Genomic DNA, 72,089 nt, shown 5'->3' with positions numbered 1-72,089 from the left:
AGCATAATTGCGGATGACGGCTTAACATGCACATGTTAAAATTAGTCTGTAACACTCAACTGCATAATACAATATCAGTACATATTTCCATTGACAATTCATTTACATCAAATTATCTGCGGGAACTTGAATCCCTGATTCTATAGATGTGTTTAACCATATGTATTAACAATAATGAGAGTCGAACTCATTGTATATAATTATAGAATGTCACCTTTAAATACTCGTAATATAGTTTGGCAGGTAGCATTATTAACTCTTGGCCTAATGTTAGGTACTTAACTGGATTATACTGCCCAACCGGAACCACTGATTCTAGATCTGGTTTTATACAGGATTAAATATAATTTACTTTACAAAGTTAGGTAACACTTGGCGATATTTCATAGCAAGAGCAAATCTAATGGTCGCGCCGTCCTCTTTGGTGTCTCGAATCTCAGTGTCCCTCCTTCATCCCCTGTTCTTAGCGAAAAACCTTTACAATACTAGCTTATCTCTACTTAACCTAGGGTCGACTTTATTAACAGTGAATAAAATACATTCTCGCTACAAGTGTCTGCACACCCCGTTTGTCGCGACGTCCCGTCCGAAGTTGATCGCTCAGGATTTGTTGTCTTCCTCCCGCACATGGAGCCAGCGTTGCTCTATCTCGCGCCCGCATAAGAATGTCAAAGTGCCTCGTAGGCGCCGCAAGCGCAGGCCAGGGGATGTTTCGCACATGTCGTCTGAAACATTCGAATAAACCAAGGTAGATACTGCTGCGTATCGTATTGTAGACCTTAGGGTCATGTGTTGAGGTTCTAGATTAGTTTACCGTTGTGTACAGTGACGGCCCTTTATCTCTCCCAGTGAAAGCTAGTATAAACGTTGAATTGCGTAGCTTTCTGTAGTTTCTTCGAAGCTATAAATTACCCTTGCACTTGTTTCTATGGTTTCGCTTGAACTTATTGTTATTTATTTAAGCCCGCTGTTTTTGTCCGTCTAACTATTTTAAATTTATTGCTTCCTCATGATGCTGGGGTGACGCTCTTAAATTATTAACACCTACTGGGTATCTAATACCAATATACCACCTCACACCCCTCTCTGGGTAGATGACCAAAACAACATCGTTCCCTTTTGGTCTTCTACACAAACTATGTAGAACAACAGAGGATATTGGTAACTTATCTCTCCCCTCAAATAACTGTCTCGGTTTAAAAAAAACTAACCCCAGTCCACTCGTACATAAGTGAGCATTGTCTTTCTTTAACAACGGTCTATTATGGGAATTGTATTAGTGGGCAGTAAACAAATAAATAAAGCTCTAGCACCGGCGCCTATCTTTGTGTGGCTACCTGACTATGGAGAGGTCAATTGCTGCTACTGCTACTAGCATTTAATACTTATTTTAAATAACTAATAATTTTCGTAGGTACTCTTGAAGTCGCTACCTGTCTATGTAAGTCATTACGTATCTTTGAACGTTGTTCCTATGTGATAATGAAATTTAATTACAGCTGTATGTTCGACACTAATGCGTTTATATAATTATAAATTAATTAAGAAAAATTGCCGAGCCCGTAAGTTACAGTTTATAATAACGAGATCCCTTGACTCATTCGTCATCAAACAATCGTAATATTCACTCACTACCTCTCAAGATTCTAAGTTGCATTCGTCCACTCCTTTCAAAATCACGCAATACTCTGGCCAGAGATTTTTCATACTAAGTTCACACATATTACAATTAGTTTGCTGGTTATAATATAATTCCCATTCATTTCTGTTATTAACTATTTACCCATCATGTTTACATTTACTGATACTAACGCCTGTATTTTTGTCAAGAGATCTCGCCCCATAAAACTTAAAACTGCATCTAAAACAAACTTTCCCGTGTCCATATTATCCAAATTATGGTAAGATTGCAATTGATAAGATATACTATATCTTGTGGTATAGTAAAATTTACTTTCCTTCATTTATTCGATTACTGTCATGATATCAAAACCCCTTTGTTAAATGTATTCTTAGGAGTCTTTAAATATTGTTATAATAGAGTTTTCTATAAATGTAATAGGGCTTTAAAATTTTAGTAAGTTACCTGATTTTTTTTTCTCCAAAAAAATAATAGTTCGAACAGACAATGGCCTGGCCACACGTTACAGAGTCATTTCCTCATGGAGCGGAACATGCACTGCTATAAATATCGTTCGTCTAGTACGAGAGTGTTTAATTCCCTGGGTCTGTTGCGTCCAACAGAGGAGGGGCGCAAGAACAGTCGCTCCTAAGTGTAAATGACGATAGGTTTGATTGACTAGACCGGGTCCGTCATCCATAACGCCAAAACTTCTAGAATTGATCCCGTTTGCACCACCCACGTTAGGGCCTGGCTCCAGTAATATGTGTGATTGCTACGTAGCCTTTTCATATGGAGGGTCAGCAAGTGCACAAGTGCACTATGTTGGTTTGTGATAGTATTTGATGTTAAATGGTACCAGTTTGTTTTTTTTTTTATGGCCAGTGCTGACCCTCAGCGCTTCAATTTGTGTGGGCACAGGGTATCCTACGCAAGCCGTATAACCTTGGTCTATACTGGCAATTAATCGAGTCCCTATTCTTCTTGACGTAGTAACGTCGAAGCATCCCTTCTAATGTGTACAAATTACAAGCCTCAATAAAAGATAAAATATCCAAATATAATTGTGTTCCAGGAACAAAAGAAAGCCCAGCAAATTGCGTCCTCAGAGGTTATCCCCATCCGGTTAGACTCCCTCCAATTCCGCGTCATAACTGCCAGTATACATGAAAGCTTTTCTACCTGAGATCAAATCTAGTTGTTTATTAAAGCCAGGCACATAATGTCAAATGTAAATTTTCTAATATTGTCTGTTCAACCTCGCTAATGACAGCTTTACTTGATTCCCAAACCCTCCCGACGTAAAACAATTTAAATTAGTGTCATCTGTAGAATTACTACCATGGACTATTTAAACGGGCAATCATAATTGATAAGTTCATTTTCAACAATTAATATTCATGTTCAATAGCAAATATATAAACACATTTTACGTGGAACAACATCAATTGAAATAAATATTTACTTTGTGTACTTCTGATTATAAAAAGATATATAAAACAATAGGTGCGTATAAACCTATAATTTTAAACGGTAAATCTTTCTGTGACATACATACATACAATACTACATGATCTTTCAAATGGATTATACATCGCGTTCGTCATAAATTCACAAGCGAAAACTACTCAGTTTTGCACTATTATCCGGTTTCCGCTAAGTTTCTCAACTCTAACAAATGCATCAACAGTAACTCTACTAGATCTTTACATAATTTACGTAACCTCGTAAATCTTATTACAACCGAATTTACTTTCTTATTATAACGGTAAAGTCCTTCGCTACAGAAGCTCGCACATTATTAACTTGATAATTATTATATGAGTTATTATTTATTCGACGGCATTAAAACTCGATCTAAATATTATCTCACTCTCCGCTTTAAATAAAATACCACACCTGTCACATCTCGCCATCAATAACTCTATTATATTACGTCCTATGGTCGATATTCCTACAACGGCATTCGTACTACGCTATCTAATCTTGAACTGCCCAAGGAAACCTTCTGGTCCTATTGTTCTCCGTTGTTTGGTACCTGCTTCGCGCCTATTTGCAACCTTCAAGGCGAATTTTAAACCATAGTCTAACCTAATCAAATAAAACTTGTATTACAAAAGACTATTTAGCTCTCAATTTAGCACAAAATATCTACGTCACTGTACACAAAACACACACAAAATAAAATTCAATGACATATAAGTAGGTATACTGTCTTGGATATTTTTAATTGTCAAACCTTAAAAAACTCACACTAATAATGGTTTTCAACTGGAGTCTATTAGCACTCTAGGTAACCTGATACCCCTCTCAGACCGTTCTCAAGTATGTAAATATATTTTAGTGATCGTCATATTAATTTAATAAATTTAATGTTTCCTACGTTGTGTTTGATTTTTTTTTTAAGGTTCTTTTTCTAGTTGTGTCTTTTTTGTGTAGTTTAATTTAGACACAAAATCTAGATCCTGCGCCACGGCACCACGTGAGATGGTATTTGGGGTTGATTAAATGTACCATTCTAAATCGTTGGATCATAAAGAGAGAAACTAGATGCATTTACTGTCATATAAACGGTCTGAACTACTTTGGGGTGTTTGTAAGGAAAATGCGCATGGCGATTTATATACTTGAATTTATTATCGCAAATTTGTATGGTATAGTGCGTTCCTATGAAAAGTTATATAAGGCATTAGGTGCCTAGAAGTTAATTATTTGTGTTTGGATCTAAACTCAATAAGTAATATTTACACTGTGGTAATCCAAATGTGAAGTGCAACCTATGCCTTTTATTGCTCGAACTATTACCAGAATTTGATGAAGTCTTTAAACAATGACAATAACTAACGCACATACCATCCTGGGAACAATATGTATGTAAACTCGTCGAACCAGGAAAAACCCAGGAAAACCTTGGCTCGACCATTAATAATCAAAATTGTAATGTCTAGATACATTGGTGCTTACAAGTTTCAGTTGTCTAACAATAACAATTAACAATCTACTAGTAATTTCCAAAACAGTATACACAGCATAATTGCGGATGACGGCTTAACATGCACATGTTAAAATTAGTCTGTAACACTCAACTGCATAATACAATATCAGTACATATTTCCATTGACAATTCATTTACATCAAATTATCTGCGGGAACTTGAATCCCTGATTCTATAGATGTGTTTAACCATATGTATTAACAATAATGAGAGTCGAACTCATTGTATATAATTATAGAATGTCACCTTTAAATACTCGTAATATAGTTTGGCAGGTAGCATTATTAACTCTTGGCCTAATGTTAGGTACTTAACTGGATTATACTGCCCAACCGGAACCACTGATTCTAGATCTGGTTTTATACAGGATTAAATATAATTTACTTTACAAAGTTAGGTAACACTTGGCGATATTTCATAGCAAGAGCAAATCTAATGGTCGCGCCGTCCTCTTTGGTGTCTCGAATCTCAGTGTCCCTCCTTCATCCCCTGTTCTTAGCGAAAAACCTTTACAATACTAGCTTATCTCTACTTAACCTAGGGTCGACTTTATTAACAGTGAATAAAATACATTCTCGCTACAAGTGTCTGCACACCCCGTTTGTCGCGACGTCCCGTCCGAAGTTGATCGCTCAGGATTTGTTGTCTTCCTCCCGCACATGGAGCCAGCGTTGCTCTATCTCGCGCCCGCATAAGAATGTCAAAGTGCCTCGTAGGCGCCGCAAGCGCAGGCCAGGGGATGTTTCGCACATGTCGTCTGAAACATTCGAATAAACCAAGGTAGATACTGCTGCGTATCGTATTGTAGACCTTAGGGTCATGTGTTGAGGTTCTAGATTAGTTTACCGTTGTGTACAGTGACGGCCCTTTATCTCTCCCAGTGAAAGCTAGTATAAACGTTGAATTGCGTAGCTTTCTGTAGTTTCTTCGAAGCTATAAATTACCCTTGCACTTGTTTCTATGGTTTCGCTTGAACTTATTGTTATTTATTTAAGCCCGCTGTTTTTGTCCGTCTAACTATTTTAAATTTATTGCTTCCTCATGATGCTGGGGTGACGCTCTTAAATTATTAACACCTACTGGGTATCTAATACCAATATACCACCTCAATAACGTAAAGTACTAAGAATTGAAGCGCAGAAATCGGCACCGCGAGCGCGTTGATGTCGTTTGTTTCAGATATGTATGTACCTATAAAGTTTTGATTCTTAGGCCCACTTGCACCGTTCACTAACCCGGGGTTAACAGGGTAAACCTGGAGTTACCATGGTTACCAGTACAATTTGACATTGGGTTAATTGTTTAACCGGATAACGTCGGGTTAGTGGGATGGTGCATGTGGCGCTTATATAGAAATATATAATTAACAATTAAAGGCGACAACATTAAAAATGATAATTAATTCGCGGCGATAACCAGAGACGCGGATAGAGCCGTTACCCCCGCTGCGCATTAATTACATATTTCCCATTAAATACATAATTATATACCAAAAACATAGAAACATACATGCTATTATCACCTTTACTACACTGGAATAAAATTCATAATCGCGAGACAAGATTGACAATGACGAAATATGTTCGGATTAGTTATACTTGTTATTAATGAGATGTCGATTTACCGCCCGCGGCTTTGTTTTATTGCTTTAGTTTTCTTATTATTTACGTTTTGAGCTCGCCTGCGATTTCGTCCGCGTAAAGGATGACTGACGTTAGACCGGGCCGTGTCCGGGCCGGAGCTTCCGGCGCTTACTTTTCTATGACATGACAGACGATCACGTGACGCATTCCATAAACACGGCGCGCCGGACGCTCCGGCCCGGACACGGCCCGGTCTAACGTGAGTCATCCTTAATAGTGTCATGCGATGAAATTCTTCGATTGACTAGGTAAGGGCTCATTTGGACGATGCGAGAACTCGCATGCGAGTTTCATTACATTGTGGGTTTTGGTCGGTCGGTTGCATTGGACGTAACCAACAGTCCGCAATGTAACTAAAATCGCATGCGAGTTCACGCGCCGTCTAAATCGGTCCTAAGGCCCACAGTTTGCACCATTCCACTGACCCGGGATTAACCGGTTATACCTCTAGTTACCATGGCTACCAGAACAATTTAACACTGGGTTAACGGTTTAACCGCTTAACCCCGGGTTAGTAAGATGGTGCAATTGAGCCTAAATTATGTACATAATAGCGTTTTTTTTTTTTTTGGCCAATCCAATTAATTTTAGTACTGGACTAATCGCAATCGTGGCAAATCGCATGTGATTTGCACCATTTTGATCCATTGATTGAATTCGTTGCCGTACTTAATCGCATACGGCTTGTTGCAACGTTTTTAGAGCTCTTTAATAATTTTATAACTTTTATTAGATAGGGCAGACCTGACAGAAACCAAACCCCGGAAACCTGACAAGTTTACGAAAAAATAAATTTCTTACACCACCGGCTGATCTTGAAACTGGATACATAATCTTTGTGGTTTTGTATGTCTTGTATACATTATACTTTAACAAGGAGGTTTTTGACAGGTATACAGATATACATATATCAAAAAATACACGAAAGAAAAACAACTGACAGTGAAAAACACTACACGTTTGTTTTGGAAGAACAGCATCTTATACGTATCAGTCACTTTGATCCAGTCGATTCAACTGCATTAGTGCATTAGCACATTAGACATTAATATGTGACGTCTCACGGGTATAGGCAGTGGGGAGACACTCCTGACTTCGGTCGAACTCGGCTCCGTTCGGCTCAGCATTGCTCCGAGCAATTATTAGGGTTGGCACCACTTGACTTCCTTGTGCGTGCACGACCACAGATAAGATAATCACTTGAATTTTGACAACCCTATATAGCCGAAAGGGATAGTGCTATATATTAGAAAGGGATAGCATGATTCGACCCTGAATCGCTGTCAAACGTCGGGTTTGGAGGAAGTGTCCTTTCTGTACGGTAGTACTATTATTTCTTCTGTGGTAAAGGTATCTTATGGCGATGGCGCTTACACTATTGTTAACGCCGCCGCTCTAAATATTATTGCGGCGCTATGCGACGTAAGCGCCAGCCGCCATAAGGTACTTTTTTCCGTGGAACGTCACATATAATACCTATTAAAATTGATACAAAATAAGGTTTCTACCCAAGTACTACGTTTAGATTAAAAATCACACGTTTAACCACTAGCACTAGCAAATCAGTGCTAGTAAAACGAAGATGCCGATCTCAGAAAATAGCAATCGTTAAACTCAATGAAGCAATCACACAGTTAACTGACTTCCTCCGCCGTCCTTGTCATTCTAGCCGCCAAAGACAGGGACAGCGATATTCGCCGGGTGGTCTGCGGTAATCTACAATCACCTGCCAAACTTTACTGCCAATTGCATTTTAATTGATCTACATGACCACTTGGAGAGACTGTGAAATTGAAGCGAAAGATTTTAAACTCAGGGGGCCGATTTTTGAATTTCGACCACTCGATTTCGTGTATTTCGTTAGTTAATATCTCCACAACTAGGCATTTAAATTGTACTAAGTAATAGGATTGAAATCGGGTGGCCAATACCAATAGATTCCAAATTTCGATCGCTCGTATTTCATAAATTAGCATTTCGCCGTTTTCCATCGACTTTCGAGTGACGAAAGCGAGCGATCGAAATTCAAAAATCGGCCCCCACGGACGAGAAAAATCTTTTCCTCTTTGGAAAGAATTAAATAAATCAAAATTACGAAACGTCAGATTAAATAAATAAAATCAGAGTAATGCTATTTGCAATAAAATTCCAATAAAAAACTCGCCAGAGAAAACAAAAGACGAGTGGACAAGCTTTTAGAGTTCCGTACCCAAAGGGTAAAAACGGGACCCTATTACAAAAACTCCACTGTCCGTCTGCCTGTCTGTCAGTCTGTCTGTTTGTCTGTCAGTCTGCCTGTCATCAAGCTGTATCTCATGAACCGTGAATTTTCACAGATGATGTATTTCTGTTGCCGCTATAACAAAAAATATTAAAAAGTACGGAACCCTCGGTGGGTGAGTCCGACTCGAAGTTGTCCGTTTTTTTTACCACCGGCCAGTGCGCGGTGGTTGCACTCAATGCAGGTTTGCCATGTTACAACGGCATTTAGGGTTATATTGTTTAATAGAAGAATCAAGCATTTTATTCATCATAGCATTTGATTCCACAATTTTAAAACGGCAATGTTTACCAACATAACCTCATAAACCATGCCTCATTACTTCGCTGCCGGCTTTGCCGCTTTAAAATATCATCTCCATCAAATTAAAATGGCCGACAATCCCGCTCAGTATCAGATTTCATACGATAGCTGCTTGGTGGGCCGCTGCGTCAAGAGATTAGCTCAGATTACGCTTCCATCCTTTTCCGACGTACCAGAAAAGACAGGGAGGACAGGTGCCGTGGTCGATTTTGTCCGCTTCGCGGGCCACTGTGCGGTGAGTTACTTCTGACAGAGGGTGTTAGTTTCACCCACCAAAAACATTCTGTAAAAAACTAGCCAAGTCTCGATGGAGCTGCTTGTTTATCTCTAAAAAGTAATGAAATCTAGACAAAGTCGTGCCAAGTCTAAGGTTCCTTACTGCGATTTCTTTATTATTATAGTTAATGTTGTGTGACTTGGCCGTTGAAGGGTACACAAGGGTACAAAACCAGGTGCTCCATGACACCATTGCACCAATCTGCCATTGCACCAAAAAGAAGTGTTTGTTTCAGGCTCGCCCATACATAAGTATTATTGAAATACGCAGCTTTATCAAGCCTACAATTGACTGGTTATTGAATCAACGTTTTCCAAGTGGCAATTTTCCATCGTCAATGGGTAGCGTTTCTGGCGACAGATAGGTGCAATGGTGTCATGGAGCACCTGGTTTTGTACCCTTGTTGTACCCTTCAACGGCCAAGTCACACAACATTAACTATAATAATAAAGAAATCGCAGTAAGGAACCTTAGACTTGGCACGACTTTGTCTAGATTTCATTACTTTTTAGAGATAAACAAGCAGCTCCATCGAGACTTGGCTAGTTTTTTACAGAATGTTTTTGGTGGGATTTCACTTCTTTTTGTAGAAACGTGGGCATATTGATTTTTTTTATTAGATTTTCTTATTTAACACATTTTTTTTCTTTTTAGGAGTAGTTTTTTTATTATTACAAATCTTTCTTTTCTTTTTTTCCGGTTCTGATTCTTGTACAGTAGCAACAGTTTTTCGTATTGCCCATTCATTAAATCTAATAATTAAATAATAATCAGTAATCCGTCACTAATCATCATATAATGACTTGGCAATCGCACATAATGCTTTACTCGTACCGTACTCGTAAATATGTGTAATGCTCAAACTGCAATTAGCGCTAGCGTTATGTTCAATTAGAATTATTTTTAATAGGTGACGATGATCCTTTTGTCATTATGCACCCGTGCGATGGCCAAGTCATTATACGTATTACAAATTAAAGATATCTTATTGATACGGTTTTAACACCCCCTGGCACTGATTAAAATAACCGACTTGGTTTCACATTACATCTCAAAACTTTTTTGTAGTAAAAGCGTTGCGAGACTTGCACCTTTTTACATGTAATGTTTTTGATGGGATCTCATCTCTTTTTGTAGGCAGTCCTTCTTTTCGGGTACTCATACCCATACTATGTATACACATATCATAACTAAACATATCTTCATTCATACTCACATCGTACATCGTAGTGTACCTTTACTTTACTTTACCTACTATTTGTAGGAACTGCAACAGTAACTTTGTAATATCATATATTTATATGGGATTACAAACTTACTTATGCAGTTCTTAGATCTTTAAAACGTGACTGATATTGCAATATTTTTAGGTTTTCCCTTTATGTGGCCATTAAACCCTAACTCTGTACCAAATTTCAGCTCTCTGAGTTTATGGGAAGTACTAGTTCTATTCTGATGATCATGAGTGAGTTTCATAAATGCGAAACTTTGCTTTCGCTTAACTTCGGAACTAAATGACCTACAGACTTGAAATTTTGGATTTTAAGTATGTGATTATAGCTTACTGGATGACCAAAATTTCTGCGTTCTGGTCTTATCCAGAGGTTCTCAAATAGGGGCCTGAAAATGCGGCGAAATGGTTCCAGTAAAGGATGGTACGGCAGTGTTTGCTTCGCGCTCGACTTGGCGGGGGCACTGCCGTGCCCCCCGATTTACCGAGGAACCGGAAAGACGCGAGAACCAGTATAGTATAACATTCTTCGATTATTATTAGGCTTTATACTAAAATAGATTATTCTGTTCTCACGGTTCTGACTCTTCAATAAAGGCATATACTTACCAAGATAAGTCTGCAAAGATTTTGATAGGACACGCAGTGCGAGTGTTATTTTAAAAGTCAAACTTCTTTGAAATTATGACGTATAAATAACACTTGCACTGTGTGTGCTATCAAAATCGTTACAGACTTGTCTTGGTCTAAAGGGGCTAACGGTATCGGCCTGTCATTTGTTCGGAACTGTCAAAATTTTGTTCTAACTGACAGGCCGATACCGTCCGGTGGACTGTTAATCAGTGGGCATCTTAACTCTAGAGTGATATTATTTAAATCAACAGTCCTATACCAAAATTCGTCGTTTAAATTCGTATTAATATCGCGAGTAAGATGCGCAACAGATTTTTTAAGTTCAAGCGAGTTCTGTACAAAATTAAATAATTTTCTCTCGTCCCAAATTAAATAAAATCAATGGGAGATCAAGTAAGCTCAAATTCGGCTCCTATACTCGCTGTCGCACACCGAAACGGAATACTTACAAGGCAGAGAGCTCGACGTGTTGGCTCCCTGTCACACTTACGTACGAATTTACAAGTGCGACAGAGAACCACGTCGAACGTGGTTCACGGTAGGCCCTCAGAAGCTCAGCCTGTCAACTCGATGCATCATGGGCGCGCAGTCAACCGATGAATTTGTTTTGTTATGTGTAGACAGGTTTCCGTTAAGTGCTTTTTTAATTTGATCTCGGGATCTTTTTTTGGGCTAAAACTGACAGGTTATTTAAGCTTGTTAAGCACTGACACAAACTGGAAGCGATCTTATTTTTTTTTTCGAATCTGGACTGTAATTTAAATATGAGTTTCTTAAAGCGCTTGGGATTCTTTTTTAGCCTATTAGTGTGGAAAGGGCGTTGTCTTTCCCACCATTTAGTTTTGTCCAATGCAAATTCCCGCTATTCCATACAGAATGTATCGAGGTCATCCTGTCATCTCCGTTTGGGTCTTCCTCTGCCCCGAGATCCATCCTGTGGGGTCCAGTCCGTGGCTAATTTGGCTCAGCGTTCTGGGTGCATTCGGCAATGTGCCCCCCTGCCCTGCCCAGTCATATTTCAGCTTGGGATTTATTAAAGATATTTATCAAGATTACAGCAATAGAAATAAAAAGTTATAATAAAGCAGCATTACTATAATAAATCAGTATAATATTATTAATATTATATCGTCGTGTTTCTTTTATATTTGTATTTTATGCCAAAATTCAACAGATCATCATAAATTTATACGAACTACTTTTTATAATTTTACTACTACGGTAGCTTTATAAAGTAATAAAATTATATTTATGGTTGTATTAATATATTATGCCCCTTTCACCCAAAACAGATTGCTTTTTAGGAGGAAATAAAATATCGAAAGGGTTAATACATTTTATCTGTTCCCGACATACTAGACATTTGTCTCGACGACGCTAATTGAAACTATATGACCAAGGAATAAAGTTCTGTTTCCTCTGACAGAATACGACGAGTTTGCTAAAGTAATTTATCGATGTACTGAAATATAGTGTAACAAACTTACTAATGCAGCTAGCTGCAAAGATGTTGACCATTATGTTACACATCTAGTATGTTACACAGCTATTTCTTATTTTAATGAACCGCATAATTACTTTTGTCGATAGTCGGTTAGCCGGTGGTCTCAAAGTAATGGCTACCGATTCCTCACATTAACACTTCAATTGTTTCGGACAAAAGGGCGTAAGTGGCTAGTACTACAGTTAAACATAAGCCCTTTGTTATGTTCCGGTCGAGACGCTTTCTAATTCCAATAGATTTATTTAATTAAAATTGATTTTGTCCGTAAAACTATTAGATTAGAACCACAGTGCGCTTTAAAACGTTTGAAATAGGTAATTCGGTGTGCTCTTTTATTTTGTTTGCCTTCGGGTTGGTGGAAACATTTAATTTAGATTTAATTGGGTACTTTTATAGTCACAGATATGTTTAATCTTTATGCATGGTTAAATTACTTAATTATTTAGAAGAAAATCTCTGCAGGCGATGTATGACATGAAACTGCCAAGTTTAAAAATGAGAACTTTCTTTGATGTTCTTTACTTGTGTAACTATGATATAGTTTATCACGAATAAATGAGATGATTTGATTTGATTTGATTTGAATTGCGGCTAGAACCACTACCACCAGTTTTGACATTGACTATTGCATCTCGCTCGTACTCGCATATTAGTGTAAGCGAGATGTATAGAAAGTAATTTACGTAGACGCGAGCGTATCTCTCAATGTCAAAACTGATGGTAGCCGTATAGGTCGTGTGACTCGTAAGATGTCCGAATGGTATTGCAAGAGCTCTTAACGGGCTTACAGATTACCAGTTCATCGGACGATATAGTTAGACCAAGACAATTCTGCAATGATTGTGTTAGCACACGCCGTGCAAGTGCTATTTTAGTTTGACGTTTAAAATAGCACTTGCACTGCGTGTGCTATCAAAATCATTGCAGACTTGTCTTGGTCTGGCTCTATCAGCCTGTCAGTTAATCTCGAAAGGTAACTGCCGAATAACTGCCAGGCTGATATCGTCCGGCGAACTGGTAGAGGCATAGACTAGGAACCCTCTAGACCGAGTTTAGAGCCATTATTTCATGCAACCGATGATGCCAAAAATACGGGGGTGCGCGGGACGAGGTGAGCGAAGTCCCGTGCCGTGATTGGCCCGTTCAAAGACACGGACGTCACACAGACACTTTCGACTCGAACATGGAGTAAAATTACTGTATGCGTGGCAGAGGGGGTAGCGCGACTATGCTCAGTCTGGAGGATGTTTTGTCTGTGGGTAAAGGTGTCCAAATGTTACGTCTAACACCTTAAAAAATCCAACAACCCATACGTAATACGTCTTGCCGCCATGACAGATGGGGCGTGGTGGTAATTTAACATCCTTTGTTGCACTAATTACAATCATAATGGCAGGACCGAAACTGATTAGGTTTTTAAACTCTGGCAGCCGACGGATGGGAGTGTCCAGTAAATGGGACTTGGGATTGGGTTATCAGTCTTTGAATTCTAGTTTTTGTGACCTTTTATTTTACTGACAGTTTTAAGGATGACTCACGATATACCGTGCTGGCCCCGGGCCGGGGCGACAGACATGTAATTTTCTATGACGGCTGATCGGCGTGCACCCGAGCTGCATACATCGCCGTCATCGCCAATGTAGTAGGTCGATACACGTCAAAGGCGTCGGTTCACTAACTGTTATCCTAGCATTTACCTAAGGCCCAGCCATGCAAATGAAAATTCCAGAATTTGTCATTGAAATTTGAACCTATGCAGGGAATATTGATTATGGTTTTGTTTGAAAATTGAACGAAAAAAAAACAAATGCGACTCTATTCCAATTGAATATGATTTAAATTTCATCGAACTGAATAAGTACTATAGGTATATGAACTTAAATATAAGCTTTCCCACGTCAAATACACCTAAAAGTGAGTAACCGAATACATATGTGTTACAAGTAGATTCCTACAAGTTAGGTTATCTTTCGCTCATAATCGCATAATTGTCAACATGAATACCTAATCCGGGCAATAAACTACAAGAACTCTCATAAAACTCAATTTACTTCTACACTCTGTATAGAAACGCAGTCTTAAAGGATGGCTCACGCTAGACCGGGCCGTGCCCGGGCCGGGGCGTCCGACATGTCATTTTCTATGACGGCTTATCGGTGATCACGTGGTGCTTTCCATAGAAAACGAAAGCCTGAAGGTCCGGCCCGGTCTAGCGTGAGTCAACCTTAAAGAAACGTTTTTGTTATCTTTTCCTAATTCACACGGGGCTTTGAATTATTGTTATGGCTGCTAATAACAGCTTAACGAGAAAACGCACTCATCAAAGGCCTATAATGTCTTTATCAGATGTACGTATATGAAAATTGTATTTTCAAAAACTTTATTGCAGTTTTAAAAATGGATACAAATAAAATGTAGGCACATTAATCATTAAATAATAGGTTTATTCTAATTATAAAATAAAATAATACCACTATAACTAACCTAACTCAAAACAATCAAATTGTATTTAGTAGTTACACAGTTCCTTAGTTTTAGCTAACAAATAGGTACCAACCTAAGTTGCTTTGTAACTTCTTAAATCCCCACTTACTTGCTGTACAAGTTCAATTCAAGTTTTGGTTTTAAAATCGTTATAGAAATAAAAGAAAATTCCAATATCATAAACACAAGTATTCTCCTGGGCTATGTGGTTAAGGTCGTTTCTCAAAAAGTTGGCACCGCCACCTGTAAATAGGTTTATGTTAGAACTTTTTTTTCATTATGTATAATTTTTATATATAAAATTTTAACACATATTTAGAGATACTTTTTACACAGAGGCCTAATACTTTGAAAAAGATTTAATAAATATTGATTACAAAAAAAAAAATTGTAACTACGTTTATCCGTTAACCTGCCGTGTCCCAACGCGAGGTACTGATGTTCCGAGCTATGAAAACCACACAAATGATTAACTTAATTTAACGTTATTACCGTATTTTATTAACATATATCCTTAACTTTTAAAGTATTACTATCGCATAACAATATTATACATATATTTTAAGTTATTCGGCTTCAAAGTTTGTCCAAGGCAATTCTTAACAGTCACCTGGCGCGTCACGTTCACGACGATTGTATAACCCCCACCGCACCTTTCCCGTCTCACTCCGCACGAGCCGAAGCCGTCACTCATCAGCTATCACCTGGTAGGACGAAGACGTGGTTATTGTGCTTCGCAAATAAAACACAAACGACAAAGTATCGGAAATTGGAGTTTGTAATGGGTAAGTACTCTTTATCCTGGCGTCGATATCTTGCTAATTATGTAACCTATAGCATTACTATCAAGATATGTAACGTAAACAATAGTTTAGTTTTATATGCCTAAGTATGGAGTTCATGAAGCTAATACATTTTGTGTATTCGCGATATAACTGCCATTTTCCCCATCACCTGCATATCGTCCACCTGGCTAAAACTGCCAGGTGGATGAGATTTTGCGGCAGGTTAATGTCACTGATACCACAACTAACACTCGTAACTATATAATTATATAGCGGTTATATCGCTTTTGTGTGTTAATTTAGGAATAAAAACTATCCTGTCCGTTAAAGCTGCATATTATTGAAATTTGTGCACTTTTGTCTTAAGTCTCGTTAACCTGTCCAAAAAAGTCAGGTGAACGATGCAATGGCAGGTGAATGAAGCGTCATTCACCTGCCATATGACAGGTGATCGATAACTATTTAAAATCCACGTTACATATACTCAAACTAGATTTGTGACGTCCCACGGGAAAAGGTACCTTATGAGGGTTTTTAGTTTTAGACATATATTAAAATGTTTTGTAAAAAGGTGAAAACATGCTCATTTTGTTTATTGTGTGATGAGATGACGGGCGAGAGAGAGAGGTATGGATGAAAAGAAAAAGACATGCTGCGACGACCCCAAATGAATGGGGCAAGGGCAAGCGAATGATGATGATAATCTGAAAACTTAATGCTTAACGTTTGTTTACCTGACCGATTTAGAAATTTGTTTTTCATTGTATGTATATGCATACAGATTGGTCCCGTTTTTGTCAAAACCCAGTTCTGATGATGGGATCCATGAAGAATCGAGGGAACTCCTCAAATCTTAAAGACATATATATAGTGATTTTTGTGTTTTTATTTACAAATCAAGCATATACATTCACAAAAGTGACATTTGATGAAGTGGAACTGCTGATGAAGATCAGAACGGAACTCTTCAACGACGCATAGTTCACGTTTGGCGATTTGTCCTCTTCGTTATGTTTGTTAAGCAAGTTAAGTTTTTAAGCCACATCTCGAGTTCTGATGATGGGATCCATGAGGAATCGAGGGAACTCCTCAAATCTTAAAGGCATGCGTATAGTGACTTTTGGATTTTCATCAGAAAAAAACTGTCGCATTTGATGAAGTGGAACTGCTGATGATGATCAGAACAGAACTCTTCAACAACGCATAGTACACGTTTGGCGATTTAGATTTCGACTTGGATTGGGACTGGGGCTGGGACCCGGAACCAGACTCGGGCCCGGACTCGGACCGGGACTGTGACTCGGACCCAGACCATGACTCAAACCCGGAGTTGGACCTGGACCTGGATCCCGGTTCTTATCTGAACCTGAATCCGGACCTGACCTGACCTGACCTTGCACCAAACCTGAGTTCCACTAGGTACTGCGAGGGTTCAGCATCAGCTTTACCTTGGGTACTGCTCTCCTAAGTGCTCATCAAGACGTGTCGAATGACCAAAACAGCATGTCTCTATGTTGCACCAAACCTGAGTTCCACTAGGTACTGCGAGGGATCAGCATCAGCTCTATCTTGGGTACTATTTTTCCAAGTGCTCATCAAGTCGTGTTGGATGACCAAAACAGCGTGTGTCTATGTTGCACCAAACCTGAGTTCCACTAGGTGCTGCGAGGGTTCAGCATCAGCCCTATCTTGGGTACTGCTCTCCCAAGTGCTCATCAAGACGTATCGAATGACCAAAACAGCGTGTGTCTATGTTGCACCAAACCTGAGTTCCATTAGGTACTGCGAGGGTTCAGCATCAGCTCTATCTTGGGTACCACTTTTCCAAGTGCTCATCAAGACGTGTTGGATGACCAAAACAGCGTTTATCTATGTTGCACCAAACCTGAGTTCCACTAGGTGCTGCGAGGGTTCAGCATCAGCTCTATCTTGGGTACTGCTCTCCCAAGTGCTCATTAAGACGTGTCGAATGACCAAAACAGCATGTGTCTATGTCGCATCAAACCTGAGTTCCAGTAGGTACTGCGAGGGTTCATCATCAGCTCTATCTTGGGAACTGGTCTCCCAAGTCCTCATCAAGACCTGTCGAATGACCAAAACAGCGTGTGTCTATGTTGCACCAAACCTGAGTTCCACTAGGTACTGCGAGGGTTCAGCATCAGCTCTATCTTGGGTACCACTTTTCCAAGTGCTCATCAAGACGTGTGGGATGACTAAAACAGTGTGTGTCTATGTTGCACCAAACCTGAGTTCCACTAGGTGCTGCGAGGGTTAAGCATCAGCTCTATCTTGGGTACTGCCCTCCCAAGTCCTCATCAAGACGTGTCGATTGACCAAAACGGCGTGTGTCTATGTTGCATCATGAGTTCCAGTAGGTACTGCGAGGGTTCAGCATCAGCTCTATCTTTGGTACTGCACTTCCAAGTGCTCATCAAGACGTGTTGGATGACCAAAACAGCGTGTGTCTATGTTGCACCAAACCTGAGTTCTACTACTGTACTGCCAGGGTGAATATACAGCAAGATTGAATGTTTACTTATTCACAGAAACTTGTTGTTAAATTAGGAATCGAATCGAAGGTGAAGTGGGTCAGAATTCAAAATTTTAATCATCGTGGTGGACAATAAGGTCCCTTTTTATCGAAGATGACACATTTTTCGATTATTTTTAGAAGGCATTGAAAATGATGTGGTGGACAGGTGGATGACACTCATTACAGGTGAATGATGACAAGAAACCAGGTTAACGGCAACGGACACAGGTTAATGACGCCTCTCGATAACCTGTCAATATTTTCATTGGAATTTGTACTTATTTCTCGATAACCTGCTTCTACTATCGATAACCTGGAGACAAAATATCTTTCACCTGTCCTTGATATCATTCACCTGAATTTCAAACGCCTATATCTTCTAAACTAATTGAAGGAATTGCCTCCTTCCACATTTTCTAATAGTTTAAGTTGCCTTTTAACGACCCTAATAAAAAAAAATGCGAAAATGCAAAATTTTTGAAAAACATAAATTTTAACCTGGCGGTGCCTTTTTGAGAAACGACCTTAAAGTTTTGACAGTTAAAGGCTCAGAAAAATTAAGCTTAATTGATAGTTTTAATAAGTCTTACAACAATATGTGACGTTCCACGGGAAAAGGTACCTTATGAGGGTTTCTAGTTTCGGAGATATGAAATGTTTTGTAAAGAGGTGAAAAAATGCTCAATTTTTTTTTATTGTGTGATCTGAAACCTTAATGCGTAACGTTTGTTTACCTGTTTTTATTTTTGTTATAAGTTAGTTATAAGCCTAGTAATATCGTCTTAGAGTTTAGTAGAAAAGGTACCTTATGGAAAAAGATTGAAAATTCCCAAAAAAAACTAGTCAATACGGGATAAGAAGTTTGGTAGAGAACTGTATTAGCATTCTGCAAAACTAATTTGATAATTTCAGTTCTGGTTGGGGCGCCTAGCAAATATTATAACCGTACATCGACCGACATCACAAATCCAAGTAGCCTGCTATTATACCAAAGTTACTCTCGTCAAGTCTTTCTTAACTAGAATAATCTTCATTTGGTTTGGTCGCATGCAGTAAATCAGCCATTGGTTTGCTGAAAAATGCCAATACCCGACGCATTACCTTATGTAATATATGAGGTCATTGAACCTCAATGCCGCTTATCTTCAATGGCAACCAAAATATATTATTGATAAGAAATAGACGATTTATACCATCCTTACCCCAAATTATTATTAGTTTATCCTAACTGTTCCATCATCATCATGCCTCATCATGTAACTTAACCACAAGGTACCTTTTCATTACATACAAATTATTGGTCTTTTTTAAGATTATTATGACGAAGAACTAAGTAAATTTGAGGCAGTTTAATGTAAATTAATATTTTCTATTCATAAAAGATAAACTGTAATGTGATTGATGTTTTGTAGTGATGTATTATTAGATTTATTTCCATAAGGTACCTTTTCGTAAATGTATGGAGCAAATACTGTTATTGTTATGTAAGTTTAAAGTGGCATAAGGGGTTAAATATAGTATTTATTTGGGGTTTTAGGATTTATTTCATTTGAATGACAGAATTTCTTTCATATGTGCTCAGAAAAATTGATTGCGTGGCACATTAAAAGTAAAAAATATTCAATTTTGTGATTTTATATGTAAAAGTCAGAAAATACATTTTCACCTCTAAATCGGTATTGGTTTTTGCTTAAACTGTCTGTCAGTGTCGTTTTCTAATAGATAAAATTTAAATCTTGAGAGCTCATTGCAATCAATCGTGAAAATGAAATAAAACTTTATTTTCAAGAGATTGGTTAGTATACACATAAATCAGTCGATATCAAAAGTTTCTATTTGCATTACAGAACAAGTCACAATATTTTTTTAATCTCAGATATACAGGGCGTCCCACGCCTATGCCACATGGAGGAAAAGTACCCTAAATATTGTAGATGGAACATTTTACTGAAAGAAGACATTATTTTAATTTAAAAAACAATTTAAACTGCATTCATAGATTTTTAAATAATTACATGGTTGAACCGGGAATCGAACCCGCCGCACGAGAAAAAAAATCACCCTGTAGCGTTATCATACCGATCGAAAGGCTTGATCATAAGGATTATTTTTTGCTAAAGAACATAGTGTCAGAAACAAAAGGAAGACCATGAATTTTAACATTTGATGTGAAATTTAGCGAAATAATCAAAAGAGTGCGGCTTTGTATTCAACAGAATGAGACTACATTTTGAGCATTTGATAAATTAAATTGATTAATTTTGAATTAAAAATGTTAAAATTCATGGGCTTCCTTTTATTTCCGACACTATGTTATTTAGCAAAAAATAATCCTTATGATCAAGCCTTTCGATCGGTATGATAAAGCTACAGGATGATTTTTTTTCTCGTGCGGCGGGTTCGATTCCCGGTTCAACCATGTAATTGTTTAAAAATCTATGAATGCAGTTTAAATTGTTTTTTAAATTAAAATAATGTCTTCTTTCAGTAAAATGTTCCATCTACAATATTTAGGGTACTTTCCCTCCATGTGGCATAGCCGTGGGACGCCCTGTATAAGGTATTATTATTTGTAGTCAACTATGTAACTTACTTCAGGAACATAGTTTTTTAGGCGGCTAAACTTAAAACTTTTCTATCGTAAAGTTGCTCATTTCACAACATTATTTTCAAAAAATCATATCTCTGTAACTACGCAACCTAGGAGGTTGATCTTTTGTGCTATCGATAGCTTATTTGTTGTAGATTACTGGGGTATGCATAACTCCATACCCGCCATAAGGTACCTTTTACCGTGGGACGTCACATATGATTTTAACTAATTACAAAACCTGTCCAAAGCGATCGTTTAGCGGTAACTTCAAACAATTAATTGGCACGCAACGTTCCCAACGTGAAGAGACAGGTTTTTTATAATCTAACATTCGTACCATTCACAAACTTGCTAATAACACTTTAATTCACCGCAAAAAGTGAATAAAGCTATAACATAATAACCGCAAGAACAATGAATATATACAATTTTCAACCGTACGCAGTAAACATAAAGTTTAAAATATAAATTATTGTAAACCAACCGGTATAATACATTGTTGACAACTTCGACATATATGTAGGTAGGTATATTGTATACTAGCCTGAACTTGCGGTTTCGCCCGCATGAGGTTACCATGTGAAAATATTTAATAGGTATCCTAACAAAAGTTGGATATCAGCCTGAAAATTCTGACATTTCCTTAAGCCACCTCTCTTAAGCAATCTCCCCTCCTATGTCTATTGACGCAGAATTGGCGTATCGTCCTTCGACATTTTACTTAGAAAATATCTTAAATAAAAAAAAAACTGTTTTTGGGTCTTGAGTATGTGTCATGAGTATGAGTCATGAGGCTATAAGGAACAATTTCAGTGTTCCCTTTTGTCTGACCCTCTCTGGAATAGCTAATGATTGAGAAACTCCTCGTATTCATACCGCATCTTAATAGCTGTCGTCGCTTCTTTTTGGCCGACTGCTTAATTGATACGATGACCAACAAAGACATCATACGTGACGGACCGCGATCGTGACGGATTTCGGCGTCGTGATATGTCATAACTCGTCTTGAATATTGAAAAGATCATGACGAATTGGGGGTATTTTTAATTCTGTAGCGTATTTAGAGTTGTGAATATAAGTCAATATATATACCTATATGTTAGCAACCTTGTGTGAATTACCTTTTCATAAAATATGATTAAGTATAAGTTTAAAAAAGTGAAAAGGTGGTGAAAAGGCATTACTTATTACAATAATTAGGTCAGGAAATTAATGGTCAAAAAACGTTGTAGAGGGAAATGCTAGGAACACAATTTTTGACTCCGTAACTTTGTTTGGACTAGTTAGGAGGTGAACATATCAAAAGTCCCCGGCTGTAGCCCCGCTGCTGGGGGGTAGAGGGGGGTAAGAAGGTCGAATTTTTCGGTTTTTCATTGATATCTTGGAAACTTTGCGTCTTAGCGACATGACTACTAAGACAAACCGAAAGCTGATAAAATTAGTTACAAGTTTTATCCAGTCAAGTTTTTCGATATCATGAATAGTTTTTGAGATACCCGCTCTTGAAAGTTTATTTAGGAATTTTAATTTTATCTTGATATCTACGTCAGTGAAGCTGTTAGGCCATGTTTGGTATCATTTTCGTATAGATCGGGGGTGCTGAATTCATTTATGGTATCACATTGACACTATTCTGAAGTAAAACCAAAACTTAAAAAAATATTATTTTTTAAATCCCTCTTCACGCTTAAACTGCTGAACCAATTTCGTTGAAATTTGGTATAGAAATAGTTTCAGTCTCGACACAGAACATAGGATAGTTTTAATAACCAAAAGCATCTTTTGAGGGTGTGAAAAGTGGGGTGGAAGTTTGTATGGGGAGTCAATAACCGCTGAACCGGTTTAGATGAAATTTAGGGCGGAATACATCTGTGATTTAGATGAAAATGATACCAAACATGACTTCAAACCTTACCTTGAGCAGTATTAACCTCAGGAATTCAGTTTCGTCGACGAAGTTGAATTCCCCCCATACTCCATTTCACAAATTTAAAGGATGATTATTGAGATAAAAAGTATCTTATGTCCTGTCTTGGGACTTGAAATATCTGTATACCTAATTTCAATTAAATCGGTTGAGCGGTTTAAGCGTGAAGAGGAATTAAAAAAAAAGGTATTTGTTTAAAGTTTATATGTTTTTTCTTAGGAATGGTGTCAATGCGATACCAAAACTGAATTCAGCACCCCCGATTTATACGAAAATGATACCAAATACGGTCTAGCAGCGTCACTAATGTAGATATCAAGATAAAATTGAAAGCCCTAAATAAACTTTCAAGAGCGGATATCTCAAAAACTATTCAAGATATCGAAAAACTTGACTGAATAAAACTTGTAACAAATTTTATCAGCTTTTGGTTTGTCTTAGTAGTTATGTCGCTAAGACGCAAAGTTTCCAAGATATAAGTGAAAAACCGAAAAATGAGACCTTCTTTCCCCCCTCTACCCCCCAGCACCGGGGCTACGGCCGGGGACTTTTGATATGTTCACCTCCTAACTAGTCCAAACAAAGTTACGTAGTCAAAAATTGTATTCCTAGCATTTCCCTCTATAACTTCTTATTGCTTGGCCTAAATGTAATTGTGGCTTATTTAATTGGTTGTTTAATCGTAGACCGTTATTTTATTTTTCACACACGTTATTATAAGTGCACAGAGTTCATAATAGGTTGTATGTACATGCGTACACGCAGATACGGCAGATATCTGGCTTCGAAGGTAAGGTTCTAGCAGGTTGTAGAACTCGTAGTTAGTTGAGTTTTTCAATTGATTACTTCGTTGTAATTCTTATATGTATAATCGTTTACTATGTTTATTATAATAAGCTTTTATTTTCAACACCTGGGTAACATTATGCGTTGCCGCTTGCCGATAAATAGGAAAACAAATATATAAACATTATTTTACAGAAAAAAATTACACAGATCAACCTATTCCCAGAGTAAACTCAGTAAGGCTTGTGTTGTGTCGTACTACTACAGGTACTTATAATTATAACTTGCGCCACCTTGCGGTCATATCTGACGTAATAGACGGGGCTTGTTACAGTTAACCACCTATGTATAGATACTATTATTTTTAATTCTGTGTCTACAGTCAGATCTTTTCCACAGATAATTTGCGTTTTAGTTAAGGACAAACAGCGTCCAATTTTATCCAAACCCAGCTACAATTACGACAAAGGCTGTGCCGTGTAAGGGGACTCCTTTAATGGTCAAGCACGATCGGTTAGGATTACAGGGCCCGTTAGACGGATTGAAATCTGGACTTAATAAATTAGTTTTTGAACCTGGGGTCATAAATCTATGAGAAAATGTCTATGGTGGTATACTCGTAGTTTTCAATGGGCCAATGAACTCGATTTCCATCGAATTATGTACCTATTTAGTTTTTGGCGTTCCATAATATCTGCACTACTATAGTTCGTTTTTTTAGCATTAGAAAGAACTTGCAAGAAGGTAAGCAATCTTGACATGTCCTTTAATTTAGAAATACGCTTTTTAAAAATCAGTAATTATTAATTATGAAAGCAGAAGAATTTAAATGATCGAATTAGACTCATAATTGTTACATATTTGTAGTAACTTATTTTTAAAATGTGTTTTTCAATTAAAAGACACATCAAGATTGTTTACCTTAATTCTAATGCTAAAAAAACGAACTATAGGCATTAAATCCATATATCCATACATAACCATCTCTTCTGCTTTTATATTTGTATGCCAAATGGCAAAACATAGTGAAACATAAATTATTGTATAAGATCTCTATTTAACCTATGTTTACAAATAAATAAATTTTGATTTTGATTAAAATTCTACTAATAGAATTGTCACTCGTAATTAAAAAAATAGCATTTCGCCGTTTCCCACCGATTTTCGAGTGACGTAATCGAGCGATCGACATTCAAAAATCGCTTCTCTGATTGATTCTAATTTAACAATTTGCTACTGTTTTGAACTGGTTTTGATACGACCCTGAAAATTGTCTGGATTGGCGCGTGTCCACATATATACGACTTTCACTTCATTTCGCATGCACAAATCGGAGTGAGCGCTCTTCAAAATCTTATCAAAACAATACAACCGTAACCAGTTTTTTAAATGTGAATAGGCTCCAATTCTGTGGTAAAAGTATTTAATTTTTGTCCAAAGCTCGTGGTAAAAGTTATTTTAGTCCAATGCTTGTGCTAGGCAATGACATCGTTGATTGACCTTTGACATTCCGAATGGAAGTTACAAAGGGCCGGAATAATCAATATCGCGTGACAAATTGTAATATCGCTGACTTGAATAGACATGAAATGATTAGGTATGTCGTCATAGCAATTTTATAAATGCGAAAATATATCCGTTTATATCTGTCTGTTTGTTATTTCTTAAGCGTTTAAGTACAGCTAGGGTTTGCAATCCGGATCCGAAATGTATGAAATTATCCAGATCTGAATCCGGATCCGCGGATATTCCCATACGTTTCAGATCCATCGTGCAAACCCTCAGTACAGCTGAACCGATTTAAATGGTATAGAGATTGTTTAAGTCCCGGGAAAGGACACAGGATATAATTCATTAATTAATATGTTGACATAGTCGCAGGTAGAAGTTAGCTAACCAACTTATTAGGAGCTGATGTATAAATCGTCATCTTTTTTTTTTTATATTATGAATGGGCTTACTCATGGCCACAGACTAGCCGAGGCGTAGACGTGGCCTACGATGGAGCGAGCTCGCCCAGAAGGTGCCAAGGTGATCTATATGGCAAGAAAAAAAATATAGTTTGGTAAAGTGCTGGTTTCCTAGGATAGCGGTGATCAAGGCGTAGGTATAGTGCGTATATAGCTTTCAAACAGAGCCCGATGACTAATCCTATTGTCTATTGTTAAGTAAAACCGCACGTGCTACTTACCTGCAAAAAAGGGTCATACTCATTCTATTTGGCACCTGAGCGCGGGCTAGTTCCAACGCTCAAAAAACCAGTGTAGGTGCGCTCTCCGATAACGCGCCTTTGTTACGCATCTCGATGACACATTTTAGACTGGTTCTGTAGTGTTCGACTCGCCGGCACTCAGTAACCGAATTACGCAGGTTTTTATGCAGATGGTTGTGGCCCGTGGCACGAGCGGTTTTACTTAACAATAGACAATAGGATTAGCTGGGGCTCAGTTACGAAAGTACGAACTATAACACAAAGTCTAAATATTTGCTCGCAAGGTGTACCTGCACGCACACGCTTAAACCTCTTTAGCCTGTAAACTATTTTTTACCCCATTGTCCTGACAGTCTAAAGAGCGAGTGAAAACAAGAGTGAGCGCAGACGTGCGTAATTGGCCTAATCACCGTAAGTCGTGCGTGCGCGCCGGGGCTAAAAGCTAAATTGCTGTCTTCTTTATGGCGACAGATTAAAAGCGCATTAGGCTTGTGAATTCTTCATTGAAATGAGCTGTTTAAACTCAGGTTGTCACTATTAAGTTCCTATTTATGGACGTACGGTCATTTCGATGGAATTTGAGTACAGCTAGTCAGCATCAAAAGTAGCTGATTTATTCCGTGGGCACATTTTGACGAATTGGCTGTAGATTTTGATAGCGAATTTAATTAATTAGTTGGGTTTAGGTTCGGTTAGGTTCGTTTTACATTTACCAGGTAACCGGAAAGGGCATCGAAATCAAAAAAAAAAACACGATAATTATTCGGAATAAGCCCCGAAATATAAAAATCTGTTTAAGATTCCCTTCGGATCACTGAGCCATTTCAGCCAGTAATAAAATAAGTAGGTACTTAAATCTTTGTTTCAAAATCAATCCATTTATCTCAGTCCAGACGCCCCACTGGGAACATATTGCCGACAGACAGGGCTGGTGGTGAGCAAATTATTTCACCGGTAACGAGTCAGGAATATGGTGCGATAACTCTAAATAGTTTAAATAGAAGGCTACGAAAAACGCTCGGACCAAATTGCGATATTGTAACTCGGAGGCCACAAATTGGAAGCGCGAACGCGCGTTGGAAGCAAAAGCATTTTGAACATCAAAGAAACTAATGGTGTGTGTTTTAGTTCCTGTGTTCCTAGTGTTTTATAGGTCGGAGTGGTATCCAACACAGGGCGGAAGGAAATTTGATGTAAACGAATACAACAAAGCATTTTAACACTAGCACCGTCGAGCGTCAAATCACGAGCAAGGATTTTATTTTATTTTGATTAGTCAATATGAAAGTCGTAGGTACTTTGACTTGCATTGCATGCCCAATTCAAAAATTCAGAAGTTTGATTTATAACATTCTTCATAACGCTTTATTAATTTTCTTCAGCATCTATCATCATTCATCAATTCCTTAACCGACACCGATACCAGACAAAGTGAAACTGCAATAAAACTTGGGTCTTCCTATAAATCTGAATCTGGCTGGACGCCCCACTGAACGTACATTGCCGACAGACAGGGCTGATGGTGAGCTAATGCTTCGCTGCTATCGTGTGAGAAATACAGGCAATGACCGAGGCTTTCCACAGACATGATTTTTTAAAACTTCGTTTCTCCTATACTTATTGTTGGAGTAGTAAACTGAGCTAACGGCTCTCAAAAATTTAGAGTCTAAATCATTGCCGAAAATTATTTTTCCGAATATCAGCATTTCTCAACCAACTTTTAGCATAGTTAAATTTTTCCGAATGGCCACGTGGCAACTTCAACAGTAGTCAGTATGTTTTGGACATCAAATTAAAAATCAACTTTTCAAAACGACTTTGTAACTCTATTTTACAAAATACCAAAAATTTTATTTTTGTAAGTTTTCATACGACGACGAAAAAATCGGTCAGCACGAACTTAGTTCGATTCGCAAGCCAATTTTACTTAGCTTTTTACTTTGTACACAGAAGTAGAATATTATCAAAGTTTTTGTATTGTAGGTAGTATGTAAAACCATGTCAATAATTCTTCAATTTCACGCAAATTAGTCTCCGACCGTTTATCCTACAATCGATACCAGTAAACGCGGCTAAAACCCATCTTGGCTGAACCCATCTCCGCTAATGGTACTCCGGATCATTACGGAGCCTTACCGTTGGTCGGGGAATCAATAAAGGCTTTTAGTTACTGTTACAACTATATTCGGCCTAAATATTGTCGTTCATTGCAGTTTTGTTTAGGTATACTCAAGGTAACTTAGGTATACTAAACACTGTCTACTTTCTATGGAAATCCAGCGACTCTATTGCTGTCTACTGTTGTTTGGTAAATGGTTCCACTGTTTTGAGTAATTTTCTTCAATCAAAATGTACGATTAACAATCTAGTGGTGTTTTAATCTAGTGATTAACCACCACATTCTCTTATCATCATTGGAATATAAATATAAAGTATACTTACTTACTCTTATAACTTGCCTTGTAGGTATATTGTAATGTTTACACCGAAATCATGCACTTCGTAATAAGAATGTAAATAAAAGGGGTAAAAGGTGGGTACGATTCTGGAATTTACCTACTGTAATCAAAATATTATCTACGAGTATACTTATTATCTATGTATATGTATAATTGCATATCTCAAATGTGCTAATTATATGATGTTGATGACCTCCAAGCTCCACATGATACTCCTCGGTACGGAGTGAAACAATACATGTCGAGCGTTTTTCGACTTAAAACATATTTAAAATATGTAAAACTTTTTTCTTATTGTTTAACTAGCTTTTGCCCGCGACTTCGTCTGCGTGGAATTAGTAGGTACCAGCAGCTAGAGAAAGTACAGCGCCTGGATAAAATCTAATAGCAATTCGAGCATAATATGCTTTTGTTTACACCAATTAATAGGCACTTCATTAACTTTCTCATTTCCACCCCCCTTTTCACCCTCTTTAGGGATGACTTCTGACATAAAAACTATCCTATGTCCTTCCCCGGGATTTAAATTATCTCTATGCCAAATTTAAACTAAATCCGTTTAGCGGTTTAAGCGTGAAGAGGTAACAGACGGACAGACAGACAGACACACTTTCGCATTTATAATATTAGTATGGATTTAAACCCATACATATTTACCATAATTTATGCAGGTACATACACGTATTTCCTAGTTTCACCAGGCGTGGCTCACTCCGCGATTTCGTCGCTTTGCTACAGGTCGCTAAAAGTACATCCGTTCGACCCCAATTTTGGGGTTTGCCATAAGCCGCGCGTGGCGCTGTCGCCACCTAGCGGCCATATCTGTGCTAATCGTGATATACGCGTTTTGTTAGAGTGAGTCTTCTGTTACCTAGTACATACTATTATTTATTCTGTGGTTTCACACAATATATTTGCCAGTGGGGACTTGGGTAGTGTTTGTCATTACCTCCACATACTAAATCACCTTGCAGAACACCTCAATCGCCTAAGGCTCCGTTTTATTTCTCAATTCCACCTTTCCAAACAAGAAGGTACTAACTACCTACGAATTTATAGACTCATACTATTTTCCGCAAAATGGTGGAGTCACACATGAGCAGTTCGTAATATTTTAACCGTTTTCTGGTAACTAATCAAGGAATTATTTATGTTCTTAAAATTTACGTGAAAACTTAACTTAAGAGTAATGTCAGTTACGACTAAAAGTGACGATTTTATATGGAAATAAACTTAGTAAAAGTTTAAGAGACAAGTTCGTTAAAGTGGAAATAGGTCTTGTTGGATTTTAATGGTCGTTTTACGAGTTATGGCTCAATAACAAAAGGGACCATAAAATAGTTGATTTATGTATGTGTCGATACGTTATTGTAATGATAAGATTACCTTCTCAATAAAAAAGATGTTTAAAGGATGATCACGCTATACCGGGCCGGGGCCGGGACAGGGCTATAACCGCAAAAATCGAAGTTCGCAAATTGCGGGGATTTTTCTCTGTCACTCTAATTACGCCTTCATTGGAGTAAAAGAGAAAGATCTCCGCAATTTGCGAATTTCGGTTTTCGCGGTAGCCGCTCTGGGGGCCGATTTTTGAAATTCGATCGCTCGATTTCGTGTATTTCGTTCAATAATATCTCCACTACTAGGCATTTTAATTCAACTATAGAATTGAAAACGAGTGGTCAATAGCACTAGATTCCCAATTTCAATCGCTCGTATTTCAAAAATTTGCAAATGGCCGTTTTCTAACGGAATCGAACGATCGAAACTCAAAAATCGGCCCCCTGAGCTTCCGGCGATTCGTTCTCTATGGACCACGTGATCAGCCGTCATAGAAAACAACAAATCGGATGCCTCGGCCCGGGCGCGGCCTGATTTAGCATGAGTCATCCTTTAGTTCCTAGCTTAAGATTTATAGAGACTCAAATATTTTATCTATATAATCAAACACAATGGTATCCCCCACACGCTTCGTTAAAACACAAACGTAATCCGCACAAGCATCGTCATAACCTTATTCCATATTGGGTAACGCTAAAAAAAGGCTAAGGCAAAACCCAGCAACCAAGCAGCTAAGCACCATGCTAAGGGTAACTAACGGTAGGGGCTTGTATCAGAGGCCAAGATCATTTTTGGGTCACTGACCCAGTAATGTATGTATTTGCTGGTTCAACGCCATTCAAGATGTTACACGCGAGGGGTTCCAGGGTTCCTTAAGGAAGGCAATGAATCGGCCAGGATGGAGAGCACTACAGCACAGAGCGACTTATGGTGGTCACGACCCTCAGACATGAGGATTCGACTAGGAAGGAAGGAATGTATGTATGTAGGTAAGTAACACTAAAACACGATAGGCCTAAGCAGGTACCTAATTATTTTTGCCGCAAGCTTCGTTAAATCGTTAAGAAACTAATGGCCACCCTGCACCAAGTCTGGCCCTATTAGTACCCATTTTGCTTACTTAGGTAAGATCGTTAACTTCGTTCGACTTTTTAAAATTATTATTATAGGTAGGTAAGGTACCTACTTAAGAGTTAATCCTTACTTAGTTTCCAAAATTCACAATTTCTCAATTCTGTGCCCACTGACAATAACAATATCCAGAAAGGAAAATGGCTACTCCGTTTGTACGGAGAAGCGGACGACCATTCTCCTCTTAAAACCCGTTGTAATAAGTACTATAACTTAATGACTTGCACTTCTATCAATAGCGAGAAACACTCGTAATCGCCAAATGAAGGTTTCCGCTATAAAAGCCGTCTATTACCAGATTCGTCGGGCTCTTAGTTATACAATTACACAGTTATTACAATCTTCGGCAATTTCGAACAATTGTCGAATTTGTGTCGACACGTCACGCTTTTCCTCTCGGGATCCGACATGGTTTAATGACTGCCATGTCATGAGATTTGTCATGTCACTTGTAGCGATAAAACTATGTAGGATAGTAACAAATAATGGGTTAAGGTGACATTCGGGTGTCAACTGCAGCTGTATTTTTGCGGCGTCGTTGTTAGAGTTTAATAGCACAGTGCAAGTGTTATTTACCTATACGTCATAATTTCATAGAAGTAAACTAACACTTGCACAGCGTGTGCTATCAAAATCGTTGCAGACTTTTGTCTAACTCTACCGCCGCTGTATCTGTCAATTTTTTTTATAAAATGAGTGACGGTCACCGGTTATGACGTTCATTTTCTGTCACTCATTTTATCATTAAGGTGACAGTCCATTTTCAACGACAGCTGCATTACTGTTCATTTTACTATGGACATTGACAATGACAGCGACGCGTTCAGTACCGGTAGTGCAGCTGCGGTTAGAAATGGAATGTTACCATTATCAAACAATTTAACAGATACAGCGCAGCGGCGGTGACAATGACGCCACCACAGTAATGCAACTGCTGTTGGCATCCGAACGTCACCAGCCGGGCTAGCACATGATTGGCGCGACAGTATCTCGCGGCGAGATAGACTACCCGTCCCTCTTTTGTTAACATAGAAAAAGACGGCTAGTCTATCTCGCGGCGGGATACTGTCGCGCCAATCATGTGCTTGGCCTACTGAAGAGTATCGTGTACTAATAGCGATGGTGAGATACTGTGAGTAATATCAGATCAATATCAAAACAAGTAAGCTGGAATAGCGTCTGCAGGCGTCTCTTGAACCCAATCGATCGTGTTGCGGTTTCGTTATTTACAGAGGTCTCGAATGCGGTCGCTGCACCATTTTGTATTTACGTTTACCGGTAATAGTGTTGTTGCTATCATCCACGTCGTGATTTTTATAATTCTTGCGTTTAGTATAAATACAAAAGAACGAACGGACAACTCATCCTCATCATTATTGTAATATTTTCGATATCTCTTCCATTTTACACGCAGGGTTACTGATATAATCGACCGCTCAATCACTTCGGCCCGTCGCATTCAAAACTTTTATCAGAAGATTAAAAGATAGTCGCAGACAAAATATATTCACATTTATCTTATTTTTTGATGTCCATTCACGTTATTGTAACCAAATATATGTAAACATAAATCGCCTTATTACCAAGTAATAAGGTATTTAAGACTTTAGAGTAAAATATATTTGAGGTCGATTGTATGGTTTTGATGTCGAGTTTCACGGACGGACGGGGAACTGCTCGTATAAACTGACACCTACGCGTTCAAAATGACAGTAAAATTGTAACATTATTTTCGGCAAGCTTGGAGTATTGATCAATGATCATATTCCCAAGGTACCGTACAAGGAATTTGGTACTTAAGTAGGAAATTCGGTTTTAGAAATTATGCTACATTAAGTAACCATAATTATAAATATACCGTTTTCTCATTGTATCCTCGTAATTGCTCGCACGTGCCTGATGTATGTTTGCGAGGTAACTAAAGTACAATACAAAGGTAGTTATAGTTAACTGTGGTTTTTGTGATAATTTTTTTAGCCCTCAGAGTAGACTTACCTATCTTTAACCAGCCCCGGTTTCGCACGGGTAGTAAAATAAAACATTACCCCTTACAATTTATACACAAAACCTTTACAAATTAAAATACACCTAAACCTTCCTCAATAATCACTTTATTTATGGGTGAAAATGGTATGAATACCTTCAGTAGTTTTTGAGTTTATCGCGAACATGCAGACTGATGCGGCGGGGGACTTTGTTGTATTAAGGTGTAGTGATTATCATTTAATCTGGACTGTCCTAGAGATTTCGAACTTAGTCTATGTCAAAACGCAATACTTAAGCAGTACCTAATTCTGATGTACAATACAATACAACACTCTTTATTGCACACCTCACATAGTTTAACATAAACTACAGGCGGCCTTATCGCTTAACGTAGTCTAGATACTAACGATACTTTTTTTTCAAATCCTAAAAAGGAAATATAACTCCTAGCGACCACTGCATCCTGTACCCTTACCACCAGATAAACCTAAAGATCCTATTATTTACCTATTTCTTTATCAGGCCAGCAACCTGCCATTGCTGCTGCATAATTCAAATGCCCAATTGCACTCTGGCCGTGACCGTGGGCGGTGTGGAGCCAGCATTATGGTAATACTGACCGTGCCGTGATTCCGGGATGTATGAGATGCGTTCACGACTCGAATGATAATAGCTAAAGGTGATGGTAAGGGCCAAAAGTCGTAGAAATGTGCATTTTTTTTATGGCTATCTTATAGAGATAGACCTATATAATAGTTTCCACAGTAAGCTCAATAAGGCTTGTGTTCTAAGTGCTAGACGACGATATGTACATACTTATAATACACTATGTACGATAAGAGCATGACCGGTAAAACTTGTATTGCCATATTTTAAACCATTTTCATTCAAATGCCTTCTGATTGTATCTAGATATATCTTCAAACCTTTTTCTTTAATTTGACTTGCCCAGAAGGCCCAGAACGCAATGATAGAAGTCGATTTTTTGAAAACATGCAAGATCCGTTTTAAATACTATATGGAGGAGGTATTTTTTAATTTTTCCCGCGTTCTGGTAAGTCGTAAACATTTTTATACTCCATATAATGCTTCATTCACTTAATTACAAATGCCTTCGATTTACTTATATGCAATCAGCTTGGTTTCATGACATTTTGGGCCCTTTTGGGTACGTACAGAAGAACTTAGTTGCCTCATTAACGTGAATCGTAAGCGACATTCTTTTTTTATTGAAGTTTAGGTGGGATATTGTCAGATGTTTTTTATTATTATTTACGAAGCATTGTAGGCAAAAGAACATTATATTCAGCCAGTACTTTTTTTTCTATGCCACATCCTTAAAATATACATACGTACACCGGTCACGCTCTTGTCAAACACACTGTATATAGTTATATTATTTATATACAAATACGTAGAAAAAACCCATAATTCAGGATCAAATACGAGTACCTATTTGTGATAAACACACAAATAAGTTACCAGATTTCGAACCCGGGACCTCCTGTTTCGTTCAGTACCTATGATTATCTCAATACATTTTTCATCGGGATCACGACACCAAAATTACTCTATAGAGGAGAACAGGCGTAAATAAGAAAGGAATTTCCCCCTAAGCTAAAGCGGAGACGGTCCGCACGCGCTTCGCACTCGCTCGGTTAACTACGTATGTATAAAGCCAGCATTATGGTAATGCAGAGATTCCACAATGTATGAGATGCGTTCATGACTCGAATGATAAACGAATGGGCTAAAGGTGACACTAACTACCAATCAAAACATTTATAGCAAGCCGGAACGAATTTGGAGTTTGTGATTTGTAGGAAAAGTGGTCAAATTGCTGAATTTCCGGTGGGAGTTAATCCTATGAATACATTGGACAAACCGCCTCTATTAAAGATAGCATCAACAAACGTCAGAATTTGCCAGAAAATACGGCTATCGATGTCCATCAATGTATTGAGTATTACAGTTTTTCAACAACAAGGTTTAATAGTATACTTAACTCATTTGAGTTTATCTCTGTTGGTATCGTTAAAACCTGCATTGCCTCTAATGCCTGATAACGAAACAAAGGCGATTTAATGTACAATTTTCCATAATTTTCTACTCTGCGAACTTCACTAAAACCTAATTAAAAATAAAGTAACAAAACATTCTCCAGAATCAAAGTCTCCAAGTATATTTCAGCCGTTGTCAAATAAAGCCATAGACAATGATCGTGACCGCGGATCGTGCGCTACCCCACTGCGCATGCCCACTAATATATACTTTACCCGTTTGTGTACAGAAACTACAGAATTCACGACTTTATATGATACGCTTCAACACTATATTCTCACATAAATCGTGTACATAATTCCATACCTGCAGGTTAAAGTGACCTAGGTCGATTTTGTTTGTTATGTTTTCATTATCATCAATATCACAGATTTTTCATTTATGCATGTAAAGGTAATGCTCGGATGTGTAGCTGCGTTGCGATGCGACATTTAAGGTAACATTCCATTTCTGACCGCAGCTGCTGCTCCTACACGTCGATGTTATTGTCAATTTCCATAGTAAAATTAATGACAAAACAATGAATGACAGTAACGTCGTAACAGTAGTGCAGCTGTCGTTGGAAATGGACTGTCACCTTACTGCGGCAAGGTTGATGTCACTCCGGTATCTGTCCATCTTTATTGTCACACGTGCAATAGAATATTTAAGACCAGCAAGTTCGGCCTGGCCAGCCACATAAGAGCTCACGCCAGACAACGTCCATGATATTTATTTAGGGTCGCCGTCATCGAAAACGATGAGGAGGACTATATATTATACAGTATATAGTATCTGTCAATTTATTTGATAAAATGAGTGACGTTCGTCGCCGCAGTACTGCCGTGATTTTGACGTTCATTTCGTCACTCATTTTATCATTCACGGCGGCAATGACGACGTCGCAACAGAAATGCAGCTGCGTTGAGGAGGATAGTTTATTGTGGCAAAAGAAGTAAGACAAAAAAGGCTTAGATAAATCCTATAAAAGTTAAGGAAAGTGGCAACAATTTTATCTGATTTACATAGGACACATGACACATAGGTGGTACTATTAGTTCAAGTCAGATGTTTTTAAAAGGCCTAGAAACTGAATATTTTACCTATATGTAGTTTACATAATTTTACTTATTATTAGCAAATTACCATAAAAAAAATATCATCAATAAAATTATACAGTATAGTAAGTGTATAGTAGGTATATATCTACCAAATAATATCACCTTTTTGCAACAAACTAGTACTTACTTAATAATTTTACCGGTAATACATAACTTCACTTTGCAGCTTGCGTAACGCCCGCGGCAGGTGCAAGAGCAGCAAGAGTTGTTGTTTTGTAGTCTGAATGTCATGGCAAAGTTTTATGAAATTACCGATTCTCTTTATATTCAGAACATGTTTATTGTGCACGACATGGTGACCAATACTTCTCTTTTGATTTTGCAATGAATGCTAGTTATTTTTTAAGGTTGTCAAGGGTAGCTTTCTGTTATGCTATATATAGATATTCCATGATCTATTAACTTAAATTATATTATTGATAAATAAAATTATTAATTGAAGAATTTAAAAAATGTGCGTGCAAACAAGACTGATGTACCATTTTCGGTATGAGTCAATAATGAATAATGACCTACTATTTTTATGTACAGTAGACGTCAAAAAGAAGTATTTTACCATATTACAGAATAGTATGGTACGAAAGTGTAACATAGTTATTTTTGACACCGACTGTACCAAACCTACATTCCTACATTTGTCTAAAAAAACTTCAAAATCTGGCCATGGCAACAAAGTTTAAAACCCGAACAGATCATATGATGTAGGTCTAGCGCATGAAAATATTTCAGGCTTAAGTTAAAATATACATTTAAGTACCTAAATAGAAAGTAACATGAAAGTTATTATTAGTTACGTACTTACCAAGAAAGTTTCTCCGCAGTTCACAATCCTCAAAAAACAGTCGCAAAACACTTTAAATGGTCACGCAACACACAAACCGTCACGTTCCGTATTTTTGAAAATCGAACTAGAATTTGGAGCCGTTCGTGGTCGCTCGTGCGTTGCCGGCGACTGCCGGGCTATCCAAACCGGTGGTTGTTTGTCTCGCTTGCGTGCCCATTGATTTATGGGGTAGAAAGGGATGGGTGGCAAAAAACTTTTGAAGCGAATGACAGGTTATTATGGGTACAATGTGATATTGCTGGGACGGGGTGTTGGTTAGTGCCATTGCAGTTATAGGTTACAGATTTGCAACCCGCATGTATACCTACTGTATAGGTACGTCATGTCAAGAAATTTTATTTTCATCAGACCAGTTTGTAAAGGCTCTCTATAATCTTCAAAACTTATGAGAAAGTTGTATTTTGTCCACAAGAGTGGCAAAGTAATGGATTGTAATTAGATGCAAACTACACTAGGTATATTAGCAAGGGCAGACTACAAGCAACACTTTTTTTTATTTTTATTTATTTATTATTTAATAGGACCTTTATACATTTGTATATATCGGCCCTATAAAGCCGCTTCTTATATCTTCAGAAATAAGTGTACATAAGTGGACATTTAAAATAAAAATAATTAGAATTTATTTGTTAAGCATAACTTCAGCCAATCTATATACCAATTGTGCCGTGTCCGATATTGGGTAAGCAACACTTTAAAAGGTTAAAATTCTCTGGATAGAAAATAAAATCACGAAAGTAAGTCCAATTTTCATTTATTTTGCAGACGATAGCAGTATAATTGTAGAATAAAATTGCTATAATTGTAGAGTAAAATGCTGACGAGCAACATTTTAAACAGAGCCAAGTTTTACCTTTTATCTTAATAAAAGCTGCACGTCGGCCATATCTTCCGTCGCAAGTTTCGCGAGGCACGTCATATCTTTTCTGGCTGTTAATCCCTCTTAAATGTACCCTATAAGCGATATTTTACACGCGAGTCTGAATCCAGGAGGCATAAGAAGTAAGTAACCCTCATGTAACCGGCGGGATGGCCGCGCTGGCAGCCGTCACGGTGTCCGAAGGAGGTCACACCGATCTGAAAAATTTAGGTATCACCACTACACCTTATATTTAAAACAAAGCCCCCACCGCGTCTGTCTGTATGTTTGCGATAAACTCAAAAACTAATTGATTCGGTCAAATTGTGTGTTTTGAAAAATTGCCAGCATTCACTTACGCTAAAAGGGTGGTTGTGTCAGGGGGAGGGGATGGGACACTAGTGTGCGTAAAGCACCATACCCAAATGTCTCACATATAGGTACTACTCGTACATTCATTGAATCCTGGCTATAATTTGTTTGTCTTCCCCATATAGAACATAACTTGACCGAATCAACTGAACGGATTATCATGCGGTCTTCACCTATTATATATCAATTTATTTATGTATTTATTTTAATCTTTATTGCACAATACATGAATGTACAAAAGGCGGACTTAATGCTTTAAGGCATTATCTACCAGTCAACCAATGGAGTGATTCTTGAGGAAGTTTTCTAAAGGTTTTGTGAAACCCGTGCAAAGCTAGTTTCACTGATTGGACGTGAAGAAACTATATAGAGAAAAATACTGACCAGCTGATTATTAGCGGCGTTAGCCAGAGGCCCGCCGGAATCTCCGCTGCATGTGCTGCGGCCGCCAGTGGTGTCAACACAAATCGTGGAATCAACAACGGTCGCTGTGCCGTAGGTGTTGGCGCACACGGCGTTGGTGATGACTTGCACCTGCACGTGGGACAGGACTTGGCTGGTTGTGAGAGAGCAGCCTGGAAACGAAGTTACAAGTGAAAGTCGGTATAATATTTAATGAGGCATAATATCATGATGATGATGATGATGATGATGATAGTATCCTGTTATCCCTCATCAGGGACATAGGAAAAAGAAGAAGAAGAAGAAAGAAGAAGAAGAAGAAAAGAAAAGAAGAAAGAACTTCACAACTTGAACTTGAACTTCTTCTTCAGGGAGAAGGGTTCTCCACTGTTGTCGATCCTGCAACCCTCCTGATCCTGGCATAATATCATATGGGGGAAACTAAAGCTCACAGACTCCGTTGGCTGGGCCATCTTGAGTGAATGGATGAAGATTGGAATGTGAAAAGAGCGCACTTGATGGGCTGCCTAGCAGGAGGACGATAATTTCGGACGCCCCATCTGACACTGTCACTGAGGCGAAATGGTGGAGGCGGATGTATGAGAATTTCGAGTCAACAATTTGCGAGAAACTAGTCTAATTTTTGGTCACTGGAGCAACGAAGTAGGTACAGTAAATAATGAGTTGAGAGTTAATGAGGAGAGAATTATTGACATTTGTGGCAAATGATATCAGTGTCTATTAAAAATAACAAGTAGGTACTCTTCAATAAAGGTGACATTCGGATAACTATTGCAAAGAATAATACTGCTGCGCGTTGACGCAGTATATGTCAAAGCGAATTTCCTTGAAATGCGTTGCTGCCATTTCCATTACTGCCGAGTAGAGCGTTCAATCTGTTCCACTTATTTTATCAAGGAAATTGACAGAGACAATGCCCGCATTAAGGATGCGACAGCAACGCTGCTGCATTCGTCATCCGAATGTAAGCATGCAGCATGCAGCTTGCAGCAAGCAAGCAGCTTGTACAAATGACAGAACTTACCATCACGTCAGGCCCCAGCCGGAAGCCCAGGCCCAGGTGCCAGCGAAGTTGGCGGTGCCCGTAGCAATGGAGATAGGCTGGATATTGTCTGTGGCACAAATTACAAACGTAAATTTTAAGATTAAAAGAATTACAGTTGTTTAGAGTTTAACTGGGCGATTCTCCGAGATGACCTTCGGTGCGTGACTTCGGTTCCGATTTTTTTTAACTTGCTTGATATGCGACTTTATTTCCTAAAATCTAGGTTTTATATTAAAAAAAAGCTGGTAGCAGAGGACTCCATTAGAAACACTGCTTCACCGTTGAGATCGAAGGCTCGCGGAGTAGCCCCAAGGTCAGCGAGCGACCGATACCAAATAGTGAAGCGAACCAAGCATGATAAAGAAATAAAATTAGTATAGTACATATGGAGATAGAAAAAAAAACAACGTTAAGACAGAGAAAGGATGACTTACACTAGAACAGTCCGGGTCTGGGGAGCTAAAAATGATAGGAAATTCCAGTAATAACACTAACAGTAAAGCAGAACTTACTGGTAAAGGTAACCCAGGGAAGCCTGATGATCGCGATGTCATTGACAAGCGTATTCATGTTATAGTTGGCGTGCATCTCAACATCGGTGGTCGTGACTCTGGTACCGCCGGAGAAGAGAAGAAGGGAGCCATAGACGACGGTGAAGGAGCGAGCCTGGGAGAACTGCGTACGCCAGCAGTGGGCGGCGGTGATGCCGCGGGTGTTGGAGAGGAGAGAGGAGCCGCAGACGGAGGTGCCACCAGTGGTCATGGTGATGACCAGACCACCCTGGAAACAGTTAACATAACTAAGAAGAGATAAGTACTCGTTTTTAGAGTTTTAGTTTTATATGGCCCATATATCATAGATGTCGGGCACCATCACGAGAAAATATACAATAACATGACAAACAAGGAGGATGCAGAAAATTAAGAGACATAGGGCCAGTTGCACCAACCACATTTAACGTCACTCAGCAGTCAACTATGAAACTTCCCATACGATAAAATTTGGCGAACGCTTTAACGGTGACAGACTGTTTGGTGCAACCGACCCTAAGAGAGGTAAGTTAAGCTTTATTCAAACGCCTGGGAGACCACCACTTACCCACCCACCCACCCACAGCCCACCCAGAGCTTTAGCTAGTACATTCAAAGAATTTAATTACAGTTCCTTCGTACCTTATCACAGTGACAATCAATGTGAAAATCGCTATAGGGACCTCATACTATTGTCACTATTGCAAGGAAAGAAATAGCACTGAAGTTAAATTCATTGACCGTATCCTGGAACATACCAGCACCATTTGATTTTTTATCTTGGCAGACCAAAATTGCATTTGTCTCAGAAATTATGTTGAGTTGTGGGATACTTACAATATAACGGTACTGTCCAAGAGAGGCATGGCCACCGCCTACTATCCTCGCGCCATCGAAGTCCAGAGCCTCTTCAGCCGCCTTCAAGCGAGTCGCCAGCGGTATCCCGATCTTGTTGTGGTAGTCAGTCTCCACTACAGATTCAGTGGGACCTTGTATGACCCCACCGGCAACCAGACCCACCAGGGCGAACGCGACAAGGAGCTTCATGTTGAGACTTGGACTTGAATGTGCACGATGTAAGTAATTTTAGTTTTAATTTTAATGTTGTTTTTATTTGACTGAATGACAGTATTTTTTAAATCCTTTTATATCTTCGCTGCAATTGACAAGCTGGCTTAGCTTGTTTTTTTAATTGATCGTCATTAATCTGGGATTAATTTTGTTTGATATGATTTTATATCTGGCGAGGCTTAAAAGAAGATTACTCTGGAGAATCATGTGACTTGAGCGATAGAGGTGGATCTGAAGAAGTTATACTCGTTACTTCAAGACGATAGGAGTAGCACTCTACCAAAGAAAATTTTCAAAAATTCTAAAGTTCCCATGAAAATTGTACACGGCGGGAAGAAGTTGCTATTCAAGACACAAAATGGAAGAAATTTTAACCTTATGTAATTTTATTTTAAGTTCATATTTCTTCACTTTTATATCAACTTTTCCCAGCCGTATACCGAATGTTCTTGGTATTTTTTTCTACATGTTTATTGCCGAACCTTCCTACAGTTTCGATTTAATATGACACTTGAAATATTTGTACGCCAATGAGTGACGTAAATGTTACATGAAACAGTATACGTAATCTGAACGGGAACTTTCTAAATGGAAACTTACACGAGAATTTTCTCATGGAAGTTTCCAGAAATTTCGGAAATGTTGTGCAATTTTGCACATTGATAATTATTGATAAAAGTGAATTCAAGGTTCGCTCGTTTTCTGTGTGCTTGTGTGTGTGCGTGTGTGTGTGTGTATACTGGTGATGTTTAAACATATCAATATCATTTTATTATTTTTGTGTACCTACCTATCATAACAGGTTGCAATAAGTTTGTGTTTTTGCGGAACTTGTGAATAAAAAGGTAGAGTCGATCATTTCTCTCTCTCTCTTTCTCTCTCTCAGCTTTATCTATCAGTAAATCTACTATGTCAAGTTTGTTTGGTATCGTTTTCGTATAAATTGGGGATGCCGAATTCATTTATGGTAGGTATCATATTAACGCCATGTCAAAATAAAAACATATACTTACTTAATATATTTAATTTTTTTTAGTTCCTCTTCACGCTTTTTAAACCGCTTAACCGATTAAGTTAAACATTTTATATAAGTACTTAAGTAGAGATAGTAGTGAAGTCCCGGGGAAGGACATAGGATAGTTTTTTTTCCCAAAAATCATCCCAAGGAGTAGGTACCTATACATATGTAGGTTACATTATCATTTGAATTTATAAACAAAACTCCTACAATTAGGTACATTATGTAGACTAACAAAACTACCCATTTGAATTTATTGTGTCTTCATTAAAAGCAAAGTTTAATTAGGTCCCCTGAGATGTAACTTGTGCTGTACAACTTGTTTTAAGACTTAAGGAATGAAACAATCCAATTCGATGTTGCGCTGCATACCGCCAAAGGACCTGTTTTTTTTTTGCAAGAGATGTACACGATAGTGCGCAAGCGATGACGTTAACGTGCCCGTGCCATGGAGCACCGACGAAGTGGAGAAAATTAAGACGAAACAGGAGCTGAGCCCGTTCTCAATTTTGAGATTTTGAGGTGAATATACCCGTCGCTCTGACGGGGCGTAACCGCGACATTACCTACTACCAAACTTTGTCATTGCAAAATATTTGAAGATAGCTATTGGTCCTACTCTAGCCTCCTAAGTATGGTCCTACCTACTTATTTAAATATTAAGTTCAATGAAATTTTATTAATGTTTATTTGGAACAGATTTGCATTTGTTTCATTTCGTTCAATTTAGAGGCAAAATAAAATCAACTCTATTTTGTACCGCGTAGGTTAAAATTTCTCTGGCCATTTTTTTAATTTTTTCTTGTATGGCTGGGCCTTAGGAGGCTAGAATGTTTGATTCTTCTCCACCCTCAATTCTACTCCGTGGCAAGGTGGCGGGAAGTAAAAGCGGCCATTTTGAGAAACGGCGCAGCCGCACAATGGCATTAACGAGGCCGATGCAGATGAGATGCGCGCAGATATACGCAGCTGCATTCAAACTTACGCGGCTAACATGTCGGCGGCCGATCGTAAAATCAGGCAGATCATGAAATTCCTAGGCATATCGTGAAACAAGGGAAGTCGCAAATATATAATAATAGAATAGAATAATATTTTTTGTATAACTGTGTACCGACAGTATGACGAAAGGTATGTTTTGAAACGCAGCTAGGTGGTTGATAATGGGAAAAAAAGCCACAAATTTGGAAATAGTTACGTGTTTTATTTCAAAAGAATGTATAATTGTAACATTTAACAAGAAAACATCAGCAGCTATTTACAAAAAATATATTCGCAAGTCCACCAGCAATTACAGTTGACATGAACTTTTAATATCACGGGTGGACGTGCGTCGCCTGGTGGTAAGCGGTATCGTAGCTTATGGACAGCTTAGAAACGAGACTGGAGCCAGGCGGCGAACTCGGAGACGCGGGCGAAGCCGGCGGGGTGGCCGACCTGGCAACCGTCGCGGTGGCCGAAGGAAGTCACGCCGATCTGTCGGAAAAAGAAATTGGGTAAATACAGAGAAAAAGCTTCATGGAACTTAAATGTATCTTGAGGGTCGAGAATGTGTACATAATATTGGTTTTCGTTTGGTCAGTACTGTCCCGTCCCGCTTGGCGCGTTATTTATAATCCCATACAAAGTGAGACTTGAAACGAGTACGCGTCGGCTTAAGTCGCAAACCTCGTAACTCCTCCGGGGGAGTTACGAGGTTTACGACTTTAAGTATTGTTGACCAAGGTAACAATTACTAATTTCCTTGAAATGGAGTTACGAGGTTTGCCACTTAACGTCCGCTTAAGTCGCAAACCTACAGTCACAAACGTACGTCCGTCACGCTAACACGCTATCAAATGAAGTTTATACTAGGGGTTGGACGCTACACCATGAAGATTTGTAACTATCTACAAGATACAGTGTACGTAACTTGATGTTGTTGTTAATTTCGTAACATTTAACCTTCATTTAATATGATTGATAATAAAAATAATGACGTACCTCTATAATTCTAATGACCATGAGATACATGTACGTACATACCTACGCTTCCTTTTGTTATCTTTGTTACAATAATCTACATGATAAATAAAATCTTACTTTGATTACTTTGATTGATTGTAGCTTAATCTTATCCTTAAAATAATTTAATCTGCCTAATTTATTCAAATTAATATGAAGTACCCCTAGGTACTTATATTAGCTCGAAAACAATACAAAAGGTAATAATTTCACGGTCCAAAATACCTATATTTTGGACGGTGAAATGATTACCTTTTGTATTGTTTTCGAGCTACCGATATTTCGACGCAGTTACATGCATCTTGTCCACGGGTAACTATAGATAAGCACAATACAAAAGGTAAGCACGGTCCATATCCCGGTCGATATAAGTATATGTCGGAGAATGGATGAATTGTGCCATCTGTCGCCTTCAAGAGGCATTTTATCATGCAAACCTAGACAAATAGAGCAAACTAGGGTGTTACGCGTACACCTGAGTGGCGTTCGACGCAGTTCCGCTAAGACGTCATAGAGTGCGCTGTTAAAAACAATTGAAGTCCAGAACAATTGAAGTTATGCTGTCAATCAATCTTCAGAAGAAGCACGATGAGAACGAACGGGAGAAGATGACGTCTGTGGCGGCTCCTGGGTCAAATCCACTGGTTTGCTTAAGATAAGAAACGTATCGCGTGCTGTGATTTGTAATGAGTCTTGTGCAGTAAAGATTGTGAGTTGAACAACGTATTTCATTGAAGGCCCTCGTCATCCACGATTGAAGGTTCTGATGTGCTGCAGATAGTATGATACGCCCACAATTCTCGACATATATATATAAGTGAAACTAACCATGAATCATTCAAATCTGTTAAAATGGCTTGCTGAAGAAGAAGAAGAAGAAGAAGAAAGAGACGAAAAGAAAGCTGTGTGTATCTAGACCAATGTTATGCCATTCAATCATTTTCAACAACAATACGGCGTGGCTCACGCCGTGATTCCAACGCTTTGCTACAGGTAGCTAAAAGAACATCAGTTCCACACCAATTTTGGTGGCTAGCCATAAGCTGCGCGTGGCGCTATCGCCACCTAGCGGCCATATCTGTCCTGATCGGAACAGACGCGTTTTGTTAGAGAGTGAGTCTTCTGTACCTAGTACTATTATTTCTTCTTCTTCTTCTTCTTTAAGTGCCTTCTCCATCCCGGAGGTTGGCGACCTTATGTCTATATGCCATTCTATCTGAAGTCATGCGAATTAGTTTCTCTGTACTGCCCACGTCCAACCAGTCTCATGTTCCGTGTCCATGATATTCTCCTTCTCCCGCGTCCTCGTTTCCCTTCAATCTTCCCTTCAATAATTATTTATTATGTGACAATACTGACCAGCACGTTGTTAGCGGCGTTAGTCAGGGGGCCGCCGGAGTCTCCGCTGCAGGTGCCGCGGCCGCCGGTGGTGGCGATGCAGATGGTGGAGGCCTGCACGGTGGTGGTGCCGTATGTGGCCGCGCACACGTTGTTGGTGATGACCTGCACTTGCACGTGCGACAGGAACTGGGCGGTGGTGATGGAGCCACCTTCAAACGAAATAAATATATGAAGATTAACAAAAAAACGTCTCTAACTCTCTGAAAGCCACGCCTATCGAGCGGCCCGTCGTCGTAAATCTTGTCAAAATGCATAAAAGGAAGGAAGGAGGAAGGAAAGGAGGAAAGGCCTTCCTTTCCTCTTTAAGGAGAAAAGGTGATTGCGTTGTATGTGTATGGCGGTCAAAGGGTTTAAAATGAACTTAAAAGCTAAATATATTTCGAAGCAAAGACAAAAAGTTGTACAGATTTATTAACGTGACCCTCGTCTTTTAATCTGATTTTATTTCAATTGTAGTCAAGTAAGTAACCTTTTGGACGGGAAAATACAAATTCATCAAGACTCATTCTTATGGACAGTCGTGAAAAATATTTGGGTGGGATGTAAGTAAGTGGTTGGTCTTAAGGGTCAGTCGTGAAAGATGAGTACTACAAAAATTTGTAGTGGTCATGATTAACAATCAGTTGGTCGCTGGCAAACTGCGAGGAATGGGGACACATTCGGGGGGAACTATTCGGGAGTCATTTTTTACGCTTAGTTTCATTACTGATTACTAGATTTCCAGAAACGTCAGAAGAATTCTGTAAAGTCCAGTTTAGATAAAATAATGTGCGGACATCGTGAAAGTTTATATCATTAATAATTAAAAAATAAATCATTATAAATCTTACCATCGCTAGTCAGACCCCAGCCGGCAGCCCAGGCCAAGGTCCCGGCGTAGTCGTCGTTACCGGTGGCGAGAGCGATGGGCTGGATGGTGTCTGTAACACAACGTCAAATGTAAAATACAGATTATAATAAATACTCGTATCCACAGGCATAGAATAACTAATTGTACTACCGTCCACAGGGCCAGATTTCCGACTAGGCCCACATGGCACGAGCCTAGGGGCCCAGGCAACCCAGCAATGGTTCTGGGTGGAGAAGGTTCCCCCTAAATTTTAAGTGCCATACCAAAGGTCTAAATGGCTAACCGAGCCTGTGTATCCAACAGGCGTCCATACAATGATGGATTAGCCTTATCTGTTTTTTGGTGCTAAATTAGTGTCACTTTATAATGCCATGCAATTGAAAGAGACAGAGACTGTTATTATGACAGTCATTATGATGTCTTGAAGGTCGCGAAGTTGGAATCTCGACACAATGCGAATTCTAATTCGTTTGTGCTAAGCGTTCCCACTGAACGTCTAGCGACCTTCACGAAGGAGTTTTGGCCGAAAGTTGTTGACAGTTTAAATAGGTAAACTGAAAATAAACCCCAGAACAACTTATACAAATGTACTTACTGCTGTAGGTGACCCATGGAAGCCTGATAACAGCGATATCATTAACCAGCGTGAGCATGTTGTAGCTAGCGTGCATCTCCACATCGCTGGTGGTGACCCTGGTGCCGCCGGAGAAGAGCAGGGTGGAGCCGTAGACGACGGTGAAGGAGGCGGCCTGGGAGAAGAGAGTCCGCCAGCAGTGGGCGGCGGTGACTCCGCGGGTGTTGGTGAGGAGAGTGGAGCCACAGACTGAGGTGCTGCCAGTGGTGAGACTGATCAGCAGACCACCCTAAAACGTTTTAAGGGTTAGTATTAAGCATTTGTGAGAAGCTCTAGCTGTGGAGGCATATCCAGAATAGATTATAGAAAATAGAAAATGCCTATCGAACTTAAATGCTATTTAGAAAGGATGACGTGACTTGTTATCCCGATATATCACCCTGGGTACGGCCCCTGTTAAAAATAAATTGGAAGAATAACTGAGGTAAATTTATGTACCTATATCCTGATACTTAGGTTACCGTTAAAAGAAACTTGTATCTATGAAAAAAATTACCTACTCATAAGATACAAATATACATGTTAGTCCCATCTAGTATTAGTTTTAGTTCAGGCTTGGAACATCAAACTGATTGAGGAACTTTTAGCGCAATTGTCTGTGACCTATTAAAATATTAAATTCTTGTGCTAATAAAAAAAGGTCACTTGCTGAATTTGATAAAAGTTTGAAGTATGGGGTACTTACGATATGGGGGTATTGTGCAAGAGAGGCAGCGCCTCCACCCACAATCCTGGAGCCATCGAAGTCCAAAGCCTCTTCGGCCGCCTTCAAGCGCGCCGCCAGTGGGATTCCGATCTTGTTGTGGTAGTCAAGCTCCACCACCGAATCGGCGGGAGCATCTATGACGCCACCAGCAACAAGACCCATCAGAGCGAACGCCACAAGGAGCTTCATATTGAGGCTGGAAATCGATTATACATAATCATCTATTACAAAGCCTTTTATACTGTTTTACCGAAAGATTCCGTCAGCTGAGTAATTGATTTTCATCTTATCTGGGATTATTTTTAATTAATTACTGATATGATGTTAAATCGGACGCTAGTGTCATCGCCTAGTATACTATAACTGTGCCATGTCAATCAAAAGGGTTCTTATTGTCGGTTGTCAAAAGGCGCTATTTCCAAATAGCATGAGTTTGAAATCAACTTTATCGACCAACGACAATGTGGTACCATTTGGTTGAAAACGTCACAAATGTTGATATTAAAGTCAAAAGGGTTTTTATGCGCAATCTATTAATGAACTTGTGTAACGAGCGCCGGATGCGATAAGGTGGCTAAAATACTGATAATAGTATTAGGATTTCCCAAGTCACACATAACTTGGGAAATCCTAATCCTACAACTGAACTTACTAAAGCAGTATTTTATTATTTTTATTTAGGGCGTTTTCTACCCTACCTAAAAGGAGTACCTTTTCATGCGGTGGGTTAGATAAGAAAAGAAACCTTAATATTAGCCTTTTGTTTACTTCTACAGGAAAGACGCGAACACAGTTTTGTGTTTGACCCCAATATCTACGAGTATGTGCTTAATCCCACCTTAATCACAGCTGGATAACATATAAGTAAGTAAGTACATTGGGTTTTCCCTGTTTTGAATAGCGTCATTAATAATCCGTACATAAAAAAGTATTTTATTTATCTACTACGTACTTACGTACGTACATACGTACATCTTAGTCATTTCCTCAATTTTTTTGGCCTTATTCACGATAACAAGGACTTTAAAATATAATCCGTGATAAATAGGAATTACCTAAATAATCATACCATTTTTTGATCCAGTACATTCCTAATAGGTTTTATGAACTCACGTGTTTTCTCTCCTGTGGAGTGGACAATAGTCAGCAAGTATAGTTCGTAGGTTTCAAACAGAGCCCGAGCTAATCCTATTGTCTATTGTTAAGTAAAACCGCTCGTGCCACGTGCCACAACCACCTGCATAAAAACCTGCGTACTTCGGTTACTGAGTGCCGGCGAGTCGAACACAACAGAACCAGTCTAAAATGTGTCATCGAGATGCGTAACAAAGGCGCGTTATCGAAGAGCGCACCTATACTGGTTTTTTGAGCGTTGGACTAGCCCGCGCTCAGGTGCCAAATAGAATAAGTATGACCCTTTTTTGCAGATAAATAGCACGTGCGGTTTTACTTAACATTAGACAATAGGATTATATAGCCGCCGGGCTCTGTTACAAAGCTACGAACTATAACAGCTTGTGGACATTTTATCATACTTATCCAAATAATAGGAGTACTTGAATGGGAGTATTTATAGGGTATGAGAGGGGTACCTCAGGAGTGATAAAATAATACTGCCGTGTAGGTTATAGTCAATCTATTCAATCACAACAACAGAAATCCGTACACTAGCAAGTTATTTTTGTTCACACAGTTTGGGGGTTCAAACCCAATAATCACTAAACTTAATCTACCGTTATTCATTAATTATTCACAAAATAAACAAAACTCTTCGAGAGCGCGGTGAGGCGTCGTGTGTCGAGAGACAAGACAGAACAGACCCGCGCTCGCCATGATGCTACGCGGGAGCGGGACGGCAACTCTGCGTCTTAGGTTAGAACGAGACGGATGGCCATAGCTTCCGCTCTACTTAATTACTATATCGCGCCGGGAGTTGTCCACGAGTGGCGCGCTTTACTCGGTTTGCTATATGCTCCCCCTCTAGTCCTGGAGAACGCCCCCGCTCCTGGACTAGTACCCTATCATTCCTATCAGCCTTAGCTGGACGTCCACGATTCCTCTTAGGAATAACAGGTCGTGGGGTATCGCCATCGTTACCTTGGTAACGGGTAAGGTCCTGAGTGTGGTATCTACCGAGAGAAATATCCGGTTGGTCGGTGCTAGCGATTGTGTACGTCGTAGGACTAACCTTCTCTGTTATGACGTACGGTCCATCGCGACGTGGGAGAAACTTAGCAGTTACATCCTTCGATGTATTACTCAGCAGATGCGACTTAAGGAGGACTAAGTCACCTACCTCAAATTCATCTGAAGGTCGGCGCGACGTATCGGCATACTGCTTTGCTTTATCCTGTTGGACCTCCACACGTTCCCGAATACCTGATAAGGAGTTTAAAAATGATCGGAGATACGGAGTTATCTGTGGGACAAAGTTATCTTTATCCAAGATGGCACGTAGGTCATGGATGACTTCTGTGGGTGACCGCATTTCCCTCCCGAAAGTTAAATAAGCGGGTGATTTACCTGTGGTGCGGCATCTTGCACTGTTCAAGGCGAACCGAATCACCGGTAACTTCCGTGGCCAAGAGGTGTGGTCTTCTTCCACGAGCTGTGCTAACATCGCTTTCATGTCTCGATTTTTGCGTTCCGCAGGGTTGGCTTCTGGGTGGTATAACGGGGCGAGATTCTGTTTTATCCCTAGAGCTGCCATGCACTGACGCATAACTGCGGATACGAACTGGACACCATTGTCGGAAATGACTCTACGTGGTAGACCAAAACGCATAAAGTACTCCTCGACGAGAATCACCGCACAAGCTTCAGCGGTGGCGTCCTTGAGTGCGTATAGCTCGGTCCACCGGGTAGCAGTGTCCTCGACGAGGAAAATCCACCTCTCCCCCTGGTCTCCTGGTGGCAAAGGACCGAATAAATCCATGGCCAGCACTTCATTGCGCTGGTTCATGAGCGGTGTCTGCAAAAGACCTGGAGGCTTGGTATTTGTGGCTTTGTAGCGTTGACAGTGTATGCAGGCTTTGACATAATCAGTGATTATTCTCCGCATACCTGTAAACAGCTGTGTAGTACAGCTGGGCAACCTTCTGATACGTACGATCGACGCCAGGGTGTCCGGCTACCGGCGAGTCGTGGCATTCCTTTATAATCTCCGCTCTGAGACTACTGGGTATCACGAGCTGTGGGGTCTCACTATCTGAATCGGGGTTGTACCTGTATAGTACCCCTTGATCCATTAAGTAGCCGCGCTCCGTCCATCGTCGAGATGCCACCTCGTCGGAACCCTCGATTTCTTTGATAATCTTCTCCACCTCGGGGTCAGCGAGCTGTTCCCGCCTCAACTCTGCTGGATTCTTCTTTGGTAGGTCGACCACGACCGAGCAGATTCCGCAGTCCTCACGGGAGTCCCCGGAGCAGACTGGCCTACTCAGCGTGTCGGCTACCACGTTCGCCTTCCCCGGAGTGTATTTGAAACGGAGATCAAAGGCCTGGAGTCTTAAGGGCCCAACGTACCAACCTTCCTGCTGGTGACTTCAGTGACAGCAGCCAACGGAGGGGCTGGTGGTGACTGCCAATGACGACCGGCTGGCCGTCCAGGTAGGGTCGAAAACGCTCTACCGCCCACTCCACTGCGAGAGCTTCCCTTTCCGTAGTGGAGTAGTTCCGCTCCGCTGCGTTAAGAAGGCGACTAGCGTACTCTATAGGTCGCTCTTCGTTCCCGTCACCTTGAAGTAAGACCGCTCCAAGGGCGTAATTGCTCGAATCTGTCCTGAGAATAAAAGGACGACTGAAGTCGGCTTGAACCAAAATTGGAGCTGTGGTCCGAAGGCGCTTCAGCTCAAGGAATGCTTGAGTCTGCTCTGATCCCCAGATCCAGACTTGATTTTTCCTAGTTAGGCGTGTCAGTGGTTCGGAAATCTTAGAGAAGTTTGGTATAAACTTCCTAAACCACGAGCACGTTTGTAGAAAGGTTCGCAGATGCTTCAAGGTACCTGGTTCCTTCATCTCGAGTACAGCACTCACCTTATCAGGATCGGTGGAAACGCCTTGTTGCGTTATGACGTGGCCGAGGTACCTAACACTTTCACGCGCGAAAGCGCACTTCTCCCTGTTGACGTGGAGGTTGAACTCGGCCAAGCGTTTGAAAACTGCCTCGAGGTCTTGTAAGTGACGTTGATAACCTTCCGAGATCACTAGAAGGTCGTCTAAGTAAGCTAAGACAGTTACGTCTTTTAATGCTGAGCAGGAACGTAAGCGGTCGATCAGCCGTTGAAACGTCGCCGGGGCATTTTTCAGGCCAAATGGCATACGCTTAAAGCGGAAGGTACCTAAAGGACACACAAATGAGCTTTTGTCCCTGTCCGCCTCTCTTAACATTACCTGCCAGTACGATGAACGAAGGTCAAGGGTGCTCATGTAGCAATCTCGCTTCGTATTCTGCAACAAGTCATCGATGCGTGGCATCGGGTAGGTATCGGACTTGGTAATTGCATTCAAACGACGGTAGTCCACACAGAACCGGATCTCACCATTCGCCTTCGGCACCATCAGAGCTGGTGAACTCCAAGCTGACTCACATTCTTCAATGATATCGTCTTTTAACATCTTATCAATCTCCTTCTTCATCAACTTCTTGGCTGGATTGAGTCGATAAGGTGGTACTGCTATAGGAGGATGCTCACCTGTTTCTATCCGATGCTCAGCGTAAGGGGTCGGAGCTCCCCCTGGTGTGAAGACGTGTGCGTGCCTAGTAAGAACGCCAGCGAGCGCTTGACGCTCAGCTGGTGTAAGATGACTTCCCTCGTCAGCCCGTAGGACGTTTGTGGCAGCACAGGTTACACTGGGCGAAGTAGGCTCGAAACACAGTTTATACTGAACGGTGCGGTTCCTGCTAAAAACACCATACCAACTCGAGGAAATCAATATCTACCCCGGCAGCAGTAAGAAAATCGATGCCTAACAACGTTTCATTATTAGTCGCGTAAGGGAAAATTATGAACGGAATTTTAACGATTTCCTGTTCTAATCGCACCTCTAATACAGTAACTAGTACTTCCATTGTACGCGACACCCCATCAGCAAGCTTAATGTTGCGCGTTATCGTGCGAAGCGGATGGTTCCGACGCAAGAGAATAGCGTATAGCGTGTGTCCCAAACCAGTGCCTTTCACGCCTAAAATCTCTATATTAAAAATCGGTCTTGTCGTTCGACTCACTGTCTCGCAATCCCCATCAACATAAGTCATGTACAGTTTTAACAACTCATCGTCAGAAATTTTACTACAGTCCGCGTCAAAAAACATGTCAACTTCCGTAACGCCCCTGCCATTTGAAGGGTTAATGCACTTTGACGCGAACGACGAGTAATCATTATTATTATTGTTACAGGCACGATTATTATTAAATACGCACAAAAGTGGGTTAGGACCGTTTGATATATTAGGCTCGTTTTGTTCACGACTATCCATCATCGAACCTTTTCGCGCGACTTCACTTGAAATTATTGAATTATTACTAGAACACATCGGAACTATAGTAGAACTAAGCGGTCCGCGGCTGCGAAATTGTTCGTTACATGAATGAGGGTTAGTCGTTTGCAAAGAATGATTAGCACACATAATATTTTTAAAAGCTATAGGTACCAAACAATGTACACATTTCTCGCCTATAGTTATAGTGTTACATGCAGGAATCTTGTTACCACTTGGCCCATCGAATTCATAAGAATTATGAGTAGTGCCACTTTCGACTTTATTATTATACGAAATAGGGCTCAAATTGCTGCATGTGTCACTCATAGCAAAATAGGGATTTTGCGATCTATCTTTCGACGTGATATTGCACGGGTTAAAATCGACACTATAAAAGCTAATATCACTTGTTTCACTGTTAGATGGCACATTTGCACTATTTGCAGAGTTATTCTTAGACGTGGACTCACCTGAGTTCATGAGCTTACGGCATTGGTCTTTGGAGTGTCCAAACCTTCGACAGTACGCACACACGGGTCGCAGCTTTTTCGCGGTCGGGTCCGCGGCGGCGGCGCTGGTGACACTGGTGACTGCAGCGCCGGTGCCTTGCGCGACCGCCGGTTGAGCAGGCGTCGGCGCCGGCGCGCGCGGCTGCGCGAGCGCGGACGATTGCGGCGCCCGGGGCGGCGCGGCCGCGGCGCCGCTGGCATGCGATGTACCCGTACGCGCCGTGGTTGTTGAAGCGGGAGGCGCGCGTTGGTTTGAGGTCACCGTGCGGCTTGAAGCCTGCGACGGTGTTTGTTTCCTCTCCCCCTCGTCGAAAGAATCTTCCACGCTTCGCGCACGGCGGAGTAGCTCTTTAAAAGTTGCGAAGTCCTCCCTCCGTAGCCTCTTCCTTATCCTGCTATTCATGAGTCCGTACGTCATGTCAAGTTGCGCCTTTTCGGAAATATCTCCCTCGGGGAGTCGCGCGAAAAGGGAACGTATTCGCGCCACAAACACGTCGGTGTTTTCCGTTTGCTGTGGCGATGAAAATATCTCTATATATAAGCGATGGGGCGGGCGGCGGTCACCGTAGGCACTTATAAGATTCTCTTTAGCCTGCTGCCATGAAGTAATTTGCTGTTTCACACCCTGCCACCATGTCGCCGCGTTTTCTTTTAGAAGGTACGCCAGACCGCGCAGGACATTTGTATCCGAAACCTGTGCGCATTCACTATAGGCGTCTACTGCGTCAATAAAAGCTTCCACTGGCTCCTGCGGCTGGCCGGAGAACGTGGTCTTGCAGCCCGTTAACGTTCCTTGACCTTGAGCTGTACACGACGTAGTACGCGACGATACTGATTGTAACAACTCTTTCAGGGCTTCGGTCTGCGATCGCTGTAGCGTCTCTATGATGTTTTGCACATTTTGAGTCGAAAACATATTAATGTCGGCCAATGCCGTAGTCACCGCGTCGGCTGTGTCCGCCTCGCGAGCTTCTTCATCACCGCCATTTTGCGGTTCTTCGTCGGTCTCGGGCTCTGTACTGGCCGCTTTTCTCGTTTTCGGCGGCATATCGACACACTCACTAAAGAAATGTACTTTCAACTACACTTTCGAACGAACTTGTTATTATTTCACGTTGGATGCGCCATATATGAGAGGGGTACCTCAGGAGCAAGGCCTGTTCACTTCCTAAGAAAGTTATGTCCCCAAATAAGTGCGCATGTGTGCGCCTGTAGCTTCTATGTGTGCGTTGGCCTCCGAGAAAAAGTTGCGAGTAATAAAAATAAAATCATTTTTCTACAGCAACATTGCTCCCAACTCTGATTTAAATTATCACGAATTTTATATATTATTAATCATAAAACGGGACTTAAAACGCCTAAAACTTAATTATACGCGATTAAGTTTTAAAATTGAATATTTGCTTCCAACTGTCTTTATCAATGTTCATAAAATATATGGAGGGTAGGTACGTCTACCCACCATAATGCAAAAATATATTTGTCAATGACTTTGTCCAACTGCTGTGGTTAAAGTTCATAACGAAAATTTTATTTACTAAATCTTACTACCACCTAAGACTGTAAGTCTGTACCTACATGGATTACAGCAATGCACATAGAAAATGTGCTAAATGCGGAGCAACGGCTGTTGAAGCAGCCAGAGTGAAATTTACAGCTTTAGTGGGTTCAGAAGGAACCGAGTCATAACGCATCTGGAAAGCGTATTAATTAACCGTGAAGAAATGTAGGAATACAAGTTGGAAATCTGTGTAAAATGCCGTGTGTAAAGTGTAGTGTATCTGTGTGTAAAGTGTAATAGGTAGGCACGGCTCATGTTAATTGTATTATACTGAAAACTTTGTGAATGCGCTTTATTAATGTCTATTTTTTTATTAAGTTGCCAGTTGCCAGTTTTCAGTGTATTTTAATAATTAATACAATGTTATAAACATAAACATGCCTTTTATTTAAATCAATTGATAATACCACAAACAAGGGGTAATATTTGCATCTTGCATATATTTCGTGATATGAAGATAACAAATATGTTTATCAAGAGAATTACTACATGTATACCTACCAATACCCGCCAGGCTAAACCGGTTGTCAACTTTAGTTCCATTGGTACACAAAGACGGCGCCACTAGTATAAACGTATAAACGGTTGGGGACATTTTTTTGTATGGAGTTACCGTTCTTCTCCTAGTGAGTATTATATTCTTTGCTCAGGAGTGATAAAATAATACTGCCGTGTAGGTTATAGTCAATCTATTCAATCACAACAACAGAAATCCGTACACTAGCAAGTTATTTTTGTTCACACAGTTTGGGGGTTCAAACCCAATAATCACTAAACTTAATCTACCGTTATTCATTAATTATTCACAAAATAAACAAAACTCTTCGAGAGCGCGGTGAGGCGTCGTGTGTCGAGAGACAAGACAGAACAGACCCGCGCTCGCCATGATGCTACGCGGGAGCGGGACGGCAACTCTGCGTCTTAGGTTAGAACGAGACGGATGGCCATAGCTTCCGCTCTACTTAATTACTATATCGCGCCGGGAGTTGTCCACGAGTGGCGCGCTTTACTCGGTTTGCTATAAGGGTTAATATAAGGTATTGATCTATAGTCTATTATTAGGTATTTAAATAAAAGTAAACAAGATCTACCCTCAAATGGCTCCTTAAGTCAGTTGAGGGTAGAAGAAAACATTACATGATCAAAGAATTAAGGTTAAAGTCAGGTGGTTCAGTGACAGATCCAGGCGGTTTTGTATTTAGTTGTATTAGTGTAGGAAATAAAGGTAGTAGACCCCGCAGGAATTCCTCTGCCAGAAAAATCTTTACAGTATGATAAAGTATCAATAAATAAAAAGTATTGTATCAATTTCCAAAGAATAATAATAATAGAGTTAAAGTAAATACCTAAAGTCTTAAATCGTTAATATCTTTTTACGGAAAAATGCTCTGTTCCAACTTTTTTCACCGGATATATTCATGTAACGTATTGCAACAATATATGAAATCGGTATTATGTTAAACCTTTTTATTACCTTTTTTGTAATAAGAACACCCATGGTTTTTTGATTTGTATTTTTATATTCATATGTTTTTTATAAGTGTCATTCTTTCCAATATTCTTATTGTGTGAACGTGTTTTCTATTTATTAAATTATTTCAATAAGTATATTCCACGGATTTTACTCCTATATTAATATATTACTCGTATAAAAAAAAATATTCCAGCAGAAATATCAACAATATTAATAAAATATAATTTTTTGGCGTGTCTTGGACCGGAAAATTGCTCAGTCTAATTTTTTCGCTGGAATGCCATTTTATTGCCGTTTTATACCTATAAAATAAAAATCTAAAAATGTTCCACTCTCAGTTTTTAATAGTTCTATAATACATACATTTGGGTACGTATTTTTTTGGATTTTCTTACCCACTGCGCCAAATAATATGCTAAGATCATATAAGAAGAAAAAATGACAGCAATTTTCCGATGAAAATGAGCGTCAAAAAAAGGAATTCACATACAGACACAAATAACTTATTTGGTAAAATAATTTTGGACTGAGGAATTACTCGGTTCAATATATAATCAGATTTGTGCTTTTACCTAACTTAGGAGTGTTTTTTTTTTGGATATTTATATGTTAGTTTCGGCTCATACTATACAATAACCAAGCTAAATTTCATTGACTGAGAAATGAATGCGTGGGTCTCCATACAACAACTTGCTTCGTTTACTACACCATCATAACTTAGTCTAATAAAACATGGTCTTCTCTTCCCAGAGTGACACAAGCCTACGTCACATTAACATGGCCGCTATATATAGCGCTATTGCCCCAGCAAACATTTTTGGTCGATATTCCGAAAAAGGCACCTATTTTAGGTCGCACAATTTAGGAGACCAAAATGAGGCACGTCGAATCGACGTCGTGGGCACGTGCCGGCGACATAAATGGGGAAAAAACGCACGTGCCGGCGACGTATTTATTGACGGTAAATTAGTGATTACAACCATTAGGTCAACACTAGGTCATGTTTCCGACGTGGATTCGACGTCGCCACGACGTGCCGCGTAGTGAAAATGTACTAATTGTGTATTCTTTACCACCTTTAGACGTGATGGCGACATATTTTTATCCATATAATTACTCTGCGAGGCAATATTTAGATGAGACGCGATGAAGAGAAAAAGAGACACAAACATTTTACGCTTATATATTCTTTTCACTCAGAAACAAAATGTCTAACAAGAAAACAACTTTAAGTTGTGCAATGATAATGGCGGCCACTAAGTCATGTAAAATAATTTAGGCCGATTACGCTGATGAAGAACGATGAAATCTAGTGCACAGAAAATTTTTTCGTGCAGTATGTTAGGTTTACATACAAAACTATCGATGGGCTTTTGAAATATTTAAGTTTTCAACATTTTATAAAATCAAAATGCATATATTTGCTTGTAATTGAGTGTTGTAATTGAATATTTGTGTGTGTGAGTGTATTGACTTGATCAAAAATATTGTTTTATTTTGAATATTAGCACAATGAAGTACCGTGCGATGGCACTATTCAAGATATAACAACTTAAGTTATGCAATTTCATATTTAGCATCTCGTTATAATGAAAGAAAATGGCGGCACAACCTTATGGTATTGATAGTACTTTACAAGTGATTTTAACTATATGGTCGCAATTTGGTATCTATTTTAAGTAACATTTACCTAAAATTAGTAGCTAAATCGACATAAAATCGACGACCTAAAGGTCTCCGTATAAGAAATAATTACGTCGCAAATACACCTAAAATGTCTTATTAGTACATTTGACCTATTGGTCAGACTTTGCAGTTAATTTTACCTAATATTTCGACTTATTTTCAACCATTAAGTCCCTGACTTCATGGTCCCCGTATAAGAAATAATTACGTCGCATATACACCTAAAATGCCTTATTAGTACATTTGACCTATTGGTCAGGGTTCGAAGTTAATATTACCTAATATTTCGACAGATTTTCAACCATAAAGTCCCTGACTTCATGGTCTCCGTATAAGAAATAATTACGTCGCATATACACCTAAAAGGCCTTATTAGTATATTTGACCTATTGGTCAGGGTACGAAGTTAATTTTACCTAGTAATAGGACTTATTTTCAACCATTAAGTCCGTGACTTCATAGTCCCCGTATAAGTAATAATTACGTCGCAAATACACCTAAAATACCTTATTAGTAGATTTGACCTATTGGTCAGGGTTTAAGGTTAATTTTACCTAATATTTTGACTTATTTTCAACCCCTAAGTCCCTGACTTCATGGTGTATTTATGAAGTGAAATTTACGTTTTATTATCCCTATATTTTGACTTGGAAGTAAAAGTGTACAATACGTAAAATAATTGGTGACTTAGGACGTCATTTTCACTTAAATTGGAAAAATCTTCTTCGAGCCTAGGAAAAAATACTTAAAATGTTTGCTGGGGCATATTATCATATAGCGCTGTCGCATGATGACGTAGGCTTGTGTCAGTCACGTGACCACGAAAAGACGGGAAGAGAGTACCAGGCGGAATATATTATCATACCATGTACACCATATAACCAATAATTGTTATAACTATCCGAAAATGTACTAAATTATTTGTTTACTTTTTATATTTAAATACCTAAATATACAGAGTATAGAGCAGTGGCAAAACTATATCGCCAATGTAAGGAACTTGAAATGGTGATAGACCAAGTATTGGCTGCTAATGGACAGAAATTGAGATTTAGTGCAGTGAATCATACCCAGTTTGCTGTCACTGTCCAAGTACATACATACATACATATAATCACGCCTACTTCCCGGAGGGGTAGGCAGAGACCACGGATTTCCACTTGCTACGATCCTGATATACCTCTTTCGCTTCCTTCACATTCATAACATTCCTCATACACGCTCGCCGGTTTAGGGTGCTCTTGACCTGGCCTTTCTTCAGGATTTCCCCGATCTGATCAGAGAAAGTCCGCCGAGGTCTACCCCTTCCAACTCCCACTTCCACTTCTCCTTCATACACTCTCTTTGTCAGCCTTCTTTCACTCATTCTTTCCACATGTCCAAACCATCTCAACATACCTTTCTCAATTTTTGTCACTACATCTACATTCAGTCCAAACTTTCCCAAGTGTCCGGTATAAATTAACATTGAGAAGATTCAAGGCAGGGTGCAGTGCACCTCCCCCTCTCCATCGTCTTCCTCGCGTTGTCCCGGCATTTTGCCACGGTTCATGGGAGCCCGGAGTCCGCTTGGCAACTAATCCCAAGAATTGGCATAGCCACTAGTTCTTACGAAAGCGACTTGCCATCATCTAATACCCTTGTTAAGTATCAGAGATATCTTGCGATACTGAAAATATTAATATCTGACTCCCTCTGCACTCTCTGCAAATTGTATTCCTCAATCAGTTTTCGAAAAAAATTGTAAACAGTCTTTGTAGGCAGCCCGATGGGATAAAAAATTCTGAAATTTCGTTTTTTGGAAAATTTTCCAAATGGCAGTAATTGGCCATAAGGACTTATAAAAATGCAAAGCCAGTAGATTCTATGGCGCTTAAGACCATTATGAGTTCGCTGATGATAACGACTCAACAAAGTGTTTTATTTATTGTTTCATTTTTCAAGGTTATCGCGATGCCTACGGTTCACATAGCCGCTTGTCTAAATTAGTCTGAATCCTTGTAAGTACATGAACATCCTTATCTTCTTATCTATGTACGTACACTTCACAGGATTAGGGATCCACAGTTAATTATAAATTATGGATTTATATGTGTATATTTCTTACCTTTTCATGCTTAGACTAATTTGACTGGAGAACCGATTTGGATGATATTTGCCATGGACATGTTTTGGATAGGTAGGTACAGTCAAAATTTAACAAAATACCGGCTATTTTCAACATACAGTGTGAAAAGATATGTCGGGCCCTGGAGGGAAACTACCTTAACTCCTTAAGTTGGCTCATTTTACTTAAAGGAGACATTCCTTTATTTTTAAAAAGAAATATAACTGCATTATAAGATTTTTCTTTTTTTCTTAAATTTTGCTTGTCTAGAAATATTCTTGAGTACTAAATATTCGATTTTATGGATATTTTGTACCACAGACGAGTGTAAGGTCTAATGTTTCTTGGAGAAATGTTATCATTAACATTAACTGTATCGACTAGTGCAAAAATATAGCGAGTGTTTATTTTTTGGAAGTTTTACACGGTTCGATTCCCGGTTCGAATTTAAAAAGGCCTTTAAATGCAGTTTCGTTTCTTTTTAAAAATAAAGGAATGTCTCCTTTAAGTAAAATGAGCCAACTTAAGGGCCCGACATATCTTTCCACACTGTATATTATGCATTATTCTCCTTGCTTTAGAGTTCTAATTAGCAATTAGTCCGATCTTAGTCCAAGAGGGTATTTCCGTTTTGTGTCTTGAAAAAAATGTAATTCAACATTGAGTGTACGAGTAGATTACTTCTAAGCTATTGTGTTAAGGGTAGAAAGTGAATTAATAATAAAAGTTTGTTTTCTTTTGTATCTTTTGCAATAAACATTCGGACGTAAAAGTATAAATATAATTTTTTGTGACGTCCTGGAAGGATACTCGCCGAAAAATAATCAGGGCTATAACCGCAAAAATCGAAGTTCGCAAATTGCGAGGATTTTTCTCTGTCACTCTAATTACGCCTTCATTGGAGTAACAGAGAAAGATCCCCGCAATTTGCGAATTTCGGTTTTCGCGGTAGCCGCTCAGCTCAGGTACTTAATAAAAATAGTCTGGTCTGACCCGGGTATACCTTACTGTATCGTCCGATATACCTACACCTACTACTCTATGTCGTTTAAATCACGTCCAAAAATTTGGAGAAGGGTGAAAACAAACTACTTATTGATTTTGGAGTGTAGTTTTAGTGGTATCTAATTGTAAATAGTTATTTGTTTTACAAGGGGGCAAAGTTGTTGTTTAACCGCTCGTGTCGTTGTTTAACGATTCCAAAATTGAACCACGAGCATAGCGAGTGGTTCGAAAAATGGAATCTTGAGCGTTGCGAGAGTTTCAAAGCACGAGGGTTAAACAAAATTTACCCCCGAGTGAAACACAAAATTTTTCACCACACCAACCAAACAAATATTAAATGTAAAATATCAAACTAAATTTTCATAGGTAGAAACTGTGTAAAGAACATTAAAGAAGGTTAAATTCTGCGTTGAAAGAGCATCTAAAAATCCAAATTTAATTAACAACGCAGAATTTAACCTTCATTAATATTGATTAGAATGACAGTTTCCATCGATCGTACCGTTTTCTAGCTACAAGCAAAAAACTAAAAAACCAGCAAAAATGTATCTCCCAAAGGCACACTTGCATATACACTTTGTACTTAAAAAATACTTAGACTTGAAAGTATCTGTCTCAAAAACCAATATTATGGAACCGCGATATTATCTTCACTCTGACTTGACTAATCCCCACATTAATTAACATATCAATCATGACTTAAAATTAGAATTAATCGTAATTAATGACAAAAACATGATAGGCTGCACATTTGCAATATCTCTAAAGATAATTCTATGTATAAATACCTGATATTTTTGAGGAAGACGCATATTTGGTCAATATGAAACTGCTGGTTGCTTTGGCTTTGGTGGGTCTGGTGGGGTCGGCGCTGGCCGAGGAGTTTGTGGCGCCCATCGAGGTGGACTACCACAACAAGATCGGTATCCCCGAGGCTGCCCGCATCAAGGCCGCTGAGGAGGCCCTGGACTTCGATGGAGGCAGGATCGTCGGAGGCGCTGCTGCCGCGCTCGGACAGCACCCTTGGATGGTAAGTACAAAAGTATATTTACCTAATATATGTTCTGATTAGCAATGTGCCAAAAAGAATTTTCATAAATTGCGATGTTTTCATGAAATGTTCTTGGTACTTATATTTTTCTGCACGTTTGTTGCCAAAACTTTTTGTGTACAGTTAGTTTCGATTTCTATGACACTTGAAATAGACAACAAGAAGTCACGTAAATATTAAATGAAACAGTCGTCAACAGTTAAGAACATTGAGATCCCTAATCTGAACGGAAACTTTTTAAGTGAAAACTTGCATGAGAATTTGCTGAACAGTCAGCGGCAGAAGTTTCTAAGCTGGCGAGGTGTTCAAAATTACCTTGACACGCTCTTATTCTCTTACCAATATAGTCGCTTCAAGATCATTTTGAATACCTTACACGCTTAGCAACTTCTGCTGCTGACTGAACGTTTACAGAAATTCTCGGAAATGTTGAGAATATTCTTAAAGCGTAAGCTCGTAAGCTTAGAGCATTTAATAATTATTTAGAGTCGCCTTTAAGAGCTTACCCCTCTGCCGACAACCTTGCACAATTGTGCAAACTTTTGTATGGACTGACGTTTATCTGACATAGCTATTTGTACGCAACCATACATTTGACGTGCCCCTCCCCCGCAAAAATCGGCAGACTGTTTTTACAGAAAATGACAGACAATGCGTGAAATGCGTCTCCAGTTATTAAATGCTCTAAGCTCGTAAGTAGAAGAGAGGTCGTAAAAGCCCGCTGTACCACTCGGTTGGCAAATACCACTTGTCTTTATAACCAACTTTTTTTCCCAGGGCGGTCTGGTTATCACCCTGATCACCGGCGCGACCTCTGTTTGCGGCTCCTCTCTCATTTCCAACACCCGCGCCGTCACCGCCGCCCACTGCTGGCAGTCCAGCGGCGGCTCGGCCCGCTCCTTCACCGTGGTCCTCGGCTCCACCACGCTCTTCGCCGGCGGTACCAGGGTCACCACCAGCGATGTCGTGATGCACGGCGGCTATAATATGTGGACCCTCGTTAACGATGTTGCTGTCATCCGTATGGGCTGGGTTACCTACACTAGTAAGTATTTTATTGTGGACTTTTTTGCTGCGATTTCGTTTGCGTGGAATGATGATTTCCATTAGAAAAATAATCATAATTATTACCCGGGACTAAAATTATTCAATAAGTAAGGCATTTTTCTAAGATTTTTTGTCGTAAAGTTTTAAATCCCCAATCTCCATAAAATATGCGTTTATTGTTAGCTTTACGGTACTAATACAATACAATGAATGGCGTATTTTTACCGCAATTCATGCAATCCCCAAAATTGTTTTTTTATTGTGTTCTTCAGTAGATAATTACTATTAGATATTTCCGATAGTATCGCCTGATTCCTTTTACTTTTGAAATGATTATGTCAACCTGGAGATTATTTTCACCTAGGTAATGGGGCTTTTTGAACACTAAAGCTCACGATTCACTTTTCTTGCAGACACCATCCGCAATATCCCCCTCGCGTCCGGAACTAACCAGTTCGTCGGCACCTGGGCCTGGGCTGCTGGCTTCGGCAGAACCAGCGACAGTAAGTATCTAAGATTTTTTTATGAAGTTTTTTGACTGTTTGAGTTCCAACTCCCAATTAAAGGTATTACGGATCAAACGATAGTCAATGACAGAGGATCTCAAGGGCTTATGATTTGATGTTTAATGAAAATTAATGATTTCGAAGATATATCTTCCCTATTTTTCTTTTATGACGACCGGTCTGGCCTAGTGACGCGGTCGCAGCTGGAACACCCTCAGCGCGTAACTGGTCTTGTTGCGATCATATTCCACATCTTCTGCCGTATCCTCTTTGTGCTTGACCTGAATTGTCCCGTAATATTTATTTATTATTTTATTATTATCTGTCTAACAAAACCCCTTCAATTCTTCCAGCCGCCGGTATAGGCAACAACCAGTTCCTGTCCCACGTGCAGGTGCAAGTCATCACCAACGCCGTGTGCCAGCAGACCTACGGCACCACCACCGTCCAGGCCTCCACCCTCTGCGTGGCCACCACCGGCGGCCGCGGTACCTGCGGCGGCGACTCCGGCGGTCCTCTGGTCGCCAACAACCAGCTGGTCAGTATCTTTCTCAACGTGTTTCCGCATGTCACAACTATGGCACTGCAACTGTCATTGCCTTAACCCTCTGTGTGTACCAACTACCACAACACCTGTAGTGTAGACTCTGGCGAACGCATTTACTTGCTATTAAGTTAACAGTTCACCAAACACATTTCTACTGTTGGGAGAAGACACAGACAGACAGGTTTTTGGGCACATAATGCACTCTGGTGGCACGCTAATCTCAAAAGCAAGCATTTTCTTTGACGTTCCCTCATGACCAATTCAAAAGAGCCACAAATTCCGAATGGTGTTACACTACTGAAAAGCTGTTGGCCCTTTGTATGTTCTTTCGAGCTGTCAAATAAATGTAGTAAATACATGTTCTCATAAAACTGAAACTTAGGAGATTAATATTTAACTTTTTCATGTTGCGGGATACAGAAGACACCAACGGTTTCCTTGATGAATTGTGAGATTAAAAAGCAACGATATGCCTTTAGACACATTTACTTCCATACAATTCCGTAATAAAATTTCTGTATTTATCACATGGTTATTTCTTTTGCAGATCGGTATCACCTCGTTCGGACACGTCAGCGGCTGCCAGCGCAACTTACCCGCCGGCTTCGCCCGTGTCACGATCTTCAACGCCTGGATCTCGTCTCTTCTTTAAACGAACTATTTGAAACCGAACTATCATAAATAAAGTACTTAATTTATAGCTAAAGTTTTATTTTACAACTAGCAATATGTGCATATTGCAAAATATTTTGAACATATCCGAAATTTCTGGAAGCTTTCCTGAGGAAATTCGCATGCAAAGTTTCCATTTAGAAAGTTCCCGTTCAGATTTCCCGAATGAAGGTTGAGGGAGGCGATGGCTGAGATACGCGTCATACTCGTGAACGGGTGCTGTTTGTGGAGACTGGTCTGTTTAAGCTAACACGAGCTATTATACTTATTAACTTTATTTTTTATTAATTAATTACAGTGAGACGCCTCATTCTGTTCTCGTATGTTTCTTTTCTCTTAATGAATGTATTAATTATACAGGATATTGACTCTTGGAGACCCTATACATCTCTAAGGATAACTTGATAAACTATATAATCTTATAGTTCTGACACCTAGAAACATTTACACCTCTAAATATTATAGATTTTTTTTCGTGTGTTTTTTTATCTGTATTTTGTATGTAATTCGACATTAAGAGACCATATACATCTCTTAGTAATTGTAATACGTTAGATTGAATTGTTAGTTTTTTTTTATAAAATTGTTGATGTTATTATTTTTGCTTTTATGTAAATTTAATGTTGACGTGTAAAAGTGCCCTTGTGGCCTATTTGCTGAATAAATGTTGATGTTTGATGTTTGATGATGTTTGATTAGGGATTATTAATCAATGTTCTTACCTGTTGACGACTGCTTCATTTAACATTTAGGTACTTACTTAACTTACCTAACGGTCATTCATTGGCCTCTTAATACAGTAATTGTATACATTTAGCATTTGCGTCAAATCTGGTAGTTCTCATTCTTTTGCAGACTTATTTTTATGTTGGCCCATTAAATAATCCAAGTCTGAGACCACGCCGAACGCAACTTTGACAAAAATCGAAAAAACCGCGATAAATGGATTTTGTTAAGATTTGGAGTATTATAAACCTAGGACTAGTTTTTTGATATTACCTTAATTTTCATTACCGTAAAACGGGGTGAGTAGGTTTCGCAGGGAGAGGTGGGTTATGAATGGGGAGAGAAGGTTTGAGAGGGGGGTGAGAAGGGATTTTAAGGCTACTGCTACCAAAGTAATATATTCCAATTTAAAATTGAGCTATAGTAATACGCATAATAAAAAAAAAACGATCCAACAATCTTCCAAAATCACCTTTGTATGCAAAACCCTCTCAACCCAAATACGAGGCACTACGGGGTGGGGTGGGTTTTCCTCTTTATCGTCAAAGTTATGAAATACTACCCAAAATAAAACACAAACTAAAATACAAACGTCCGAACCACTTATTATATACACCATTCAGTTTTCACATGTAAAAATAAAATTTTATCGAGGTTTGAAAGTCAAATTTCACCCAACTCACCTCATTTTACGGTACCTTAATTTTCATTACATTTTTAAAGTAGACTAAATTAATTTAGACAATACGAGACTTGAATTGTCTCTATAGATCTAGTACTCGTACTTTCCGAGATAAATCCTTTCAGAATTTATAATTTTTAATGTTAGAAAAAACAGTTAACTTGGCGTTTTAAAAGTATGAATATAATGTTTTTGTCTCTAAATTATACGAAAATGATATATAACTTGCACAAGTTGCTAAGAGCATGAAATATAGCATAGATTGGACTTAGGTATACGATCCCCTCCCTTTTTCGGGGGTAGGCACGGTACGATCTCGAGCTACCGGGTCAGATCAACTTTGTTTGACCTTAGGAACAATCGTGCCCAGCGGCATCGCCCGAGACAAAAGTGCATACTCACTGCTTGCACTCAGCCTATGAATACAAGTTCAAAAAAAATTTGTAAGGCTTTATTTCAAAAACTATGTACAGTGTACAGAGACAATACTAGTGTCGTATTGTAGCATATTTAGTTTACTTTGAAAACACCGTGAGAAGGTACTATAGAAAACTAAGCTTTCAGGGTTATATATAATGTATAATCTCCTAAATCTAAAAGAATTTTCATATTTTTGGACTCGTGGTTCAAAAGTTAGAGGGGGGGGGAAACGTTTTTTTTTCGGAGCGATTATTTCCAAAAATATTAACCAGGTATATCAAATAATGATTGTCGACACCCGTATTCGTTTTGAACTACCTATCAAACGATACCCCACACTATTGGGACAAAGCGAAAACAACAATAAAAAAAAAACATTTGTACGGGAGGTACCCTAAACATTTATTTTTCACCACACCAGCTCGGAAAGAATTACTTTGCACTTCAAAAACGAATAGCTCGCTACGCTCGTGGTTCAATTTTGGAATCTTTCGCTTGCTCGGGTATCAATATTAGCACGAGCGGTTAAACAACAACTTTGCCCCCTTGTAAAACAAATAACTATTATACCGTTTTTATTTTACCGTTCTCTCACAACTCACAATGCATGATTTATGTATCCATGCCAAATTGCAGCTTTCTAGCACTAACGATCACGGAGCAAAGCCTCGGACAGACAAACGGCGAAACTGTAAGGGTTTCTAGGTGACTACGTATGAAACCCTAAAAAGGACACGCTATTAAGGGTTCTGAAGTCTTTAAACGTATGCGTCAATATGACAACGATTACATGCTTATATTGCATGTATTTTATTATCATCTACTGGAGAAAAAAAAGTCTTAATACAAGTATGTTATAATGGTAGGTATATACATATTATTAACAACATTTTACGCCATTTACAATTTATAATCGCTCCTGAATCCAGTCAGCGAAAGAGGTGACGCGCGTGAAGCCCGCGGGGTAGCCCACCTCGCAGCCGTCGCGGTGCCCGAAGGAGGTTATACCGACCTGGAGGAAAATGCTTGTTAGAACATCATATCGTATAGGTATATACCGGGTGTGGCCTGTAATATGAGCAAAAAATTTAACTGTAGGCTGTACCTCATACTGAACAACATTCGTTCAGCGACTTTTAAAAATAACTTGTAGTTTGATTTTTGATACACTTTAAAGTTTATTCTAAGACGCAATGTATTACGAATTTTGTTATGTTTAAGGCATGACAAGCAACGTCAATCACAATGATATGGCGAGGCGATGGCGTCCATTGAAGATAATATTTATTTTGTATGAAAAATATGGAGTCTAAATACTTCATAATTTTTAAAAGTTGCTGAACAAAAGTGTCACCGTATGGGGAGTACAATCTATGTTTTAATTATTTGCTCGTGTTACAGGCCACACCCGGTATACAGTCTGTGCGGAAAGAGAAGAGTCGTGGAATGTAAGGGAACTCATACATTCTACGACTCATCTCTTTCCGCACAGACTCTAGAGAAGGGATAAGAAGTAGGTATGTTAAGAACCATAGTAGAATAGCTAAGATAATACGCGTCGCTTAGTTAAGTTGTAGTGGTTTTGAAGTTTCAAACGCGAGTAAATCCATCTGTCAGATTATGCGATATTGGTATGCGGGAACCTCCGGCCCGGACACGGCCCGGTCTAACGTGAGTCATCCTTAAGTCCCTCGCACGCAAGTGGTAGTGTACACAGAGCTATAACCGCGAAAATCGAAGTTCGCAAATTGCGGGCATTTTTCTCTGTCACTCTAATTACGCCTTCATTGGAGTAAAAGAGAAAGATCCCCGCAATTTGCGAACTTCGATTTTCGCGGTTATAGCTCAGGATGGTGTGCTGTACACTGCTGTGCACACGGAGTTATCTACCACTGTAACGGCTACGTGTGAGCGGCACAGGCCTCGTAACCAACATGCCAACCGCTTACGCTTCGTAGCGATTGAGACGCTGTCACTGTCGCACTAATATGAAAGAGTGATAGAGAGACACAAAGCGTTTAGTTGTCGAAGCGATAGCGATTGTCAGATTGGCTAGGCCGGCTGGTTCGTCGTAATCTACAGCTCACAGAGCCACTAGAGATAGATACAGTATACTGACCAGCAAATTGTCAAAGACCGGAGGACCACCAGAGTCACCGCCGCAAGTCCCTCGGCCACCGGTGGTAGACGTGCAGAGCGTGGATGCGCGCACGTTCAGGATAGTGTACACAGCCGTGCACACGGAGTTGTCTACCACTGTGACGGACACGTTCGAGAGCAACTGGTTCGACGTGATCTACAGCTCAGAGCCACTAGAGATAGATACAGTATACTGACCAGCTGGTTGTCAACGACCAGAGGACCGCCAGAGTCACCGCCGCAAGTCCCTCGGCCACCGGTGGTAGACGTGCAGAGCGTGGATGCGCGCACGTTCAGGATGGTGTACACAGCCGTGCACACGGAGTTGTCCACCACTGTGACTGACACGTGTGAGAGGAACCGGTTCGACGTGATCTACAGCTCAGGGCCACTAGAGATAGATACAGTATACTGACCAGCTGGTTGTCAACGACCAGAGGACCGCCAGAGTCACCGCCGCAAGTCCCTCGGCCACCGGTGGTAGACGTGCAGAGCGTGGATGCGCGCACGTTCAGGATGGTGTACACAGCCGTGCACACGGAGTTGTCCACCACTGTGACTGACACGTATGAGAGGAACCGGTTCGACGTGATCTACAGCTCTGAGCCACTAGAGATAGATACAGTATACTGACCAGCTGGTTGTCAACGACCAGAGGACCGCCAGAATCACCACCGCAAGTCCCTCGGCCACCGGTGGTAGACGTGCAGAGCGTGGATGCGCGCACGTTCAGGATGGTGTACACAGCCGTGCAGACCGAGTTGTCCACCACTGTGACTGACACGTGCGAGAGGAACTGGTTCGACGTGATCTACAGCTCACAGAGCCACTAGAGATAGATACAGTATACTGACCAGCTGGTTGTCAACGACCAGAGGACCGCCAGAGTCACCGCCGCAAGTCCCTCGGCCACCGGTGGTAGACGTGCAGAGCGTGGATGCGCGCACGTTCAGGATGGTGTACACAGCCGTGCAGACCGAGTTGTCCACCACTGTGACGGACACGTGCGAGAGAAACTGATTCGTTGTGATTGCGCCACCTTAAAAAAACAGTTACAGATTAAAATAAGAAGGGAGCGTGCATAGACGCACTCTGTTTAATGTTGTTTATTAAGTTTCCGATTTAGGTTATGATGATTGGCACCCTCTCCAACGCGCAAGGGAGCACTCTAGGGCACGCGCTGTTGTTGTAGCTGAGCGGAAGATCTACCGAAAAATATAGGGACCCACACGTCGAGACGACGGAACGTATGGACTCCTCTTATATCATAAAAAAGATCGTCAAGTTACCATCATTAGTGAGCCCGAAGCCAGCAGCATAGGCGGTGCTGCCAACGAAGGTGTTGCTGCCTGAGGCGACCGCAATGGGCTGGATGACGTCTGAAAACATTTAATTAGATATGAAAATATTTTATTCACAATGAAGTGAAGAATATTAGAGTTAGACCAAGATATATATACGTCTGCAACGATTTTTAAAGCACACGCAGTGCAAGTGTTATTTATACGTCATAATTTCATAGAAGATTGACGCTTAAAATAACACTTGCACAGCGTGTGCTATCAAAATCTTTGCAGACTTATCTTGGTTTGACTCTACTGGCTATGGCTCGAATGAGAAATCGCACATTAAAATGCCGCTCGATGCTGATATATAAAGTGATTCCACCCTATGGTTAGGAACTAAACCCGCGACAAAGCACTAGGAACATGATTATGACTGATATTGTTCTTAAATTCCCACTTACTAGTCAAAGCAATCGCAGGGAACCTAATGATCGCAATATCATTCACAGGCAAAAGACCATTCCAGCTGCTATGCGACTCCACATCGCTGGTGGTGACCCTGGTGCCGCCAGAGAAGAGCAGGTCGGAGCCGAGGACCACGGTGAAGGCTGCGGCTTGGTGGGTTATGGTGCTCCAGCAGTGGGCAGCGGTCACGGAGCGGGTGGAGGAGATTAGAGAGGAGCCACAGAGCCGTGGTCAGGGTGATCACTAGACCGCCCTGAAATTCGTTAATATAGGGTCTGTAGGCACAGAATCACTGACAACACAAACGTAAAGGATGACTCACGCTAGACCGAGCCGAGGCGTCCGACATGTCATAGAAAACGAAGCGCCCGCCCGGCCCCGGCCCGGTCTAGCGTGAGTCATTCTTAAACCCATACCATACTACACAATAAATTATAAGATAGGTACTTAGTTAGTAGCCTTTAGAGCAGAATCATTTTCTGTACACTTCTTAGAACAGCAACGACCCTCTTTCAGAGCATGAGAAATGAGAATATCTTAATCTAATCTATTATGGCTGCAGTTTTATTTAAGTTGTTCGAAAGCTACCTATGAAATAATCTCTTGCACGCAAAAATAAAGAGTACTTACGATGAACGGATACTGTCCCACACCCGCCGGGGTTCCTCCTACGATCCTGGATCCATCAAAGTCCTGCGCCTCTTCAGCCGCCTTGAGGCGAGCCGCGACAGGAATGCCGATCTTTCCATGGTAGTCGAGCTCCACTGGGGAGTCTATGACTGCCTTCCCGGCCACCAAACCTATCAATGCGAACGCAACCAGGATCTTCATGTTTAGGACTCTATTGAATTAGTAAATCTGAGAAATTGTTTTTTATAGACGTAATGTTTATCTATATTCTATAGGATTAAAAAGATTGATTTTAGTAATTAATTATGATATCTTGATAATTTAGTGAAGATTACTAGTCGCTAATCTGCGTCACAGAATAAGTAATAGTATTTAAATTCATACAGAATAGCAACGCATGCGATTTACAAGTCGCGGAAAGTATCCCGAAACTTTTTTTAATGATTTTAAG

The 72,089-nt window shown here is 39.8% G+C and overlaps 2 protein-coding genes and 3 pseudogenes across 2 annotated transcripts; 1 reads left to right on the top strand and 4 right to left on the bottom strand.

Annotated features, from left to right (window-relative positions):
* Window positions 1-37,698: 37,698 nt before the first annotated feature.
* Window positions 37,699-41,006, bottom strand: LOC134672730 (collagenase-like; annotated as a pseudogene).
* A 2,296-nt stretch (window positions 41,007-43,302) lies between these two features.
* On the bottom strand, window positions 43,303-47,863 carry LOC134672731 (trypsin alpha-3-like). The gene is made up of 5 exons (XM_063530677.1): window positions 47,623-47,863; window positions 46,899-47,166; window positions 46,284-46,373; window positions 45,412-45,602; window positions 43,303-43,524 (listed from the first exon to the last, which is right to left on the bottom strand). Exons 1-5 carry the CDS (start codon window positions 47,830-47,832, stop codon window positions 43,420-43,422), a joined length of 864 nt encoding a protein of 287 aa, XP_063386747.1. The 5' UTR covers window positions 47,833-47,863; the 3' UTR covers window positions 43,303-43,419.
* Window positions 47,864-50,684: 2,821 nt separating this feature from the next.
* On the bottom strand, window positions 50,685-54,765 carry LOC134672852 (uncharacterized; annotated as a pseudogene).
* Window positions 54,766-62,269: 7,504 nt separating this feature from the next.
* Window positions 62,270-65,313, top strand: LOC134672729 (brachyurin-like). The gene is made up of 5 exons (XM_063530676.1): window positions 62,270-62,497; window positions 63,296-63,563; window positions 63,979-64,068; window positions 64,425-64,609; window positions 65,166-65,313. The coding sequence occupies exons 1-5, from the start codon at window positions 62,291-62,293 to the stop codon at window positions 65,268-65,270; spliced, it is 855 nt and encodes a 284-aa protein (XP_063386746.1). The 5' UTR covers window positions 62,270-62,290; the 3' UTR covers window positions 65,271-65,313.
* Window positions 65,314-68,025: 2,712 nt separating this feature from the next.
* LOC134672850 (trypsin Blo t 3-like) lies at window positions 68,026-71,839 on the bottom strand (annotated as a pseudogene).
* Window positions 71,840-72,089: the final 250 nt, after the last annotated feature.

Source organism: Cydia fagiglandana, chromosome 17 (genome assembly GCF_963556715.1).
Source record: "Cydia fagiglandana chromosome 17, ilCydFagi1.1, whole genome shotgun sequence".
Lineage (NCBI taxonomy): Eukaryota > Metazoa > Arthropoda > Insecta > Lepidoptera > Tortricidae > Cydia > Cydia fagiglandana.
This window is presented reverse-complemented; position numbering and strand designations above follow the sequence as displayed.

Bases quoted from the DNA above. Each gene is read 5' to 3' on its own strand.
- LOC134672731 (XM_063530677.1), bottom strand. From the start codon at position 47,832: ATGAAGCTCCTTGTGGCGTTCGCTCTGATGGGTCTTGTTGCTGGTGGC. The intron at 47,167-47,622 runs GTAAGTACCCCA...AAAACGTTTTAG, and splicing joins TTGCACAATACCCCCATATC to GGTGGTCTGCTGATCAGTCT. The intron at 46,374-46,898 runs GTAAGTACATTT...GTTGTGTTACAG, and splicing joins TCCATGGGTCACCTACAGCA to ACACCATCCAGCCCATCGCT.
- LOC134672729 (XM_063530676.1), top strand. From the start codon at position 62,291: ATGAAACTGCTGGTTGCTTTGGCTTTGGTGGGTCTGGTGGGGTCGGCG. The intron at 64,069-64,424 runs GTAAGTATCTAA...CAATTCTTCCAG, and splicing joins CTTCGGCAGAACCAGCGACA to CCGCCGGTATAGGCAACAAC. The intron at 64,610-65,165 runs GTCAGTATCTTT...TTTCTTTTGCAG, and splicing joins TGGTCGCCAACAACCAGCTG to ATCGGTATCACCTCGTTCGG.